The 72,089-nt window shown below is 38.3% G+C and overlaps 1 long non-coding RNA gene across 1 annotated transcript; it reads right to left on the bottom strand.

Moving 5' to 3' along the window:
* Positions 1-26,166: 26,166 nt before the first annotated feature.
* LOC128564036 (uncharacterized) lies at positions 26,167-35,747 on the bottom strand. The gene is made up of 3 exons (XR_008373950.1): positions 35,697-35,747; positions 34,651-34,779; positions 26,167-26,258 (listed from the first exon to the last, which is right to left on the bottom strand). It is a non-coding gene; the product is annotated as an uncharacterized LOC128564036 (long non-coding RNA).
* Positions 35,748-72,089: the final 36,342 nt, after the last annotated feature.

The following is a 72,089-nucleotide window of genomic DNA, read 5'->3' on the forward strand; positions in this document are numbered from 1 at the left end:
CTGAAAAGCATTAAAAATCTAAAACCAATTCTTCCTTGAAAAGTCCTCCTTGTAAACAGGTGTACGTATCTCTTGATAAATGAGTATAAATGGATTTATTTATGCAGCAAACATTTATTAGGTATCTCTTACACGTCAGGCATGGCTCTGGGTACTAGGGCCATACAAGCTAACCATAGATGCCCAGCTGTGTGGTCCAAAGCCTTCTGTAAAATGTTTTCCAATATGCAATTTTGCTAATTTTATTAAGCTGTGGGCTAACTGGAATAATAGTGTTCATCTCTAATAGAGCATGGACACACCAAATAGAATGGGACTTGCCTGTGTGTCTGGGTCAGGCTTGGTGCTAAGCAATTTGTTTTATGCCATTTGATCTTAACAGTGACCTTCTAGCATAGATATTATTATTCCTGTAGCACAGAAACTGAGGTGAAAGAGTTTAGCCCTCTTTGGGGGCCTCAAGTTTATATGTTCCCATTGTGGCTCACGTCTGCTTATTCTTCAGGTCTAATTTTCACTCTTCATTTCCTTGCAATCTCTGAACCCTCTAAAAACTCACTATGAATAATGATACAATTTCACATTATCATCATTTGGATCCAATAGAATTATGGGTATGAAATTTCTTTTTAAAATTCAAAGCTCTAAGTCAGCCGTTCTGTATTAAAGGGCCGTGGCCTTAGGAAGGTTGAAAACCACTGCTCTAAGTGAATATAAGGACGTATCAGTTCCCTTATTATCTTAATTGTGCATCAAATTGATTAAAGTATCTCAATACCTGTTGTTTTCATTATTTCTAACTTCTGTAAAATAAATGGATTGACCCATGTCATACTCCCATTTCAGTTCTGACATTCCCTCACATTCCAGTAGTCAGACTGCTGCTGACCTACAACACATTTTACACATCTTCTGATGTATAAAATTTCCTATTTGGCCTTTTTTTTTTTCAAGTCAACTCAAGTAAATTGCTGCCTCTATTTTGGCCAGGAGAAAAACATCAAGGTGAATTGGCTAGCACCCTCAGAACAAGTAGCATATTATAGCCTGAGAAAACAAACAGAACAATCAACCATTAATTTCATTGGCTAGTAATTCTGTTTCATTTCATTAGTAAATATTTATTGAGCCAAATTTATATGTGTATGTCTTCATCAAACAGTATTACCAGAAAAAGAGGTCAATCGAACATCACGAGATGGAAAAAAGTACCCCACCCTAACACTGTGCATTTAAATATTTATAGTCCATTCTCTTATATCCTTTGAATTTCCTTGATTTGACTTTTCTCCTTTTTAATTCTTTTCAAAAGAATTCCAGTGTAAAATCTGTGAGAAGTATCAAAAGAATAGTTACTAAAAAATGATGTTACTCTGCCCTACTTCTGAAAAAGTGGAGGTTTAAAATATTTATAACATATTAGTGTTACACGCCAGTTGCTTTTTAAAACTCCAGTCAGTAATGTGGCACTGGGATCAGGATAGACACACAAATGCACATAATAGATTCCGGATACACAAACAGAGTCAACTGGCTGTTGACAGAATTTCCAACGTAATTCTTGGAGATAATATAAACTATTTAATAAATAGTGTTAGAATGATGGGCAATTTGCAAATGGACAAATGAACAAACAAAAATCTCTGCACCTATATCTATATGCAAAAATTAACTGGCCCTGGAGGATAACCAGCTGTTGTGGTACAAGCCTATCATCCCAGGTACTGGGAGGCTGAGTCCACTAACTCAAGGCCAGCCTGGGCAATTGGCTGAAGAATAAGTGGAAGTGAGCCAAAATGGGAACACATATTTGCACAAGAAAAATTAAAGAAATTCCTTAAGCTCTGTTTTATGCTTTCTATATTCTTCATATCGCTCATCTCTTATTTGGTTCTGTTTTTTGGATTTCCTTTTGGTTATTTTCCACTTTCTCAGCAATTTCCTTCATTGTTTTTACCATCCCTATTTTAAATTCCCCTTCTACCATTTCCAACATTTCTTTATAGGTAGCATCCTCTGCAGTAACTACGTCATGATCCCTCGTGGGGATTGCTCTGGATTGTTTTTTCATGTTCCCAGGATTTTTCTGCTGTTTCTTAAGTATTTTCTCTTTGTCTGTTTCCTTTCCCTACTTTTCCTTTCACTTCCTCTTGCTGTTTAAGTTACTGTGCCTCTGACCAAAGGTGTTGAAATGTCCTTTAGGTAAAGGAATAAATGTAAGCGAAGAGTTAAAAACAAGAATGGATAAAAGATTTAAAAAGACTAGTTTCATAGTAGGGATGAGTACATTGGATACTTTTTTTTTCCATTCTTGAGATACTTTACTAAGAAGAATATGTTCCAGCTCCATCCATGTAAACATGAAAGAGGTAATAACCCAGTTACAATCTAAGAATATGGGGAAGGGGGATAGAGAGGGCAGGGAGAGGGGAGGATGGGTGGAGGGAGGGTGATTGGTGGGATTACACCTACGGTGCATTTCACAAGGGTACATGTGAAACTTACTAAATGTAGAATATAAATGTCTTAACACAATAACTTAGAAAATTCCAGGGAGGCTATGTTAATCAGTGTGATGAAAATGTGTCAAACGGTCTATAAAACCAGTGTATGGTGCCCCATGATCGCATTAATGTACACAGCTATGATTTAATAATAAAATAAAATAAAAAAAAAGATTTAAAAAGAGAGAGAAAAGAGAAAGAAAAAGGGGTGAATAAAAGGGAAGACTGACAAAAAGAAGAGGAACAGAAAGAGTGAAACCAGTATTAGTGGTGTACAGTAGGGTACTTTGACTCATACCCATAAATCCCAGTCTCTGGGGGGCTGGGTTGGGTGGGTCCCTTGACATCCATAGCTCTTTGCCAGCCTGAGAAGACACAAGACCCCACCTCCACCAAATAGAGAAGAAAAACAAAAATACTATAAATCAAACAAACAAACAAAAAACCTTAGGGGATAATATTGGGGATAAAACAAATAACAGGGTCAGAAAAACTAGCAAAACCGAAGCCCTTATTATTAAACAAGGCAACAATGAAAAATTATATTTGCAAAGAAAAAGAAAAATCTAGGGGGAAAAAATTCAAGACAAATTTTTAAAAAGAGAAAAGAAATACATACACACACAAACTTGCTGAATATTGCCTGGGCAATAGGTGATCTTTGGGGGCACGGGATGCTAATCAAAATGCTGATACAGCTGTATAAGATGGAGACTGGAAACTTTGCTGACTTCTTTGCCCTCAAACCCCATAGGGTTGGAAGGCTGAATGTCTTCTCAGCCTGCTTAAAAGACATTCCTCGACCTTTCCAAACCATGTACTTGACTGAGCAGTGTCTTTCCCAGAAAAGTGTGTATTGTTTGGATCTTTCCAAAAGTGGCTGCCTGCTTATCAAGTCTGCCAGAACTGGCCTTGTTCTAGAACGCTGAGGGCCGAGCCTGCAAGGCACTTTCCCACAATGGCTGTGCCCGGCCTTCAGCTGAACAATGAAAGCTCTGCTCTGCCCGGGTAGCTCAGTCCCCGCCTCTGGGTGCTGTGCAAAGTCACTTGCTCACTCGTCCAAGGTCTCCACAGGTAACTCAACCAGGTGTCCAAGTCCAAAAAAAAAAAAAAAACCCACAGGGAAGACCATCCTTGTCTGCAAACTCTCACTGCTGCTGTAGCTGCTGCCACAGCAGCCACCATGACTGACTGGCCTCAGACTGATTGCGAACACTTGCCACTTTTCCACTGCTTTGTCCTCCTCTTGGGGTCCTTAAGTCTCCTGCTGCTTCCCTATGCCCCCAAAGGGACGTTTCTGGGTAGAGCTCAGAAGCTGGAGGTGCCTGGAGTCTTCTCTCCCCGAACTCACCACACCCAACTGCAGAGAAATTGTCTCTAGTCTGCCATTTTGCTCTGCCTCCCCGTACACGAATCTATACAAATAAATTAAAAATGATAATAGAATTAAAGAAATTTATTGGATTAAGATCAAGATATGATATGGATGTCAGTTTCACATATAACAGAAACAAAAGAATAATTAAAAGTTGAATTTTGAATTAAAGAAATACTTTCTACAGCTGGCCTGGAGTGCAGCTGGGAATCCAGCTCAGATAGCCGGATTCCAAAGCTGACATTCAACCCCTATAGAAGTACATTCCTCTCATCTACAACTGATTACCCTAAAATAACATTTGAAAGTGATGAAAAAACTGAAATTATTTTCAGAGAAACCAAAATTAAGAGAGTGGGCCACTCAAAGATTCTTACAGAGCAACAGCAATTAGGGGATGTTCATTAAAGAGAAGGAAGCAATTAACTTAGGGAGAAGACACAAGATGCAAGAATCGGTTCCAACCAAAAAACAAAAACATCACCTTCACAATCTTGGTATACTATGTAAAAATGCAATAATAATACAAATGGAAACTTTCCTACAGGGTAAAACTAAAATAATACATGATAGAAATGGTGAATATTACATAATTCTCAGGGACGATGAGGGGAGATTAAAGTTACTATATTTTACTAATGTTATGAGAATCCAAAAGGAAAAGTGAAAGAAAGCCTAGATTTAGTCTAAGAAATAATTGCCGAAACATTCCCTAATTTGGTAAAAGTCATTAATCAATAGATCCAAGGAAGCCAATGAATCCCAAGTTTAATACTATAAACACTGAGAGAATCTTACCTAACCATATTATAGTCAAAGTGAAAGAAAAAAAATAAAGGGAAAATATTGTAGAGCAAGAGAAAAACAACTTATCATGTGTTTGAGAACAGCAGAGTTGAATGAATTCTCACCAGAAACAATTAGAATGACATAGTCAAATTAAAGAAAGATTGAAATAGTTAACAGAATTAAGGTATTGGTCTAGTTCTTCTAAGGTGATGAATTCATGAATGTAGACTTGTTCATAGAATGTTCTTATTACTTGTTCAATGGTTATGGTAGCGTAGTCACATTCCCTAGTCCACTCATGATGTTGGTGACTTGTATCTTCTCTTTCATTTTTCTCAGTTTTGATATAAGTCTATCAACTGTATTGATTTGTTTTGAAGAACTGACTTTTTGTTTGATTAAATTTCTCTGTTTTCTTCTATTGCACTAATTTCTGTTTTTAGCTTTATTATCTCCTTCCTTCTTTCTTTGAATTTATTTTGATTTTCTTTTTTCAGTTTCCAGAGGTAGAAGTTTAGATTATTGACTTGAGATTGTTCCTTGTTTCTAATGTAAGCAGTTAGTTCTATAAATCTCCCTTTCAACACTGCAATGCTGTTCTGATACTCCACATTTTTGTTTAAATTCAGCACTGTATATTGTTGTTCACTTTTTTAATTTTCAAGCTTCCTCTTTTCACATGACTTATGCCTAACAATTGCAATCAATGTAACTTGGCTTATTGTACCCTCAGTGAATCCCCAACAATAATAAAATAAAATAAAATAAAAAAGTTTGTTGTTACCAGGTACAGTGACACATGCCTATAATCCTAGCCCTCTGGGAGGCCAAGGCAGGTGGATTGCTTGAGCTCACAAGTTCAAGATTAGCATGAACAAGCAGGAGAACCCTGCCCCCTGTCTCGACTAAAAATAGAAAAACTAAGGCAAGAGGATTGCTTTAGCCCAAGAGTTGGAGGTTGCTGTGAGCTATGATGACACCATGGCACTCTACCTAGGGCAACAGCTTGAGACTCTGTATAAATAAATAAATAAATAAATAAATAAATAAATAAATAAATAAATGTTTGTTATTTAATTTTCACATGTTTAAAGATTAACCTGTTGGCTTTCTGTCATTGATTGCTGGACCGATTCCATCACGGTTAATGAAAACTCTGTAGTGACTTTAATTCTTTTAAATTTGAGAGATTTATTTCACTTTATCTCACATTCTTCAGGCTGCAGCTGCCAACGCTCTTCTCTGAGGACTCAGTCTACCTCAGGAATCCTCCCACTCTCTATTAGAAGAGTTCTTGACTGGGCACCATGCTTCCATCCCTCCATCTTTTTCTCACTCAGGTCAACACAGTCTTTTAAAATTTACCAATCTTATTACTTTTTCTAAAAATCATTCAGTAACTCCTTATTGCCAATAAATCCAAGCACCAACATGGTCCTCAAATATCCATAAAGGAAGAATACAGTCATGTGAATGAGAAATGGTTTTAAACTTGCTTAACCAATGACGACAGTCCTCAATCTGATTGTTAATGACAACTTAATTCAGGGAGCATGCTTCTGAAATCCAACCAAAAAGGGACATCTTCAGCTCTGCTGGTCAGCCAGTCACCCAATCACAGCCTCTGAAACCTGCCAGGTAAGCAACAGAGGCTTCAAAGACCATTGACAACTCATTCCACCTGCATAACAATTAACAACATATCCCGAGAGAACAATTCTTGGCCCAAATACTCTGTATTAGATCAGCTGTCTGGCCAGGTGCAGTGGCTCATGTCTATAATCCCAGAACTGAGGAGGCCAAGACAGGAGGATCTCCTGAGGCCAGGAGTTTCAAATCAACTTGTGCAAGAAAGACCCTGTCTCTACAAAAAAGAAAACAAAACAAAAATTGGCCAGACATGAAGGTGTATATTTATAGTTCTAGCAACTTGGGAGTCTGAGGTGGACCGTGTGAGCACCATGCAGTGAGCCATGATTGCACAACTGCATTCCATCCTGAGTGGCAGAATGAGACCTTGTCTCTTCAAAACCAACCAAACAAAAAGGATCAATGGTCAGCTTCACTTGGAGAGTTGTGTCTGGCCACCCTTGCCATTTCCTACTTAAGGTATGTGTATAGACAGAGATAGAGGTTTTCTGGTTCAGACAGTGCATGGGGATCTGGCCCCTCCAAGGCCCTCTGTGACCTGCCTCTACCTTTCCTGCCAGCCTCTTCTCCATCACTCCCTAATCTCCACTGTGTCATCCAGCCATAAGGAAGTGTTGGCAGTTTTTCACATGTTTTATGTTCTTTCATATTTGTACATCCTTGCTCCGACTGCCTTTTCTATTGAGCATGTAGTTTTGCAAGTTTCTGCCTGGACAATTTTTATTCATATTGTGGAGGTCAACCCAAGCATATCATTACTTCCAGGTTGTCTTCTTCAATTGCCCAATTCATGGACTTGAACTGTCCCTTTTGTGATGCTCTCCCAGAACTGGAACATATGTCTAAACTGCACCATCTGTCACATGGTTTTTGCAATTATTTGCATTTTCCTGTATTCCTAACTAGACTCTAAAACTCTTCAAGTAAAGACTCATGTCACTTTTTGTCTTTGAACTATTAGCACCTATCAAAATACCAAATAAATATTTTAAAGAATTCTACAGTAACCTATTTATTCTTTCAACAAAAAAAATTATAGTCTACCACAATATTCTAGAAAATGTACTATGAATACAAATTCAACAGCACTGTCTAGTAGATATTTTCTACAAAGAACAAATAGTTTTGAGAGATGAGACAATCTGTTTGCAAGGGGAATTAGAGAACTGGCCCCAAAGTACAGAAAGATCATGGCTTATATTTTGATTGCATTATTCTAAGAATATTGAGACTGATTGGGGAGGGCAAGGGGTTTTGTCAGGACTATGCAAAGGGACTTATTGCCCCTCTTCACATTTCCAGGACAACTCCTGGCACTGGCACTAGCAGACAAGATGGCACCAAATGGAAGATTGGAACCAACAAGATCAGAAATTGAGAACTCAGACATTCTGCTCCACTGAGTTGAGTTTGGAATCAAGACTCAATTTGGAACCGAGAAAGAGGAGCTCTTCTGCTGTGCTCTTGGGATGACAGATGGCTGAATTGTTAATAACAACTGGCCTGGATGCTCCTGTCAGCCTGGCATTGCTTGAATAACTGTCAGTGCAGTGGAGGAAGATGTTGTTCTCTGCTTAAACATCACGGAATGCTGCCTGTTCATCCTCCAGCTTCCCAGACACAGTGTCAGTGGAAGGACACAGGCAGAGAAAAATGCTATCTTTTAACTCAAAAGAGTTGTAATCATCAAGAATGCAGCTGATGTTTTTGATACTATACAATGGAACAAGCTCTGTTTATTTTTCTTCTTGCTTTTGGCTTTAAAAAAATATTTTTCCATTTTGAATCAATTTTTGTGAGTGGGGAAAGGTGTGGGTCCAGTTTCAGTCTTTTACATGTAGACATCCAGTTCTCCCAACACCATTTATTCAATAGGGAGTCTTTCCCTTAAGGTATGTTCTTGTTTGGTTTATCGAAGATTAGGTGGTTGTAAGATGTTAGTTTCATTTCTTGGTTTTCAATTCGATTCCAAGTGTCTATGTCTCTGTTTTTGTGCCAGTACCATGCTGTCTTGACCACGATGGCTTTGTAGTACAGACTAAAATCTGGTATGCTGATGCCTCCAGCTTTATGGCATGAAACAATAAAAATCCTCAAAGAAAGCGTAGGAAAAACACTGGAAGACATTGGCCTGGGGAAAGACTTCGTGAAGAAGACTGCCATGGCAATTTCAACAACAGCAAAAATAAACAAATGGGACTTCATTAAACTGAAAAGCTTCTGTACAGCTAAGGAGACAATAACCAAAGCAAAGAGATAACCTACACAATGGGAAAGGATATTTGCATATTTTCAATCAGATAAAAGCTTGATAACCAGGATCTATAGAGAACTCAAATTAATCCACATGAAAAAAGCCAACAATCCCATATATCAATGGGCAAGAGACATGAATAGAACCTTCTCTAAAGACGACAGACGAATGGCTAACAAACACATGAAAAAATGTTCATCATCTCTATATATTAGAGAAATGCAAATCAAAACAACCCTGAGATATCATCTAACCCCAGTGAGAATGGCCCACATCACAAAATCTCAAAACTGCAGATGCTGGCGTGGGTGTGGAGAGAAGGGAACACTTTTACACTGCTGGTGGGACTGCAAACTAGTACAACCTTTCTGGAAGGAAGTATGGAGAAACCTCAAAGCACTCAAGCTAGACCTCCCATTTGATCCTGCAATCCCATTACTGGGCATCTACCCAGAAGGAAAAAAATCCTTTTATCATAAGGACACTTGTACTAGACTGTTTATTGCAGCTCAATTTACAATCGCCAAAATGTGGAAACAGCCTAAATGCCCACCAACCCAGGAATGGATTAACAAGCTGTGGTATATGTACACCATGGAATACTATTCAGCTATTAAAAAAATGGAGACTTTACATCCTTTGTATTAACCTGGATGGACATGGAAGACATTATTCTTAGTAAAGCTTCACAAGAATGGAGAAGCATGAATCTTATGTACTCAATTTTGATATGAGGACAATTAATGACAATTAAGGTTATGCGGGGGGGAGGAAAAGCAGAAAGAGGGACGAAGGGAGGGGGGTGGGGCTTTGATGTGTGTCACACTTTATGGGGGCAAGACATGATTGCAAGAGGGACTTTGCCTAACAATTGCAATCAATGTAACCTGGCTTATTGTACCCTCAATGAATCCCCAACAATAAATAAAAATATATATATATATATTTTTCAAGTGACACGGCTACAGTTTATTTAAATAAACCTATATGCTCGTCCGACAAACTCTATTCTGAGAAACAATAAGTCTACATTTCACCTTGAATAGGGTAAAAGGATTTTGGTAGATCCTTCTGCTTGTTGGAGGTAAATGTATTTAAAAAAAAACATATGCATATATAATACATAACATACGCACACATATCTCTATCTATCTATTTATTTAACTAACTAACTATAGTTACAGACCTGCACGCATATAGTGTGATAATTGCTCTAAAACAAGTAGCATCTGATCCATTGCTGGTAAAAAGATTAGCAAGCATTGGCCCTCCATTCCTGAGATAATTTGCTAAGAAGAATATGTTCCAACTCCATCCATGTAAACATGAAAGAGGTAAAGTCTCCATCTTTCTTTAAGGCTGCATAATATTCCATGGTAGTATATAGTAAATATTATGCAGCCTTAAAGAAAGATGGAGACTTTACCTCTTTCATGTTTACATGGATGGAGTTGGGGAAGGTTAGGGTGGAGGGAGGGTAATGGGTGGGGCCACACGTACGGTGCATCTTAGAATGGGTACAGGCGAAATTTACTAAAGGCAGAATACAAATTTCTACATACAATAACTAAGAAAATTCCATGAAGGCTACGTTGAATAGTTTGATGAGTATATTTCAAATTGTATATGAAGCCAGCACATTGTACCTCTTGATTGCACTAATGTACACAGCTATGATTTAACAATAAAAAAAAAATTTTTCTTTAAAAAAAAAAAAAAAAAAGATTAGCAAGCAATTCATTTTTCCAGAAAGAAGCCAATCTTTCAACAAACAAGTTATTACTTGAATTTAGCATTGAGGAATTGTCAGTATACTTGGAAAGAATTTCTCAGTGGAAGGAGAACCGTGAAAAAGGGTAGGATTAGTTGGGTAATCTGTAATTCTTTTGTGTCTAGAGACCTGGGTACATAGTGAGCAGTGGAAGACATAGATTAGAGAGGTATGCAAACCTCCGATCAAGGTTAACCTTGTGTCTCATTATAAGCAATACTATGGGGACATCTGAAGGTTCTAAGAATAAGAGAAGCCTTGAAGAGTTAACTTTTAGAAGACAATTTTGGCTCTCTAAATCAATGAACACCTTTAACAGATTCTCCCATTATAGCCTAGAAAAGTGGGACCCCCTCCCTTTATAAAAATAATTGCTACTTTCCAGCACCTAATGAAACTTGTCTAGCCTCCTCATCTCCTTACCTCCTGCCTGAGATTGTCTATCCTATCCTGGAGTCTCAGGGTCTGTCCTTTTACCTTACTTAGGCTCTCAATATTATGCTAGGTTTCCTTCAGTTCCAACGATCTGCAACCCATGGCCCTGTTGTACTTCATGTCAGGGCTGCTAGAAACCAACCTGTATACAGGCAATGAGCTTGTCCAAATAATACAAATATATATCAGTAGTAAGACTGACTGAAGAGGAGTAAGACTAAACACAAGTAAATTAATTGCTGTGTTTCAGTAACTGTATGGAGCTATTATTGCTCAGGAAAACATTCAAAGTCAATATTATTATCATCATTACCATCTTACAGATGAGGAAATTGAAATCAGAGAGGTTCAGTAACTTGCCCAAGTTTAACAATAACCTATGATTTAAGCAATGTTGTAATCAGTAGATTCTCAGCTACAATGCTTCATTTGGAGGAGATTATAGCAAAGATGTAGAAAAGAGATTTAAGACATCTTAACTGAGATGATGGGAGAGTGATTGGAGAGAAGGCGTTTTGCCTGAGAAGTCATTTTTAGTAGACTACACAGAATCTAGTGCCCCATCTCTTGGTGGTGGGGCCATTTTAAGGAATGATCATAGAGGAAAGATGACCCTGGGTCTGATCAGGGTCCTGCAGATGTAACAGCAGCTGCAAGCTCAGCTATGATTCCAAGAGCAGCTGGCAGCAAGCTTTCCAGGGAAAATAAGGGGAGCAATGTGGAAGACTCAGACAACTGTTAGATCTCACTCCTGTCTTATCCATTTCCCTTTCTAAAGCATAAAAATGATCATGCCACTCCTCTGCTTAGAATTCTTAAGTGTCACCCTCCAGGTCCTTAGGACATGCTACAAACTTATGAGTGTGATTTAGACTCAGTTTATCCCATTTTAATATGCATATGAATCACTAGGTGATCTTGTTGCAATACAGATTGTGGTTCAGGAAGTCTAAAGTGGCATCTGAAATTCCGTAGCTCTAAGTAGTTCCATGCTGCTAGTCCATAGATCACAGCTCAGTAGAGCTTCGAGGCCTAATTGCCATCTGCCTTTGCAGCTTCGTCTGTGGACCCTGTCCTTTTCAGTCTAAACGTGCTGAACTTCTCCGAGTCCCATGGCCCAGCTGCTTCCCACCTCCTTGTCTTGCTTTGTGCATGCTGCTTCCTCAACCTGGAACTTTCTCCACTTAGTTAACTCCTTACACCTCCAGGTCTCAATTTAAATATTACTACTTCCAGGAAGTCTTCCCTATTTTTCCAAGACTAAATTAATGCTGATTCTTTAGCTCCAAAGTGCCCTGTACTGCACCACTCAGGGCACTGAATCACCATTGCCTGTTTAGCAACGGGTCCTCATTCTCTGTGTCAATCTTTACACTATTCTTCTCTCATCCTCAGTGCCTAGAAGAGTACCTGACCCAGGGACACTACTCAACAAATATGTGCTGAATGAATGAAATCAGAGAAGAATGTGTCCTTGTCATTGTTTGCCTTCACCACAGGGATGATCTTAGGGCAGGCAGAATCTAGTTACTGGTCACTTCTCAGGATCAGACTCTAAGAGGTATGAAAAATGAGGCCATTCAGTATAGGGCTCTAGTCTAATGGTAGAAGTTTCTCTGCAGAGCCACTCTTAGTAACCCAGCAATATGAGCTGAGTGGGAGTCCAGTGCATATCCTGGGCTAGTGGCATGAATGGGAGGTTTGAAGAGAAGCACATCTTGGGAAAAGTCCCAGGGAATCCATATACTGTCTTGCCAAAAGAATAATGCCTTAATAATCCCCAGATCAGGAAGCTGAAGGCTTGGGTTTTGTCCCATCTCTGTTTGGATTGATACTAGATATTTTATGGTTCTGTCTTTATAGGAAAGAGCATCAGAGGATCTGTTGTAAGATCTGGATGGGTTTGGACTGAGGAAGTTGGATTAGGCAGAAGTAAGAATTGAAATTAATGAAAAGCCCTCCTGGGAAAATTTTCTATCTAATGAAAATCCCTAAGAAAGGAATGATCTGCCTAGTGAGAGAAGGCACTTGCTTAGAAGTATAAATAAATTCTATTGTGAGCGAGAAATGTTTAATTAGTGGATTTCAGCCTTCAGAATTTAAATGAAGATAAAGACAAAGAAAGATGGGGAGGTTGATACCACATAAGTAGTCACTGGTGACAATATCTGGCACCAAAGATGTGCCCAGTAAATATGTATTTCTTTAATTAAATATAATTGGCAGAATCCTGTGGAGAGTCGATTCTTTATTTCTGTTTAAGTAATCGTGGGATAACATCCTGGAATTCTCTGAGGAAATAAAAAAAAGAATTTGTTCGATTCAGAATTAAGTAATTCTTATTTTTGCAGTGTGTATTAGCTTCTTGATTTTCATTAAGAAAAAAAAAACCTCAAAGTAGATTGATCTGGCTTAGGCCTAATTTTAGGTTCTAACATATTTACCTTTACATTTATTTTCTAAAGCTACATATCTGATTAAAGGCCTAAATTGGCCAGAGCACAAGCAGCTCAGGCATAAGTCCGAGCTGTTCCCACGTACCATGTCACTCTGGGTTGCCTTTGTCTAGGAACAAGTATAGCTAGAATAAGCTATTTCGGTACACTGGACTAAACGCCATGGCCTATATTGAAAGATGTTCTGTGATATAGCTTTATGAAATTTATTATTGTATCTACTACAGAGATACAATCGAAGATATTTTCCATTAGATTTCACTGCACATTTCTGTCTGAGTCAGTCACATTTTTCTGAGCATTTTTGTTGTTTTCACCACAAGGATTTATCAAAATTATACTGCTAAAAAATCTCTGAGCTTTGTATATACCTCTTCTCCACTCCTGCAGTCACAAATATTGGACATCGATGGAGGCCAAGTCTCCATGAAGTTCACTCCTGATTTAATATCATATTTGTACTCTTGTTTAGTCTTTTTTCTCCTCTACATTTCAGTTAATCTTCCCTATTTTCATTTTCTGATATTTTATATAATCATATAACCTATCCCAATATTTTAGTAATAAGATAAAGAAATGCATCATTTTAAAAATATGTGTTATAAATATCTAAATGTTCATCAAGAATTTATTACCTGGTAATAATTATTCTTAATTATTCTTCAAAGTGTTTTATTTTTAATTCATTTAATTTTAAATTAATTTAAATTTTATGGGTATATATACATATTTCCAGGGCATATGTGATAATTTGATGTAGCCATATAATCAAATCAGGGTTATTGGAATATCTATCATACAAAATGTTTTGCCTAAAAATACTGTGAATTCATAGGATTGAAGAATTCTGTCTGCTAAAAGAATTTTCTATTTTATGTATGCAAAAACTACACAGAGTATTTCAATGGATTTTGCTAAGACATGGAACCTCTTTTTAGAAGATTAATTTCTAGAAAGCTTGTGAATAATTATTTATAAAAAGAAATTGTTACTATTAAAAGAACATTCCTAAGGTCTTACTTTTGGCAAGTGTTAACCACCCTCTTTATAGTGGAGTAACTAATTCTTGAGAATCAATGCTGAGAATGTGTTCATTGACTCAGTTATGACCCACATACTCAGAAACTAGAATTATAATGATATCAATTTAGTGGTGACTCTTGCAAATTTGTGCTTGTCCTCAGCAAGATTGACCCTCCTGAGTCAGATCTCCTTGTCACTCAGGCTGACTAATTGAGTCATCACTGGAGATAATTCGATTCCATCATGATGTATTTGGATGAATATGTAACATTAATTAGCAGAGTCTACCTGTTACATGGAGCCTTGCTATGCATTGAAATAGCATACCTGATACCTGAAATCTCACTATTGACAATATCTTTTATTCTATAGTTTAATCTATACAGGATTCGGTTTGCATTTTTCTATTCATTACTTTGACAAACTTCATTGCATATGATATTGTGCTAACCACTTTTATTTTAATCTAGAAAAGTAAGAAGGTAATCCCTTCCTTTACACCATAAAGGAAAAGGTAGCTCAATCAACAGATTATTTCAGTATATTTATAAAATGGTAAGTTTATGAAAGGCATGAGCATATTATTCTGGGAAAAAGATGAGAAATTATTGATTCCAAGCTATATAATCAAGGAAGGATTCCTGGAAGAGGTGAAATTTATAGTGAATTCTGAAAAGGTGTCTAGAGCTTAAGAAGAAAGAATGGGTGATGAACATTATGAGTAAAGATAGGATGTTGGGAGCTGTGTTTGTGGAAAGGCAAGGGAAATAAACACAATTGTTACTATCACGTTACTACTATTTCTATTACAACTGCATAACACTATGGATCTACATGTGACTTTCTACTGCTAATTTGAGAATACTGCCTCAAAATCTCATGCGTACGTCTCTGTCAAACTCTATCAAGGGGCCTCTTTATATCTTGTGTGGATTCATATGAATTTCCTTATCAGTTAGCATTAAATTTTCTGGTCTCTTCTATATAGAATATTCAGCCCTTTACGTTTAGGCTTAGTGAATTCAATTAATCTTAATCTAGACAGGGATACTGTTAAGTGTTGGGATCAAACAGTGAATAAACTATCTAGCATAGGTATGAACAAATAAACAAAAGACAGAGGAGGAACAAGCATTCTCTAGCCATATCTTTAAAATAAAGCATAAAGTGGTGGTGATGTATTCAGTTCTAGAACAGAAGGCACTAATCAACACCCATCCAAGCCCCACAGGCCACCTTTGTTCTTCTCCCTTAAAAATATAGTTCTTACCGATGACTTTGCACTTGATCTTAGTCAAAAGGCCAAGAGGTGATCTCACTGATGGCTTTTGACAGATAAAGACAAAACCACCTCAGTTCTACAGGAGAAGAAGAGAAAGAGTGGGATCTCAGTAGGCCACATGTGAGATTCATCCACCTGGCATTCTTTATTGAAGAGAATGAGGAAGGGAGTTAGAAAGGGCTTGGCGTTATTCTAGAACATGGTGGTCTGTAGTGGAAGACCAAATTTCTTTACCAAAGAAATTGACCAAAATTCTTTGGTCCAAAGACCAAATTTCTTTACCCTCCTTAACCCCTTACTCCTCCCACAGTTGGATGGGTAAAACATAAGGGAACGGTAGGGTGTTGGTAATAAAAGAGTTGTGATATTATCTCTTGAAATATTTTCACCTTCATGCAACAGGTGAGGTGAGTTGAGTGTGGGACTGTGCTGACTGGATTCTACTCCTTTTGGAGAAGGCTTGGAAATACGCAGAATATCCTAAGGCTAGAACTCTGAGAGAAAGTCTTGTTTTCTAAGATTCTCTTTTCCTTATCATTGAAAAAGGTGTTAAACGTGGGCCTGGGAGAGAGAAGTAAAGAAGCTACTTGAATCCTATCAATCTCTAGACTGAATAAAAGAAGCCCTCTTGGATTCTAGTCTAGCTTACTAGGTGAGATAAGGGTTTTGTTTGGGGGGATGGTGGTGGGCAAGAGCCTTATGTTTGGAAAAGATAGATTTTATCTTGCTTTATCTTCAAAGCACACATCTTCTTCAGAAGTCTCATGGAAGGACAGGACATGAAGATTTTGGAGATCTAGGGTTTTGGCCAAAGCCCAATTCATTATCAAGCAACCCTCTGTATGTGGCTGAGAAAGACATAACTCATACACCATCAGATGCATTGTGAGGCAGAGAGGACCGCAAGTCCTTGACACCAATCACATTTTCTCCTTGAGGGGAAAATAAGGTAGATTCATGGCTTGATGCATTCATCATAAGAATCTGATAATTATTTATAATAAAGCAGTAATAATTATTAATTATGAATACAATTGTAAATAATACTATTATGAATATTATAAATCTTCACTATGAATTACAGAATAGTAAGCACAGATATAGTCTTTATACAATTGTATCAATAGCCACTTAATTAGTTGCAACATCAAGGCCACACAAAATTGTGGAATGGTAGCAAATCATCTCCTCAGAAAGGTGTCCAGTGCCCAGTGCCCCTTGCAGCTTTTCAGCAGTAATTCTGTAAACTTTCATTTGGCACCAATTGTTTAGCAGCTAATAAAAAATGCTGATGACTAACCCATTTGAGAAGCTTAGTAACAAGCCCGGCTGCTCAAGCAGGGAGTTAATACCTCCCCAGGCTGCTCTCACTTAAAGGTTAATGCATTCAGCATCCAACTTTGAAGTCCCAGACATGTAACCAGAAATTTCTCATTTTTAAATTATGGATAGTCACCAAAAGACAAGGAAAACACTTGAAGATTTACTTGGGAAAGACTACTAGAGCTAAAATAAACACACACACACAAATGACTAAAGCATAGAAATGGCCTGAAAGAAGAGAGAGAATGTGAACTCTGGAGAAAACACACCTATTTAAGAATCCCAACTCTATGACACACCAGCTGCATGGCCTTGGGCAAGTCACTTAACCTCCTCTGAGCTTTAGTTACGTCAACTATGAAGACGGTTATAATTATTATTGCTTTGTTTGGTAGATTGCAAAAATGACCACAATTTCCATCCGTCCCTGTCTTCATGCTTATTTTGCAATATGTGGAGAGCCTTTTATTAATATGTGGAGTTTGTCTCTCTGCCTTTGGATCCAGATAGGCCTATGTCTTGCCCTCCAGACAATAAAATGCAGAGAAAGACACTTTGTGCCAATTCTGAACCCCGAATTCATGCATATTCTGCTTACCCTATGGGATCCCTGCTGCCACCAGGGGACCCAATCTGGGCTACTGTGCTGCATGATGAGAGTCACATACCCCAGGCACCCCACCATTTGGCAGGTAGTTATCCAGCAGATACACGAGAGAGGATATCTGTTTTGGTTATTTATTACTGCAAACAAACAATCCCAAAACTTAGCGGCATTAAATAAAATGAAATACCGCTTACAATCATGTGGGTTGACTGGGCTCTTCTGGGTTCCTCTTCTGTATCACACGATGTTGGATGGACTGTAGTTATCTGGGAGGTCTGTGGGATTGGAACACCCTAGATGGCTCTCACCTCTGGACGTCTGGTGCCGCGGTAGGAAGGCTGGGATCCTGGGACATCTGCGTCTCCCTACTTTCTCTCTCTTTCTTTCTCTCTCTCTTGCTCCCTCCCTTCCCTTGAGAACGTTTCTATAGCTCCAGGACAGACTGTCGGAGACACTTTCTCAATAGCTCTCTTCCACCTGGACCGGACTCTATAATAATAAACACTTTATATCTGCCCTCCTCGAAGTGCTGTCTTTGTCTCTGTCATCCCAAAGCTTCCCTGGGAGAACTTGCTGCTGTATCTCTATATGATTTTTCCAGCATAATAGCTGAACTTCTCACATGGCCACTCAGGGTTTTTAAAACAGTAAGAAATGGAATCTGTCAGCCTTCCTTAAAGGTTAGACTCAGATTAGCACAGTGTCACTTTGTCTGCATTTTATTGATTTAAAGAAAGTCACACAATCTGTCCAGATTGAGCGTGAGAAGGGATAGCAGAAGAGCAGAGGGACCAAGAGGCAGAGTTCGTTGGTGGCCCTTTTGAAGCCTAGCTGCCACGTCACTTTAAGCTAGCCAGCTCTAGCCTCCTCACCCACAAGCCTGAATAAATAAACCAGTGTTGCCCAAGACTGTCACAGATGGGAGCTGTTGAGTTTAGACAAATGTGGGGCTCACAGAAGTGTGAGCTCAATATATTGGTGGTTGTGCAGCAGTTGATAACTTACACACATTTTTTGGTGTATCAATATATAAGGAAACATGCCAGACACAGTGGCTTATGCCTGTAATCCTAGCACTCTGGAAGGCTGAGGCGGGTGGATTGCCTGAGCTACAGGTTTGAGACCAACGTGAGCCTGTGAAAGACCTTGTCTCTAAAAATAGCCAGGCATTGTGGTGGGTGCCTGTTGTTCCAGCTACTTGGGAGGCTGAGGCAAGAGAATCGCTTGAGTCCAAGAGTTTAAGTTTGCTGTGAGCTATGATGCCATGGCACTCTACCAAGGGTGACAAAGTGAGACTCCTTCTCAAAAAAAAAAAAAAAAAGTAAGGAAATAAATAGAAGGAATAGAAAGCACTTAGAACCTTTTCTATACTTATTAGACCTTTATGTTTAAGTCTGAATTATATATTAAATTATATATTAAAGTATTTTTCTGAGCCAGGTGCAGTGGCTCACACCTGTAATCCTAGAACTCTGGGCAGCTGAGGCTGGTGAATTGATTGCTTGAGCTCAGGAGTTCGAGAACTGCCAGAGCAAGAGCAAGACCCTGTCTCTACTAAAAATAAGAAAAAGTACCTGGGTGTTGTTACAAGTGCCTGTAATCCTAGCTACTTCAGAGTCTGAGGCAAAAGAATCACTCAAACCCAGGAGTTTGAGGTTGATGTAAGCTATGGTGCCATGGCACTTTATCCATGGTGACAGAGAGACTCTGTCTCAAAAAGCTGAAAATAAAAAAATAAATTGTTTATATGAGCAGTCATTGAAGACAGTAATTTCTTCAGCACGACAAGATCTAATTTAGAGAAAAATTTCTCTCTAAGGCAATGTGGCAAGATTTTATTTACCTGGCAGTGAAAATATCAATGATCATAAAATCCCTTAATGAATCACTATCTGCAGAGGTGACCACTCACCACAGGTGCTTCTAGGACGCTGCTGCTATAGGTGCATATGTCTTCCTGACGACCTGGTTGAGCTCTTTGTGGCCAAGCTGAACAGTGCTCTGGGGCAGAGTGTGGGAGGAGAAACTTGCTCCTCTTCCCTGCATGGGGCTTCACATGAATTCTGCAGAATGTAATTGTCTGTGTCCTGAATTTCACCAGATTTGACAGGTATCCAGTCCTTCCTGCTGCAGAGGAGGATGTTAGCCTGTCATTTCTTCCCTTTCTCTGTGTTCTCTTTACTGCCTGTTTGTGAAGCTCGTTGGGGGAAAATGCTCTTCCAATAGGAACAAAAACATCCTACTGAGTATATATTAATAGAACCACTGACTCTGCACAGTCAAGTTCAAAAACCCCTTTTGCACGTATGAAGAACACCCAGAATCTATAGGTGTAATTCCCAGTGATTAGAAACTGTGATTCCAACAAATACTGAATAATCAAATAAATGAATAAATAGCTAACTGAAAACCCTATATACACACAATAGAAGCTCAGTAAATGTTTGTTAAAATGGTAGTAGTATCACTCAACAATCTTTGAGGTCATTTCTGGTACCAACATTTTGTAAAATATAACCTTTGCTCTTAGGAAACCTTCAGGGTAGTTCAGGGACTACCTCGGCACTACTGATATTTTGTGTTGTGAAGCACTAAGCACTGTAAGGTTTTAGCAGCATGTCTGGCCTCCACTTACTAGATGCCAAGGGCAAACATCCTCTCAAGTTGTGACAATCAAAAATTTCTACAGTCATTGACAAATGTATGTAATATATATTTCTATTTAAATCTTTAAAAAATATTGTTGAATATTCATTAATTCTTGAATTACGCTTTTAAGTGCACTTGAAAATTAGAACTCACTCAAGAAGTTCACCCATGAGTCTCATTTATGAGAGCTCTTGGCCTCAGATAATCAATTAGAATCCATTCAACATTTATAGCACTGGGAGTCAGGCACATCCTTCAAGTGAAAGGGCAGGGGAGTGACAAGCTTTCAAGGAATCTTGTTCAAAGATTCGTGATTCTCAGTGGCAACATGCACCATCTCAACAACAGGTGCCCTGTATTAGGATGTTGCCCTGCCTTCCAACAGGAGATGGATTTGTTTTCAGAGGTCTATCCTATTACATTCTCAACCTTGCTTGAAAATAACGAGGCAGTTGTTCCTACAATTTCTTTAAGACCAGGCTTCATCCATCAGATTATGTTAGAGGGCCTGTGGGTGGAAAGTTGTAGTTAGAAATCTGAAGCCTTTTGGAAAATTAATCACAAAAGGTTCTTTGAGGATGGATGAACATAGAAAATAATGCTTTCTCTATGAAAGGAAGGGACTAGTATAAGTGTGGGGAAGGCATGTGAGCCCTAGGTGGAGTTTTTGTAAGTCTCAGAAGAGGGCAGAATTTTATTTATGAGGAACATGGAGAAATAGCAGGTCTTAAACCTATAGAGGTGCCCAATTCTGGGCAAAGTCAGTAGCTGACGTGTGTGTGAGAAAGGGAGAAAGAGAGGGAGACAGAGAAGTCAGAGAGTGGGAGGAAAGGACTGTCCTCTGAGCTCTAGCATTTCACTTGAGGAAAGACACAAACGTGGCTACCTTCTGGTTCCAAGGCAAGCACTGCACAGAGCCATTACCTTGGAGTCAGGTAGTTCTGAATCAGAATCCCATTTCTATTAGAATCCTATTTTTATTGCTCACTGGCAGTGTGACCCAGAGGTAGGTAACCTCTATGACTTATTTTATCATACAAAAAAGATGAGGATAATAATAACTACCCGCAAGGGTTGCTTATTCTTAACTCTGGTGCTCATAAGGAGGCTGATGAGAGAATATCCAAAAGGTGTTATGGATGGAAGCTTCAAGCTGCTTTCTGGCCTACTAGGTAAATGAACTTGGAGTTTTGGGTATTGCATCTTGTTATTAAATAAATATGTGGTGATACTATCTCCATTGCCCCACAGAGAGGATATAAATGATTCACTTGTGCTTGACAAACCCTATGTCTTTCCAGTACTATTTTCCTATTCTCAGACATTTCCTAGAGCAAAATAGGACCTAGAGATTAAAAAATAATTTGAGAGGAAAGAGATTGAGAGTCTTCTACCATTACTTTTTAAGTGTCAACATGGTGAAAACGTATCTGTTGAATTAGGATGGTCTGAAGGTGGTCAATCAGCAAAACAAGAACCCCGTGATACATGCCCAAGAGCTGGGGACCAGCAGGTATGAGTTGCTCACACATGTTCAACACCAGGGCATACAGTTTTACTCATACCAGGTTTATTGGTTAGAAATAATGATTTTTATTTCCTGTGATATATCCACTATGCCCTTACCTATAGGATGTGAGTAAGGCAAGGTCTAGAGTTGACCAGTCAGAATTGAAATTCTATCCATTTTTTCTCAAGAAACAGAACTCATCTTCCCATGTGTCTTTCCCAATAATTCTTTGGGAATTATTCAACACAAGGAAAGTTAATTTTATCTGGAAGCTGAGAGCTTGGAGGTAGAGTAATGTGACTGGAAATCGTGCTGTTAGATTGACTTATCTTTTATCCAAGAGCAGGAACGAATAATTCAATAAAGTGGTTTTAAAAGGGTTGAAGGAAGAAGGTATGCAGTTCCTTTCTGCTTGAAACCTACCAAGTCTAATCAAATAATGGAAATAATGTTTTATATGATTTTCATTATTAATCTAGTCACTGAGTGAATTAGAGTGAATTAGACTGAGTGCCTATGATCACCACGATAGCATATAACTAGAATATGTATAAAAATTAGAAAGGAGTGTGATATTCAATGTCAAATAGCCTGGGGTCAAATGTCAATGGATCGGAATGTTCCTTTTTTCTTTATTTTCAAAATCAAAAAATTTATAAAGATGATAATTTATTATTCTATATGCTTTTGAGGCACAAAATTATTCTATGATTTATGAATATAATCCAGAATATTTAAATAAAACTTGCTAACAGATCTAACTTAATGTTTTTTGTGGTGAGAACTTTATAAATTTACTCATTTGCTGCTTTTAAAATGTATAATACTGTATGTATTATTAACCTGTTTACTATGCTAGACAATAGATCGCAAACAAAACAAAACAAAACCATATTCCTATTCTCTGAGAGTTTGTATTCTTTGACTTACCTTTCCATTCTCACCACCCCACCCACAGTCTCTGTAACCACCATTCTAATCTCCACTTCTGTGAGTTTGATTCTTTTAGATTCCATGCACAAGTGATATACAGTATTTGTCTTTTTTTGCTTGGCTTATTTCCCTTATAATGTTCTCCAGTTCCATCTGAAGTGGAGAACAGTTTATTCAGCTGAATGCACCACATTTTCTCTATCTGTTCATCTGCTGATGAATACTTAGATCGATTGTAAATATCACTACAATATCATGAGCATTCAGACATCTCTTCAACAAACTGACTTCAATTTCTTTTAATGCACAGAAGTAGGATAACTGGCAATTCTGTTTTTAGTTTTTTGAGGAACCTTCATATCATTGTCCATAATGGCCATGCTAATTGACATTACCATTAACAGTCAATGCTTTTCTCCATATCCTCTCCAACACTTGTTCTTTCTTTTTCTTAAAAATAGTTGTTCTGACATGTGTGAGATGTGATAAAATTAGCAATATTGAGTTTTTTTTCATATATCTGTTGGCTGTTTGTATGTTGTCTATTTGGGTTCCTTGACCATTTTTTAGTTGGCATTTTTGTTTTTTTGCTATTAAGTTGTTTGAATTCCTTTCACACAAAGGAATATTGAATATTTACTTCTTATAAGGTATCTGTCTTGCAAATATTTTCTCCCAATCTGTAGGTTGTCTTGATACACTGCTAATTGTTTCCTTTGCTGAGTAGAAGATTTTTAGCTTCCCATTTATCTATTTTTGTTTTTGTTACCTGTGCTTTTGTGGTCAAATCCAAAAATATTATTGCCTAGTCCAGTGTGCTGCATAGTTTTGTTTCTTATGTTTTTCTCAAGCACTTTTGTACTTTCTTATAAAAGTCTATTTTTAAGTCTAATCCATTTTTAGTTGATTTTTGTATGATATGGTGTAAAACAAGGGTCCAATTTCATTCTGCTATATGAAAGGGTCCAATTTCATTCTGCTATTTTCCCCAGCATCATTTATTGAAGAGACTGACTACCCTTTTCCCATTGTGTATTCTTGGCACCTTTGTTGAAAACCAATTGACTGCCATGCATAAACCCTCATTTATTTCTGAGCTCTCTATTCTGTTCCACTGATTGATGTGTCTGATTTTTTGCCAGTACCATGGTGTTTTACTTGTAATTGCCATAGCTTTGTATTATAGTTTGAAATCTGGTAGTGTGATACCTTTGACTTTGTTCTTTTTATTCATAATTGTTATGGTTATTTGAGGGTTTGGGGGGGTTCCATGTGAATTTTAAAATTGCCTTTTCTATTGCTATAAAAATACATTGGAATTCATTTGCATTGAGTCTGTAGACTGCTTTGGTATTGTGGACATTTTTGCAATATCAATTCTTCTAAATCATAAACCTGAGATAGCTTTCCTTTTGTGTCTTATTCAATTTCTTGGAACAAGATTTTATAGTTTTGAATGTAGAGCTCTTTCACCTCCTTGGTTAAGTTTATTCCTAAGTATTTGTTGTAGTTATTATAAATAGGATTGTTCTCATGATTTTGTTTTCAAATAGTTGTTAGTATATGGTAATGCTACTGATTTTTGTGTTTCAATTTTATATCCTGAAACTTTATCGACTAATTCTCCATTCCTAAGCCAGGAACAATTGATCACTTATTTTTGGTCAATACTATGTTATCATGTGTGTTTATGATTCTATTTCTCTCATAAACTGCGAGCTACTTGAGGCCAGGGACTCAACTTTGGCAATAACAAATGTTTCAAGAAAGAAAGAAGGAAGAGAGGGAGGAGGGGAGGAGGTGTTGTTATCCTCCTTTATAATAGAGAAAGCTGAGACTTGAAGAGGTTAAAGCCGTGTTTCTATGCTCTCTCTTATTCTCAGATATAAATGATGAAACTAAGGCTTAGGGAGTTTTAAGTTGTTTATGCCAAGGTTAGAATATAAACTCAAAGCTTTTAATCAAATCCACTGTAGTTTAGTGTGGAGGAATTTACGTCACATTGGTTCACAGTTTGGGCAATGAAGTCAGGTAACCTGGACCCGACTTCTTGGTTTGATCACTCACTATTGTATAACACAGGACATGTCTATGAAGTTCTTTAGTCTGCATTTCTATCACCTGAAACAGAGAAAATGATAGTGACTATCTCTTGAGATTATTGTGATGATTTAAGTGAAATAACCCTTGGTATTGTGCCTAAAACCTGGTTGTCAGTCAAATATTAACTACTTTCATTCTCATTTCCTGCTGTACCATAGTCAAATAGTTCTGCCTTAAGCAAATGGTTGTGACTGATTTCACATGAGAGAAAGCACTGGCAATTCTCGTCACCTTTGCAGTCCTGTAATCAACATTCAGGACTTGGTTTTATCTAGATTTAATTCAAAGTCAACATTTCCACAAGTCCACCCTTATTCATTGCTTCCTCTAATGTCCACCACGTAGTAATTATAAAGAGAAGATATTTTAACATCCCTGGGGTACTAATGTAATAAATAATGGCTTCTCCATCTTTTGAGTCTCTCTTTCATTTCTGCCTTGTTCTAAGACTGAGAAAAAGAATTAAATCATTTTCAAGAATATTCACAATCATAAGAATAGTAGTAGTGATAATGTCTACAGTTTAGTCTAACACACATACAAGTGTCAGGTTTTTTTTTCCCCAAAATCTGTGCAGCTAGTTGATCCATTTTATTATTAGGAGTGTAAATATTAAAGCATCTATTTTGTTTTTCCTATCAGAAACTTGAGCCTCCACTTCCCATTGTTAGCAGAAAATCCATTATCTGCTATTTGAGTGTTCTTCATACCCTGCATTTTCCAAATACCCTGGGATCTTGCTCAGCCCCCATGTGCCAGACCTATTGCTAGAAGCAAAGACAATACCACTTTCCTTCCTGGATGTCATAATAATGGGAGCTAGCCGTTGTGTAGATTTCATCTCATGTGCCACAGAGGGACAGAGTCAGAATTTGAATGCAAGCAGATTGCCTCCAAAAAGCATCCCCTTAATCCCTGTCCTCAGCATAGGTAGCATGTTGAAACCTGGAAAATCCAGGCTAATGGCAGGATCCTGTGAGGTGGCTCTTTCAGAGCCTTTGTTTCAATAGTTAATCTGTTTGCCCAGATGTCAGTGTTTTCTCCAGTATCTGCTGGGGAAAAACACTGCAGTCAAAACTTGCCACCTGTTAATTACTACACAAAAGCAGCAGGGTCCAAAGTTGTCATTGTGTTCCTCAGATAATGACAGCCACAAAATTGTGAGGCATGTTATTGGCTCCTTTCTGGGCAAATGTGCAGGCGTAGCTGCCAAGCAGGTGACGGTGATTTTCAATAATAATAATAAATGCCAGTGTGGGTGTAAGTAATTAAGAGATACAGCCTGTAGACCATGTACTCTGAGTGAGTCTAGAAACAGACCAGGAGAAATGGGGAAGCTTCCATCCAGTCTAGATTTTATCTGAAAAGGCTGACCCCCACATCCATGAAGTACAGCTTTCTTAATGCATAAAGAGGGAGACAGACATTGAGATTGGGTTGGATAAATTAGTAAATTCCAATGCCACTCTGGTTACTGTCCATCCTTGGATGAGCAGGCAGGCATGAAATGAGCAGGACTTGGAACAAGAAATTGAGGTGAATGCAACGTTATAAACCACCAGCTGATAGACATAATGAGTATGGCTTGAGACATCTGCAAACGAAAAATCAAAATTAAAAATGATTTCCAAGTTTCATTTAGAACTTGGCATGTTAATGAACCAGTAAAACAATGAACCATTCAGGATTTCATGTTCAAATCCAGGCCTGATTGCAGACAACATAAGAGCTTATGCATTTTGAAGTCAAACGTATTGAATGACACCAGATTTCATTTTACCTTCTGACAGATGGGCCCATATCTGCAACTTTAAATGCACCATAAGTCGTCTGTGGGATAAATCTTAAAGTTCTTTGTAAATTCATAATTTTGAATGAACTTTTTAGCAAATGAAAAATAAAACATTATTAGCACTTAATATGATTCAGATAGTAAGGCCAAAACTTTGCACATAGCATTCCATGTAATCTGCTGCACAATATTTTGAACCATGTATCATTATTTTCACTGTGTAAGTCAAAAAACAGAGTCTCACATAGGTTAAAAATATTTTCCTCAATTTAGTAACAGTGTTGAGATTTAAATGCACATCTTCACAGACTTAAAACATACCTTCTCTCTACCACATTATACTCCCTTCATAACTTCTTTTCTCAGAAAGGGAAGTAAAAGATTTGGAAAATACCAATATCTGATATTCAAACCTTTCTGGATCATTCTTCACTTTACTATAGCTCTCTCTTTAAGCATGTGCATAGTCTTATACATGCCCGCAGCCCTATAAATACATATGGCCTTCTATATTTTCAGAAATGTGGTGGAGCTTTTCAAAGCTCTTTGTGGTCATTTCATTCTCTAGCTGCTTCTTTTAAGTGTTTTTGGTCAGCCTATTTCCTCATTTATTATCTACTTACTCAGGAAGCTGTGATATTAACCAATTACCCCTATTGTTTTAGATAAAGGTCCCTATAGGAAAGACTATTCACATTAATCAAGTTCTGTCGGTTCAAATAAACATAGCGTTGTCGTGTGAGTCTTCCAGTGAAACACCAAACATGTCAGATAATGTCTCTTCTCTGGAAATGGGGTTTAGAAAGAACCTCAACAATGTTCTGCTCTTTCTTGTGGCTGTCAGGCTGCTTGTTTCTGCTGTTATTGTAGGCTTTTTGACAAGAAGTCCTCTATTTTCCCATTCTTTTTCTTTACAGTGGTCTTGTGACTGACTTTAGCCAATCTCAGCAATGCTGTTGAATCATGTCTGAGTCTAGCCTCAAAAGGCCTTATATGTTTCCAGGCAAAGTAACTTGGAAATCTACTCAATCTCTATGTAAAGAAGCCCAGGCTCCCTGTTAGAGGATGAGAGAGCATGTGGAACAAGCCATTCCAGGTAAAGTCATCAGTCTGTACCCAGACAATCATCCCTTGATTGTACACCTGAGAGTGAGCTCAGCCCAATGCAGAACTGTCTAGCCAAGACCAACCCAAATTGCTGACCTACAGGATCATACGCCAATTTAATAGTCATTTTAAGTCACTAAGTTTGGGAATGAATTGCTATGAAGTAACGGCTGTTGTTATTTATTGTCTACCCTCACTGAATCCAAGTGTCAAATTCTGTTTATCAGTATGCTTATATTATTTGCATAGAGTACAGAAGTATTGCTTAGTATTCTAAATCTACGAGGGAAAATGTGACTAAAAGGACAGCAGAAACGTTGATATTTCCAGGCTTCTTCAGGCTATCATTTTCCCTGTTTAGCCCTTATTAGTGTGTCAATTTGTAGCTCTGTTAACGCACATATTAATATACTGTAGATCTGTTTTGCTTCAAGTTTTTAAGACGTGTAACTCTGACCAAGAGCTTCCATATGGTTAGGGTGTCCACGCTTACCTTTCACATGTTTGAGAAATTATTGCTTCACAGTAAGAAGAAAAATAAAAATCCATACTATGTTGTTCCATTATTTTGCATAATTTTTTGCATTCTGTTTTTTCTTTCCTTCTTTCTTTCTTTCCAAGGGGATAAGCAACTCTAAGGCCACCAAGAATACTTTAGTTTAAGATATTCTGCAAAAACTGAAGTTGTTTTCTTATCTCTACACTGCAGGCACTAAGCACATCTTTCTTCTTCCAAGAGCTTCATGAAAGTAGCCTTCTCTGGTCAGCCAAGAACTTCAAAAATCATCATTTAAAACAAGTTCAAATTCAATTTCATCCTTTGTAATGTGGGTAACTGGGGAGAAATGGAAAGTGGTCTCTGTTGTATTTGTTGATTTTTTTTTTTTTTCTGTGTTTGGAGTTCTTATTACTAATAAGGCCAGCCCACTTTCTGGGAAGTCTGTTAAATGATCCACTTCTCCCCAGATTTCCATTAAACCTCAGTCAATGGACTAGCCTATGATTAGAAACAACAAAAAAATATAAAAAGGAAAAGGAAAACAGTGTGCTCATTTGGGAGCAATCACCACCAGCTGCTGCCAAATTAAAACACTAAAGTAATACAATTTAATCTAATTTAAAAGTAGTTCACAAAAGACTTTACCTTCATTGTTAAATATTACTTTAGTCCACATTTTCTACAGCTTAAGTATAGGCATGTTTTAATTTGGGAAAGTACCCATAATATTCTTTTTACCTAGGATACATCTATTACCGTGATTACGCACACAATATACAAATATACACACATACAACATACATATATACCCACATAAATATAGAAAGAGAGAAATATGTATGTGTATGTATATATGTTGTGTATACGCATACATACACATACATAGAGAGAGAAATTTATGATAACTAGTAACCTAAGTTTTGTTATACTCAGCTTACTGTATTGTTTGTTTCTAAGGCTATATTGTTTTCCAAGGTAAGCTGAAACTTCTACAAAGAACAGAAGCAGGAGAGCATGCAAAAGGCTTGAGTCAGCATAAAAGGAATGCTAAAGGAAGAAGTGGGTGCTGGTGTCATGGTCAAGCCTACACTCCGTCTCAGAGCAGCCAAGTTCCCTTGTTAGGCTGACCCCAGGAAGGCAGAGGTAGATGGATGTGAAAATTAATTCAATTGCTATTCCTCCTTTGGCCAGAAAAGCAATGAAGTGTCATGAATAAGGTCATGGTTTATGGGGTCGGGATGACCCCTGTTACCTGTATGTGATCTTTATACTCCCAGACTCAGTTACCTTATCTGTAAAATGAAAATAATAATTCCTGACATTTGCAATAGTGAAATTAAGTTTTAAAAATGCATGTATGAATTTCTATCACTTAGTATAGCAGTTCTCCACCTGTGGGTTGCGACCCCTTTGGGGATCAAATGACCCTTTCACAGGGTCACCTAAGACCATCCTGCATATCAGATATTTACATTACAATTCGTAACAGTAGCAAAAGTACAGTTATGAAGTAGCTACGAAAATAATTTTATGGTTAGGGATCACCACAACATGAGGAATTGTATTAAAGGGTCTCAGCATTAGGGACCTTGAGAACCACTGACCTCGTATGTAGTAAGAACTTAGAAAATGTGAGCACTCTTTTGTCATTATCATTATAATAACATTATATCATAATCAAATAAATATTCTTTTTTTTTTCTTTTTGAGACAGAGTCTCACTATGTCACCCTCAGTAGAGTGCTATGGCATCACAGCTTACAGCAACCTCAAATTCTCTTGCCTCAGCCTCCCAGGTAGCTGGCACTATAGGCACCCGCCACAACGCCTAGCTATTTTTCGGTTGCAGTTGTTTAGGTGGCCCAGACTGAGTTCGAACTGGCCACCCTCGGTGTATGTGGCTGGCACCGTAACCACTGTGCTACGGGTGCCAAGCCAATCAAAGAAATATTCTATCCTGAACAACTCAGGATCCTTGTGGCATTTTTGGAGACGATGTGTTGCTTTAAACATCTCACCAAAATGTCATTAACATGTTCCAAGCCTTGCTATTTCCAGCTCTTATAAACAGAATCCTGGCTACATTCATTCTACCTATAAACAGCATATGTGAGTGTTTCCGCCTCCCAGCCTGGAGCTTCACACGTGAAATCACTTTAGTCTTGTTATGTAGTGAATTAGTGCCCACTTCCTTCCCCCTTCGATTCATACGCTGAAGCCCTAACCCCCATGTGATTGTATTTGGAGATAGGACCTTTAAAGAGGCCATTAACATTAAATGAGGTCATTAGGTGGGCCCTAACCCAACAGGACTAGTCTTCCAGTAGGAAGATGGTCTGGGTACGCACAAACACAGAGAAAGGCCCTGCGAGGACACAGCAAGAAGGGAGCTGTCTTCAAGTCAAGGGGTGAGGCCTCAGGTGAAACAACCTTGCTGGCACAGCACCTCCATCTCAGACTTCCAGGCTCCAGAAACGTGGAGAGAATAAGTTTCCATTATTTAAGCCACCCATGCAGTGGTGTTTTGTTATAGCAGCCCTAGCAGACACCTGTCCCATCTCAGTGGAGTTATAAAAGTGAAATCCTTTACTGTCTTCCCTCTCCCGTTCTTCTCCGCCTTATCAAATCTCTCTTTTCCATTTCTTTATTATAACTAGGTTAGAGTTCATATAAGTTTCTATTGCTTTCAGTTAGTAAACATCCATTACATTCTGAAGCTCACCGTTCCCTTCATTCATGGATTCAGGGACCTGAACTGGGCTGGAGAAAGTTACCTTCTGAACTGACTTCTTCACTTTTCCATCCCTAGGACCTTGGAGAGGAGGATTTGTCAGATTCTGGGACATGCCTCTTCCTCCACATTTAATATGTACTTCTCTAGACACAGACGAGGCTGAGGAGGAGCAGGAGGAAGAAGAAATCGGGCGGCGGAGGTCAGAGACCTGCCCGCCTCTCTGTTCTGGTCAGCATCTCTGATGGCGCTTCTTACCTGGTTATTCTCTATAATGACCTCTAGGTTGGCGACACATGTGGTTCTCTTGGGACAGTCCTAACCTTATCCCAGCTTTCTTCATCACAGGAGACATCCTCACTGCTGCTGTATCTGTCCTTACTCGTGAGCTAATGTGCTTCACACCTCCAGTCTCCACCTGGGAAAACCTCCCCTCTGCTTTGAGAAGAGAGAGCCTGTCACTCCCTCGAAGCCCCTGTTTCTTTAAATGGAGCAATAAGAACATCGGATGCACTCTTCTGCACTTGTAAAATGAGCCAAAGAGAGCCACGGACCTTGTCTTCTTCCCAAGCACATTGTAAACTGTCTCTTCTTACCATAGTTTTGACAATACTTCAGCAAGGATTACCTTCAAAAATCTCCAGCAGAGAAAAACATACCAGCTGTGATGTTTGTGTAGATCTTTCCGTTCCAGGAGGCATGTGTCAAACACTAGCAAGGGCTTTTGGTGGTTGTTGATTTTTACCTTTTGCATATTCTTCACTCTACAAATGGAACATTAACATGAGCCCATGGTTTCTGCAATTTAGAAAGCATCGATCCAGGACACGTGATGCCCGCATTCTCCTTTCTTGGCAGGTATCCTTAATCACTACAGGCTTTGAGGGAGATGTAGATGCACCTCTGGGAAGGAAAAGACTTCTATCCTCAAAAATTGCATTTTTCCAAAGACAAAACTCTTGACTTTGGCTCTACTTGCCCCCTCCCCGGTATGATAAATAATTATTATTTTCTCCATCGTATAAGCTCGCCTTTTGGCAGCATTATTTATGATGTAGCATAATTAGCAGCCCTTTTCCTCAAGTAGAGACTTTAGCTCACAATTCCCAGGGCATTAGAAAAAGCCCAAATCAACATCTAATTACATACATATTTATGTCATTTAATTCTCTGAATAAGCACATGCAATACAGAAACACAGACAGGTAAATGGAGGGCTGTGGCGATTAAGTTGACCCAGGTTATAAAACTCATCTGAACATGAGACTGGATCTGACTAAGATCTGTACAGATCCCCTAAGTCATGTTTTCATTATTTAACAGTAGCATCCCCACAACAGAGGCCTCTATTCCTTATTGCCTTCTCCCCTGGTTCCTATCTCTTCCCTTTCTATTTCAACTTCCATTTCATCTCCTGACTCTCATCTGTCTGATGTCATCTTACAACTCCATACCAAATATCAAATAAGTTTAAAAAATTGATTTTCTTAAAATTCTATCATATAACATGTTTTCCTCTTTTTGTATCTAAACAGACTTATATTACTCTTCAAACTATTCAGAGCCCCTCCCTTGAAGAGAATTATATATTTCACCATGTTGGATTGAGGAGTGAAATAAAGTCACTTGGCCAATGAATATTAGCAGAACTGAAGTGTGTCTAAGTGGTCTGAGCCTTTAAGAGCCAACTCATGTTTTCAAATATTTCTCCTTTATCCCCACAGACTGTTGATGCTCCAGAAGGGGATGCTTTATCAACCTGATTTTAGAAGAGAAAAGATGAGGGTCAGAAAATAGGGTCTATGATCAATGACCCACAGTAGACATTCTTGCTATAAGCCACTGACGCTTTTGGAGTGGTTTATCAACATAAAATAACCTCATCATCTTACTAATGTTCTGTACCTCTGTCTTTCCTCCTACTTATTATTTCCTTTGTCTTACCACCTCTTCTTTTCATATTCAACTTCTCCAAGTAAGCCTTTCAGATCTTGCCAAGGTTTTTTTTTTTTTTTACTAAATCCTATAAGCTTTCTGACTTTTTCTCTCTCTTAGTTTTGCTTTATTATTTTTCTTAATAATCTTCTCTTATCTATCTGCTATCTAATTAGACTCAAAGGAAAATAGAACAAGGGTATAGCCAAGGGACTTTTCAAAAAATCATGGTGGATAGGAACAAGGAAAGTATATACTCCAAAAGAGACAAAAGGGGGAAATTGGATGTTATCCCAGTGATCACCAAAGATCTATAGTTAAGGACAGGGTAGTTGATACTTTAGTTTTACGTAGGCTGAGTACCTTGCTGAGAACTGCGGTTACAGAAATGAATGAAATATACTTTTGACTATACAAGAGTAGATACTGAGAGGGAAAAGAGATTAGTTAGTATATAACGTAAGTACTACAATATATTACACATCTTAATTATTAGCGTATTTGCCACACTAAATCTCCTAATTAATACCTTGAGCTGCCTCCTGGACCAGGCATTGTTGAAGAATAAAAGAAGCCAAAGCAGCATCTATTGTTTTTAGACTTTTTAATAAAAGCCATTCTAACAGAAATAAGGTGATATCTCATTGCAGTTTTAATTTGCATTTCCCTGATGATTAGTGATGTTGAGCATTTTTTCATATGTTTATTGGCCATTTATCTGTCTTCTTTTGAGAAGCATCTATTGATGTTTTTGCCCACCTTTTGATGGGGTTGTTTGGCTTTTTCTTATTGATTAGTTTGAATTCTTTGTAGATTCTGGTCCTCTAAAAGAACTCATACACTGTTGATGGACTGCAAGTTGCAAAACCTCTACAGAAAGCACTGTGGCAATAACTCAAAGAACTAAAGCTAGAAGCACCATTTAATAAAGCAATCCCACTACTGGGGGTTAGCCAAAGGAAAAGAAGTCATTTTATCAAAAAGCTACCTGCACTTGAATGTTTGTTTGGTGTTTTTGTTTTGTTTTATTTTGTTTTCTAGAGACAGAGTCTCACTTTGTCTCCCTTTGTAGAGTGCTGGGGCATCACAGCTCACAGCAACCTCCAGCTCTTGGGCTTAGGCGATTCTCTTGCCTCAGCCTCCCCGTAGCTGGGAATATAGGCGCCTGCTACAACACCCAGCTATCTTTTTTGTTGCAGTTTGACCGGGGCCAGGTTTGAACCCACCACTCTCCATATATGGGGCTAGCACCCTACTCACTGAGTCACAGGTGCTGCTCCACTTGAATGTTTATTGCAGCCCAATTCACAATTGTAAAGATGTAGAATCAACTCTATTTCCCACCAACTCATGAGTATATTTTTAAAAATGTGATATATATACACCATGGAGTACTATTCAGCCATGGCAAAGGATGACTTAATGTCTTTTACGATAACTTGGATGGAACTTGGAGTATTCAAAATATCTAAAGAATGGCAAAACATGAACTATCTAAAGAATGGTAAAACAAACACCATAGTACTGTTAAATTGGAACTAATCAAAGAGCACACATGTACATAAAGGGAAGTAAAAATCAACAGAAATCAAGCAGGGGGAGTGGGAAGAAGGGATAGGTATAGACCTACCTAACAGGTACAGTGAACACTAACTGGGTGACAGGCACATTTATAACCATGATGCAAGCATTATAAAAGCATTTTCACATGTTTATTGGCCATTTATCTTTGATAAATTTTTTGATAAATTGATAAAAGCAATCCATGTTATCAAAGTATGTTTACCGCTGTAATATTTTGACATAAAAATTAAAAAATAAAGGAAGCCAGAGAAGGCTTGCAGAAGTAATGACTGCCTGATTTAGGAACTGAGGAGCAAATGGAGGTTACGTGAAATAAGACTCCAAGCTAAGACACTCACCTCCATAAGTTGTCCAGTGGCAAGGGAAAGAACATGATAGTTTTTGGTTTTCTTTGCAAATCTTCAAAAGAAGGATGGGGGGAAAGTCTTTGTTCTAGGAAGTTACTTGAACAGTCATGATGCAAACATCTGGAAACAAAGAAATACCCACCGAGAATGAGAACTAAATGCTTTGCGATCTTTTCTTCACTGTCAATGGAGAAACAATAACAAATCTACCAACTAGGTGTTTTATGAATTTAAGATCAGATTAAAGTGGTAGCCAGACTGCAAGAATAGTTTGTCTTACAAAGCATTACAATAAACACATTGAATTAGTTGCCAGCATTTTAAAAAGTGAGAGATGTTGTATAACATCTAGTTTCTCTTTTAAAAGTCTAAGTTCTCCCTTGTGCTGTCAGTTGCCCCCTGAAACGGGTCATCACTATCCAGTTAACCACTGTCCCACCACATATCGGGGGATTCTATTCTTTTCTTACCTGATCTGTATCACTCATTCATTCTAATTTTCTGGTCCTAAATGCCTGGATTATTAAAGTCCCCAATAAATATTATCAACTCATTGAATCTTCAATTATAAAAAAAACAAAACAAAATTTAAGCAGGCATGTCCCAGGAGTAACACTGCATAAAGTAACAATTTCAACTCCATACATGCATGAGATTAGTAAATATTTGCTGGCTTGCCACAGCAATATTGTACAGTATCGAGCTTTCTGTTGTGCAGTGTTACTGACACCGCCTGGAATATGAGTAAGTGCAAGCCAATAAAATACCAGCTGAGAGCTCTTGGATTTCAAAATAACTTGTTAAGTCTCACTGAGCGTAAAGATAGATTATCATGATATGCCGCTGGGAGAATAATGTTCTCCACTTGTGGATGGTCAGATGAAATTTAGAAATTGCTGCTCTGATCACCGAATAAAAATATTACCATCATCCACTTTCCAGCAAATGTACCTTGACTTGTTAATTGCTCTGCTGCTCATTATTAATAATTGAAGACTTGAATGCTTGCTTACTGTGTAATCCAATTCTGCACTTACCATTCATGGTAATGTTAACAAGGGCACTTCTCAGGAGGAAATGCATCCGTGCACCACTCTGTGGTAAAAAATGAAAACAACGTTTCCAGTAAGTAGATTGAAGAAAACAGCACTGGAGCCAGAGAATATACCAAAATAATTGTAACAGAGAGTCTGAAAGGAATGGATATAGGGAAGAAAAATATTGTGAACCTGCTACATGCTGCATTTTGTTGTGTTTCACATTAATTTATCTTTTATGAACCTGTCCATTAAGTATTATTCCAAGTTTAGAAAAAAAAAAAAGGACTCTGACATAAAAATGGGGGTAATTGATCAAAGTTATAGAACCAAATTTTTAGGCCATGTTTTTCTTAGAAAAAGGTAGAGGTGGGAATAGCATGAATTTTGTGAGGATTGAGTAGTGGCAGAAAGAGGTATTCACATATTACGTGCAGGACTTTGCCTTCTTCAAACCACTTACAAGTGAATATTATATTTTAATTTGGGTGGTCACAGTAACTCTGACTGGAAGAGACATTATACACATGATTATAGCCATAATAACATAATAATAATAAATGCTATATGCAAGGTAGTTCTTAATTTTGTCATATAATAGTTGCATAGGAAATACAAGCTATTGGTAGTATTGCCTCAGAATTTTGTAATAATACTGTGAGTGTCCAAGAAGAAGAGGTATGATTTGGACTATTGGATACATAAATCTAAGCAGCAAAAAATTTTAACATATTAAGATTTAACTGTATCATTAGAAAGACTGAAATGTGATATAATCACTCATTAATAAAATTACTGGGCATCCTCCCTGCGCCAGAATGAGAAAACAAACGATCATGATTAATAGAAAATGTGCATAAGAAATGTAAGACCACAGTACAGGGACCATTTACAAAAACCTATGAGGAGTAAATACTCTTGTCTGAGCATTTGGGGCTTGAGCCGAGTGAATTTTATCAGTTTCAAAAAATGAGATACTATTCCATTGTATGTATATGAGACATGTTCTTTATTCATTTATCTGGCTATGGACATCGGATTTTTTCTCTGTCTTGCCTATTCTGAATGATTGTGAATAATGCTACTAAACCCGGGATGCCAATGGTTCCTTGAGATATTGATTTTAATTCTTTTCCACATATATTCATAAGTAAAATTATTGGATCTTACGGTAATTCTATTTTCAGTTTTTAAGGAACCTCATACTCTTTTTGATAGCAACTGAACCATTATACATTGCCACCAAGAGTATACAATGGTTCCAGTTGCTTTACAACTTCACCAACACTTATCTTTTTTCTTCCAAGAGTAGCCATCCTAACAGGTGTGGGGTGATTACTCACTGTGGTTTTGATTTGCAGCTCCCTGGTAATGAGTGACACGGAGCATCTTTTCATAGTCCTTCAGGCCATGTGTAGGTATTCTTTTGAGAAATGTCTATTCAAGCCCTTTGCCCATTTTTAATTTGTGATTTGTAGTTTGGGGAGTTGTTTTGTGTGTTTTATTTTATTTTATTTGGCTGTTGAGGCTTAAGAGTTCCTAATATATTCATGAAATTAACCCCTAACCAAATATATCATTTACAAATATTTTCTCCTATTCCATAGATTGCCTTTTACACTATTTTACACTATTCAGCCTTGAAAGAGAAGAAAATCCTACTATTTGCAACAAATGGGTGGACCCAGAAGACATTACGTTAAGTTAAACAAGCTGTCACATCACAGAAGGACAAATACTGCATGAAATGAGCCAGTCATAAAGGGGCAAGTACCGCGCGGTTCCTCTTCTATCAGACATTCGAAATCTTCAAAGGCATCAAAATTCCAGGGAACAGCGAGAAGTTGTGAATTTGAAATCCAGTGCATAATGGAAAGTGCATAGCCTCAGGAGACAGGTAGGTTGGGATTTGCATTCAAGATTTACCATTCCCCCCCTCCCCCGAGCATCTTGAGCAAATATTACATTCAGTAGCTCACCCTACAAATCAGGATGTCAGCCCCCGTTGCATAGGTTCCTTGATGCAATTAAATAAGACAAATCGTGTAAATGTGCCAAGCACAGTAGAGAGATCTAACAGGTCCATAAATGCTACTGAATTCACCCAAAAATTATTTAGCAGAGTACTAATCAGGATGTATCACATACACACCATCTGTAAAATGACTGGGATATTTGAGAAGCTCCTGTTTTGTTAAAAATCGGTGGGTATAAGAGACTCTCTTACTGTTTACAGAAATAGACAATCACTAACAAATGACCAAAGTTGTAATTTTCAATGGAAACTTCATCATCTGAATGTGGTAAGTCTTTCTGTTCACCGTGCACTCTTTTACCCTCTCCCATTTGAATCTTTCCCTCTCATACTTTCCCCAACTACGCCCACTTTCCCATAGGGGTGGGCGCCCAGCTACCTGCCAAAGCTCCGTTCTGTTTCACCTGTTCTGTCTATTCTGATTCTAGAATCCAGCAATGGGTAAGTCCAGCTGAACTCGTTCACTTATTTCTCATGTCTCATAGACCTGAAGAGTTTCTACTCTTTTATTTCCAAGGTCAGAGGTGTCAGGCAAACCAAAATGCTTGCAGCCAGGGATCTTTTCTGGGACCCTCATGAATCAGGAAATTCTGCCCAAGTCTCATGGAAACTCTGCCTCCAGGACAATCCAAAATTCCAGGAAAGAATCTGACTGATTCTACAACCAGCAAGCTACATCCCGAGCCCAACACTTCTCTGGGCCCAATCCTAATACATGTCTTTGCTTTCTTTTTATGTTAGGATTTCTGGAACAAACCAGCACAAAGCCAGCCACACTCATACTCTTCCCTTCTTAGTTAATTTTGTAGATGTGAATTTCTTCTTTTCTACTTTCAAGCAGCACAAATTTGTCTTGACCTTACTCCTGCACAACTTCCCACTATCCCTGTGGTAGGATTCCTGTGACAAGTATAATTGTCTCCCTTTTATAACTGAGAAAATAGATCCAAAGAAACTAAGTTATTGAACACAATCAATCATGTGTTAGAAATAGGAGAATTGAAGTTGAAACCAAAATCTTTGAATTTCAGGGCCCCAAAACGTCCCGGTATTTCAAATTATCCCTGGTACAAATCTGTTTATTGTGTAAATTTAAAAAATGAAATAATTAAAATAAAAGGTGTAGAGAAATCCCTTTCCATACTAAAGCAGTTGAAAGATGACTTAGTAAGATATAGTATATTAACTTCTGGAGCATTTATTTTGAGCATTGAAAAAAAAAGAATAGAACTCGACCGAAATGGATGCTAAGACATAGCTGGGGGGAATGTAGAATAATAACTAAGCTGGGAAAAGATGCCACCTTATATTTATCTATCTGCACAGGTGAAGATGAAAACAGAAACCGATAAATGGAAACAGGGACATGTGGGAAACAGGAAAAAGTGTGGAAAATATGTAACTGAAAATAGGTAGAACAGACCTGATAACACCCAGGGGAAATGTGGAGCCAGGGAAGGAGGAGCTGGGATCCATTAATGGAGAATTTGAAAAGAAACCTAAGATACTGGCATCTCTGGAGGACAGTCACCCTTCTTTCAAAGAGGATTAACATTTCCCAGTGGAACTGTTAGCTGAATGCAAACATTTCCTGAATAATAAAATAATAATAATAAAATAATAGTGTCTTCACTTGCATTACGGGGAGAAATACATTACCTGTAATTCTAATTCTCCTCTTTCTTTCAGAGAATGTTCATTTTCCATCTTGATCTGTTACTATGATTATCAAATCTAGAATCCGTTTCTGAGGCTTCCTGAATTAAAGGAATTAAATATCTATAAACAATGGTTATTCAACAAACCAAACCAGCAAAAGGTTGTATGTAACAAATGATGGTGCCTCAAAAATAAAGAGTCCCTGAGGGGGTGATTTACTGCCAAAACTGACCTCAAAATACATACATAAAAATTTCTATAGCACAATTTTTCTCTTAATCTAAAGTATTATAATACTTTGCACAAAAAATTGCCATGACTATTAAATGTATTATTAAACATTGATAAATACATCTGTCCTGAGCACATTGAATGCTAGTTCCTTTTCTGCTACCTTCTTTCTCTCTTTTCTCAATTTCATTAAATTGGCTCATCCATCAGTGTCCGACACTTCCCCTTTATTTGCCTCTTCTACTTTTTTTTCCCTTTTTTTTCTTCTTTCTTGCTAGCAACATTTTTACCTTCAGTGGAGAGCATGTGAAATATTTTCAGATTGTATTCCCTGGCATTCTGTTTCCATTATGAAAATGCTTCTTTTCATTATTAATGTAGACTAGTCTGAAATATTTTGGTTGTTCTTAGGAGATGTTTATAATCATTTACTCACCAGCACTATCAGATCTTTTCCAGAAGAATGAAGGTGCATAGTCTTACCTCGTACAAGCTAAGAAGTCTCCCAGGACATTCTTTAACCTAAAGCATAAAGCCCACCCTGGACTCCTTTGCTGAACTTGAATCACCAAATTACATTTGCTTTTATACTCCTGAACTTCTCCTGCTGGGAAGCTAGCCTCTAGGGGAAATGTGCAGCCAGATTACTGTGCCCTACAAATCGTTTTATGTCTAAAAGAGACAGTGCAGAGAGTAAGCTCAGTCCCTTGTGTGTGTGTTTAATGTGCATGTTCATAGAGTCAGACTTCAGGAGTAAAGACAAGCTCTTTCTCTAGCAGGAGAAGCAGAGAGAGACCCTAAAAACTGAGGTTAGGGACTGAGATAATCCAAAACAAGATTATTAATAATAAGGTTTTTTTTCTCCTTTTTCCCATGGATTCCAAGAATATTTTGCATAATTTTTCAAGATTTTGTTTAAGTTCCTTTTTATTCCCAATATTGGGGTCCAAAAGATTTGGTATTGGTGGTTGAACTATAAAGGGATCTTTAGACTTCCTTGTATTTCCCGCCAATGAGGTCGAAGATATAAAGTAGCTGCATTTACATGAGGGACTCAGGGGCTCTTACAGCATCAAAGAGAAGAGGCCCCAGGCAGGACTGAATGTGGGGTGGAGGAGTAATCTCAGCTTGTCTGGTCCCAGGAGTGGGCATGAAGTGTCATCAGTATAATTGAGAAATGTGATTCTTCAGATAAAAGTAGACTTCACATTCAGGTTATAATACATTACTATTAAAAATTATCACTCTGAGTTCACCAAACTTGAAACTGAATCATTCTCTAATGAAAGCCAACCTTTTCTTTACTTGATGTGAAAAAATTCGGCTTCAGAACCATCTTTCAGGGTTTTTTTTTTGTTGTTGGGGGTGGGGTGGCATATTGTATATATTTTCAATCTTTCTTGGCTACAAGTAACCTATTTTCAGAGTTTCTAATATTGGATGTAAACCTTGTAATTTCAAAACATTAAAGTAATTGAGTGATAGCTCCCTTAAAAATAATTCTTCATTTAATGAAAATGACCACTGATACACAATTAAAATGACGACTTTGGTGGCCCTTAAGACATGCTTAAAAGCATACACAGAAAGGATTCCAAGAATAAAAGTTTTTCTCTTCTAAGAAACACTTCATTCCCTCCACCCCCAAAGAGCCCGTATTTTATAAAAAGCCAAGAACTGTTGAAATCAACTACATGAGAAATGCAGTTACAGTACACAGGGCAGGAAATCAGAAAGTTCTAGGACTGAGCTCTGTAATAGCTCTTTAGTTCAGGGTACTTGTTTGTGTCTGAGGACAGCACCACACACATAGACAAGCACACTGTATTACATGGGTAGCAGTTAACTGGTAAATATAATTTGCTTCTTCTCTGTCCTTACTTTCATATCATTATGTGCTGATTCCTACCTCGTCTTCTGTGAGTCGTATGAGATGTGTTTTTCTCCCAGATTTAGAGAGTCAATGAAAATGGTAATTAAATAATCAAAACATAAACAAAAATCAACTATGTAAAACCATAAAAATATCATGTGGCGTTTTAAACATTTGTAGAATTAAAATAGGTGAAACAATAATGCAAAAATGGGAAGAAAGTAAACTAATTGAACGGTCCTACGGCCCTCGCATTGTCAGGTGAGCAGTAAAATTATTAATTTATATTCTACTCTAACAAGGCACTTATGTTAATCTATAGCTAGTTCATGAAGGTGGGTAAACTAAAAATACATGACTAATCCTAATTCATATCATCCACTAAATAGGTAACTAAATAAATATGCAACAGCCGTGATAAACATTGAAGAAAACAAAGAAAGTCAGCTCAGATGGTACCAGCTCAGATGTGGGAATATTCTTTGCATTATCAAGAAAGGTCTTACATGGAGATGACAATTTTCCTGAGATACAGGGGTGAATGGAAGCCAGGCCCGAAAGATCTATGGTAGATCATCTCACAGAAATACAGAGTGAAAGGTAAGAATTAAGCTCAGTAGCTTGGGAAAGTGATAAGAGAGCTGAAGTGGAGTTGAGTTGTCCCTGGCTAGGCACAGCTTTCCTATATTGTACAGGATGTTGTACACACTACACGCTGAACCACACAGTATATTTACAGCCTACAGTACGGTATCAGAGCTCCTCAGCCCTGATTTATGGAGGAGGAGACGGACTTGCCAAACAAGTGAACTGAGTAACATTAAAGGTCATATTTGCTTCAAAAGTGTTTTGTAGACAATCATTTGAAACTGGTCTCTGCCTCTTATTGTGAAAGCAATTTGGGAATGGACTTAACCCTCCCCTTACGTATTTGTAATATGAGGCAGCAACAGTATAAAATGCAAGGATAAGACATGCTGAAAACAAAATCAGATGACACAGACTGCTTAGCAAAATGGCAAAACACTAGTAAGGGCTAACTCATAAAATTGTCTCACATATCCCATTTGATAAAAAATATCAAATGTACTTTCACCTAAATTACATTTTACTAAAGTCTCGAGTCCCTGCATTTCACCCCACTCTCTCCTAAAATACCAGACAGATGAATGTGAAAGATTGTAAATGCTCCAGGGGAGCTGCAGCAAAACGCTCTGGGACACAGCAGAGGGGAGTGACAGGTTCAGGCTTGGGTGTCAGGCTTCACCACAGGCCTGTCACAGGGAGCCTGGCCTGGACTCCTGCCTGGAGGATGAGGAACCTCGATTTCTCCCATTTTCCCTCACATATTTCCTCTCAAAGACGTTTATTTAGAACTCAATTATGTTCTTTCCTGCATAATAGCTAATATGATTTCATCTTTGAATGCCCAGTTAATTTTTTATGGTATCAGCCTAAATAACAAGCAAAGAGAGGCTCTCTGAAAGAAAAGATATTTGAGAATAATGCCTTATGATGGATATACGCATGCCATGGTAAACTATGCACCCATTCAAAGAGGAAAAAAGGCAAAGGTTTTTTTCAAGAAAAAAAAAAATGAAGAGGATGACATAATTGTTCTGAAATCTTGGTCACAAAGATCAATGACAAGGCTGATACCCATCTGAAGTTGGACAAGCACTACAAGATATCCTTGTAGAAATATTTTTTGGAGGTAAGGTTGCAATGACCTTTGTGCAAGGTTATGGATGAGAACCCTCTTAATATTAGTGACATTGTTTTGATTCTGATAACTTCTTACCCACTTGAGAGCAGATGGCTTTCCTAGACACAGTTTATATTTCTTTTCATCACTACAAAGCACTAGGCTGAAAAGAGATATGTAAAAGTCCTTCCTATAATACTGGTGCACAGTAGGCTTTCAATAAAAATAATTAAGATAATTTGCGTAATAAATACTCTCTATATTTATTAAATTGATGTTAGATAATGGAATGAATGCAAAGCTAGAAGAAAAATAAATAAATGGGTGGCACAGGGGTGGTGGATAGGTAGACGGGTAAACAGATAGAAGAATAGATGCAAGATGGGAAAATACAAGTGAATTATTGAATTTTCCAATAATTTCCATTGATCCACACTGACACTTTTGAACTACACTTGATATTTTCGAAGTTCTAAAGCTTGTGCTTTACAAGGCTTACAAAATTCACTTTCTCTAACTTTTCTCCTAACTTCTGTTGAAATGATGAATACTTATTCTGCTCTCTAAGACTTTTGCTGCAGCACAACATCAGTTAACTAGGCTATCCCATCATATTTTGTAATTTTGTTTTATTTTCAATATTTTCATATTGAAAACTATCTTTCTTTTTTGCCTGTTGTAACCAATAATTCACCATCCCATTATGAAAGCAGACAATCTCCAAGAAGTAAACATAATAATAACACAAATAACTCTTTTATGAATAGCAGGTAAAGTCAGTTGAAAAAGCACTTGTCTTGAAGGCAAACTTCAAATACAGAAGGACATTTCTTTTTACTTAATTATTATTTATTTATTTATTTATTCATTCATTCTTATGACTAAATTGTATTCCATCAATGTTTATTCATTCTTCAATTGATGGACATTTGAGTTGTTTCCATCTTTTGCCTATTAATGGATGAAAGCTATGCTGATTAGTATGATGTAAGCACTCATATTTGTACAAATAACACACTGAAATGAGCATAAATGTGTTTATGATCTATGTACAAAAGACTTAATAAAAAAAAGCCATACAAAAATGCATGCACAAATGTTCACTAGAAAGTAGACATTTTAAAGCTTGGTATCTGTGTTAGGAATATAGCCTGACGGAAAGGATCCATGATTAGAGCAAGATTGGGGTTTAAATTTGGAGCTTCCAGTTACTAGTTAAGAATTTTAGGACAAACTACTCAATACATTTAATTGTATTTTGGAAGTATTGTTTCTATATTCCATGGTTGAAGAATAAATTAAATAATTCATGTAAAGTGTTCAATTTAGTGCCAGTTATAAATTAAGTTCTAAATAGAAAGCATCAGTTAATATCTTGATTCCTTTGGAAAAATTATTTTTTAGATGGGGTCAACTGAAGCCAATGTAAATATCTTATAACACATTTTAAGTTATAAGCAATTTATAATATATTATTTGATTTTAATTTATTATCTTCATGTTATAGTCAAGGAAATTGACCCAGTTCCCACATCTGGAAATAAAATATGGAGCCAGGACTCTGGACACAGCATGTCATGATCTTTACTCAGCAACAGTATTTCTTGTCATCATCTCTCACATTTCTGAATGCATTATCAATAGAAGACACACATAATGAACCACAGCACAGCCCACGAGACAGCTTGAACATCTAGATTTCTCTCTTACCTAGTTTTAAATCCTCCAATTCCTCCAAAACAAAAGATTTATTCCCTAGTTCAGAATAGTGGAAGTGTAAGCAGGTAAGGCCCCAGTCATTGCTCATGAAGCACGACAATGTATGATGGTTGGTATGGCTACTATCTCTGTTATGTCTTTCTTTCTGTAAAGCTTTTCTTATAAGATATGGGGGGTCTATATCTTATAGCAACAGTTCTCAATGTTTCTGAGTATCTCCCTTTCCAGCATCACCCTGAGATAGTTTAGTCCTCTAGGTCTTGAAAGGAGCCCAGGGCTGTATTAGATGATTCTGATACAGCTAATCCCAGATGTGTAGTATGAAAACATTGATTTGCACAATAAAGCTCATATTTTTAGCATTGTATAGAAATCCTTATATTACTTTCTTAGTCCTTCCCTATCTTTTCAGTCTCACATTCCATCTCTTCTCACTTTGGCAATGATATTCCACCAATGTATAACTCTTTGGGGAGCCTAACAATGTATCATGCCATGCTATTTGCCACCCATTTCTTATCTCAGGCTAATTTCTCACCACCTTCTTCTAGCCTTGCCTGAAATTCCCATTCTCTTATTCTACATATATCTAGAATTTACCCTTCAAGATTCAGCTCAGCCATTCCATCCAGATGTAAACCTTTGTCCCTAAACATCCACGTTGTTTTAGAATAGTCTACGAAGGTGTTCCTTGCCTCCACTGTATGACAAGCTCCCTTCAGACAAAGGCGGTGTTTCCTTCATTTCTGCTTTGTTTCCACTAACCTGTATTCACATAAAAGGTGCACAGTGAACACTTACTGAATTAAATTAATGGTTCTCAGCCTTGGTAAGAGTCCTGAGGAATTACACAGGACATTTAAAAATAAAATAAAAAAAAAAAATAGGGTGGCGCCTGTGGCTCAGTGAGTAGGGCGCCAGCCCCATATACCGAGGGTGATGGGTTCAAGCCCAGCCCCGGCCAAACTGCAAAATAAAATAGCCGGGCATTGTGGCGGGTGCCTGTAGTCCCAGCTGCTCAGGAGGCTGAGGCAAGAGAATCGCTTAAGCCCAGGAGTTGGAGGTTGCTGTGAGCCGTGTGATGCCACGGCACTCTACCCGAGGGCCAAACAGTGAGACTCTGTCTCTACAAAAAATAAATAAATAAATAAAATAAAAAATGAAAATGCCTGGGCTCCACATGTAAGGGTCATAATTTAATTGGTTTCTGACAGTACCTTGAAGTTAATTTTAAAGCTATCCTGGTGGATTCCATTTGCTGTCAGGGTTATTAAACATGCAATTAAACAAATTTTGTGCTTGATTTTGGCTCCTGTGATCTATGGTCATGTTTCTATTCAGATGTCAGACCTCTGTGCTCCCACAGATTTATAAGCTCCCGTTTTAGCCCTTAACCACTGTGTTGCCATTTGTATAATATTGCCATATGTTTACCTTTTCCAGTAGAATTCAGTTCTCAAAGATAAAAGACTATGTTCCTCCCACTAATAATTGTATGGTTAGTGCACAACACAGAGATTGTCACATAACAGAGGCCAACAAAAACTATAGAAATAAATGTAAATCCAACCTCTCAAAAAAAGATATAAATTAAATTCTTTGTTGGCAGTGCATTAAGCAAAATTTCATGGAGTGTGTGTGTGTGTGTGTGTGTGTGTGTGTAAGGAGGAAGGTGGGATAATTTCTTTTATATCCAACACGAGAATTTCTCATGCTGAATCCCAGCTTAAGCGGACTAAGATTTTGTTTGATGGTTGGCTTTCCCATTAGGCAAATGCAGATAAGATTGAGTATCTCTGGGAACTACCTCTCAGCTAGGATCATATTCCATGGTACTTCTTGAGTCAACAACAAAACCTATCTCAAATTCCACAAGAAGGAGTAAGGTATCACAGAAATCTCCAAGAGGCCAGGAGCTTAGGAAAAAGGCAGGTGTGTCTGGGGGTATTCCTCCCTCCTTCATATCCCTGTGGCAGTCAACAGGCTCCTCAGCTGCCAGAGAGCCTTTCTACCCCCATAAACTCAAAAGCTGTTGTCACCAATGAACTTGGAACTATTTGAAAACAGAGCACCAGGTTGCCAGTCCCCATAGACTCGAGTTGAGATGACAAGTGCCATAGTGCATTTCTACCTATGATGCACTTTGGTCTTTCTCAGTGAGTTTTAGTTTCACTCCTTGACTCACAAACATTTCCCAACTCTGCCCCAGACTGCAAGAGCCACAGGGACTGGTGGGTCCCAGGGCAGCTGCATGACCATGGAGCTCATGCTTTTTGATCAGTAAAATCAATGCTGTCAAAATGTTCATCCTATTCAAAGTCATTTACAGGTTCAATGCAATCTCTATGAAAATACCAATCCCATATTTCACAGATCTAAAAAAACATAATTCTACGCTTCATTTGGAGCCAGAAAAGAACCAGAATAGGCAAAGCAATCTTCAGTAAAAAGAACATATCTGGATGGATCACATTTAAACTTTTGTACAAGACTGTAGAAACTAAAGCGGCATGGTATTGGCACAAACATAGAGAAAAACCAATGGAAAAGAACATAGAACCCAGATAAAAAACCATCCAAATACAGCAAAATGATCTTTGACAAGGCTGACAACAATATTCACTGGGAAAAGAAGCCCTATGCAATAAATGGTGCTGGGAAAATTGAATAGCAGAAGACTGAACAGGATTTGTAGCTTTTACCACACACAAAAAAGTAATTCAACATGGATAAAAGACTTAAATGTAAGCAACAAAACCATAGAATTCTACAGTAAAATGTAGGAAAAATTCTTCTAGATATCAACTGAGTCAAATAATTTATGGCCACGATCTCAATAGCAATTATAGCAAGAATGAATGGAATTTTATTAAATTAAAAAGATTCTTCACATGGAAACAACTTAAATGCCCACCAATCCAGAAATACATTAACAAGCTGTGGTATATGTAAACCATGGAATATTATTCAGCCACTAAAAATATGGAAACTATACATCTTTTGTACTAACTTAGATGGAAGTGGAACACACTCTTCTTAGTAAAACATCACAAGAATGAAGAAGCTAGAATCCAATATATTCAATTTTGATATGAGGACAATTGATCACCTAGTACGTGGGGTGAGGGAAGCGGACAGAAGGAGTGAGGGAGCGGGTGGGGAGTCACAGTGTTTGGCACACCTCTTATGGGAGGAACACATTTAGAAGAGGGACTTTGCCTGACAAATGCAATTAGTGTAACCTGGATCTTTGTACACACCTCAATGAATCACCAACAATAAAAAAAAAGCTTCTGCACAGCTAAGAAAATAATCAACAGAGCAAATAAACAATCTACAGAATTGGGGAAAATATTCACAAACTATACCTTTGTTAAGAGGCTAATATCCAGAATATACCAAGAACTTAAACAAATTAGAAAAATAAAAAGAAAACAATATAAGATATAAAAATATAAATATAAATAATAAAAATAAAATAATGAAAAATAAAATATTAAAAATAAAAATATAAAAAACTCAATTAAAAGTGGGTATAGACATAAACTGAAGCTTCTCTAAATGAGATAGGAAAATTGCCAAAAAATACATTCAAAATGTTCAATATCACTAATCATCAAAAAATGCAAATTAAAACCACAATGAGCTATCACCTTACTCCTTTTAGAATTACTTTTATTAAAAAGTCCAAAAACAGTAGATGTTGGCATTAATGCAGAGAGAAAAGAACACTTAGACGTTGTTGGCGGGACTGCAAATTAGTAAAACGTCTGTGGAACAGGGTCTGGAAAGTTCTCAAAGAACTGAGAGTAGACCTGCCAGTCAATTGGGCAATCTCACTACTGGGTATCTACCCGAAGGAAAATAAGCCATTTTATCAAAAAGATACCTTCATTCCAGCGTTTATTGCAGCATAATTCACAATCGTGAAGATGTGGAATCAACCCAACTGCCCATCATGATGTTCATGAGTGGGTTAGCTAAATGTTGCCTCTGTATACCATAGAGTACTATCCAGCCATAAAATGAATGAATTAATGCTTTTTGCAACAATTTGGATGGAACTAGAGACCAATATCCTGAGTGAAGTATCTAAAGAATATAAAAATAAGCACCACATGTATTCACTATTAAACTGGAACTAACTAATGAACACAGGAATGAGGGGAGAAGCAGATAAGTGAAAACCTACCTAACAGGTACAATGGACACTATTTGGATAGTGGGGACACTTAGAGCCGTGACGCAGGCGTTACAAAACTGATGCACATAATCAAAAAACATTTGTCCCTCTTTAATATTTTGAAATAAAAATGTAAGAAAATAAAAATCCCAACTGCATCCAAGAAAAGATGCATAAACTATGCTTAATGTGAAAATAAATACTTCCCTCAATTTATATAACTGCACATAAAATTTGTTCAATTGACTGAAAGAATATGTATTACAGAGGAATTCACATATACTTAATAGGGCTTTTATATATTAATTAAGATGTCTGTGTGTTCCATGAAACTGGAGACTTGGTCTCACTAATCTATGTGAATTCTCAAGCAAAGTGCTTGGATCAAAGGAGATGCCCAAAAGACATTTATCAAATCAGTGATGAAATATTAAGCCTTGGGAGATCTCAGGCTAATTGTAAACAACCAGCCCATTGATTCACTTGGTATGTTATTCACATATGCATTCACTTATTTTTTATTAATTTCTTTTAATCCATACCAACTGCTCGGTTTCCTTACTTATAAAATGACAATGATGATGTCTCCTCTATCTCACTGGAAATTTGTGAGGATCAAAAGACATCACATTGAAAAGATACCTTTCAATGAGTGAAATTAAGAAAAAGTACCATGGTGAGTGAGATATTCAGACACAGAGATGTATTTTCCTATTTTTTTCCATTAAGTGGATTTTTTTTCTTGAGGCAGAGTCTAGCTATGTCACCCAGACTAAATAGTTCACTGCAACCTCAAATTCCTGTGCTCAAGCAATCCTCTTGCTTCAGACTCTGAATCACTGGGACTATAAGTGCCCATCACCATACCCAGCTAATTTTTTTCTATTTTATTTTTGTAAACATGGGTCCTCGCTGTAGCTCAGGCTGGTCTCGAACTCCTGGCCTCAAGGGATCCTCCCACCTCAGCTTTCTGTAGTGCTAGGATTACAGATGTGAGCCACCACACCCTGACTATGAATTGAATATTTTGAAAGTGATAATATTGTAAAGTAAGGTATTTCCAAAAACAGAATCTGTGGTAGCTCGCTTTGGGGAACAATGCATTTTTTAAAAAGTTAATGAAGCTTTTTAACTACAAGCATTTCAGAGGCATCATAACACATCTGAGAATAGATTATTCAAACTTAATTGACCAGAGAACCTTGTTGGTCTGGAATTGACTAATTAAATAGTCCCCTCTGCCCAAGAACATATTTTGGAAAAAGACTTATAAAATTATTCCAGATGGACACATAGTCAATTTAGCACCAAACTCCACCTGGCAAAAGGATCATCCTTCCAGGTTTATAAAATGAAAGATTCTGACAAAACTAATGAAACCCCCAAGAGAGGCAATACAGTATATTAGATCATTTCCCTGAAGCTCCATAGAGCCAAAATATATTTCACATATGTTTACTTTTATAACTACAACTGTATTTTCAACTAATTGAGATTAGTGGCAGATGTCATTTTCTGTACCACTTCTGCCCCTTGCCGTATTTCTCCAACTTTCTCAACTGCCAGCTACTTAAAGACTGACTCTTCTCTGCTGAGTGAGGTGCGCCTAAAAAGTTATTATAAATCAGCACAGGTCAAAACTATTCACTTACAGAAATCATTGCCTCCCATCTAGCCAACTTACTCAGTGCTTCCCCAAAATATCCCCTCAATCTCACTTCCCCTCTCTTTATTCATGCCATCCCCCGAACATGTGCTGCCTTTTTTAAAAAACCATAATATTTATCTTTTATTTAAAGGCTTCCAAAATAACAAAAACAAAACAAACACTCTCCCACAAGTCCTCACCAGCTAGAAGTCCAAACTCCTAAGCCTAAAACTTAAGATCTTCTGTGACCTGGCCCGATCATCAATCTAGACATACATCTTACCATATGCTCCCCCTTGAGAAAGAGAAAGAAAAAGGACAAGCTAATGATTGCATCAGGCTTTGTGTTAAAACAAGTCTGAACTCCACACTAAGTAGCAGTTTAACCAGACAAATCACTGAACCCCATTTTCTCATTGTAAAACAGGGATAACACCTGTCCTGCTCATCACACAGAGTCAAGGAAGATAGTTGATGGTAGGGCTCCAACAAGATGGTGTGCTGGTATATTTTGCAACAATAAAGTTCTGTAAAGACATACGATCTCAGCATACTGTGTGTTCCTGCCTCTGCCCTTTGCTTAATAGATTTCTCTATCCAGAAGACCTTTTGTCTTCTTCAGCATTCATTCACTCACACATTAGTTTAGTTAATTAATCCAACACAACCTATTGTGGAATGGCACAAAGGAAACAGAGGTGAGGATAATTCAGTTTATTCTCACCCCACATGGAATAAGATCTTGTGAGGAAAAATCATCACAAACTGAATAGTCGCACAAACAAAAGTAAAATTGCAGCTGTGACTTCAGCTCTGTAGGGGGTCTGTGAGGCCCCAGAAACTATAATGGGGGATCCAGGGCTTAAGCAGCCAGCAAGATTAAGTTCAAAGAAAGTGTGGGGAACTTGAAGATATTGGCCAGGTGAAAGATTTTATGAAGAAGACTTTCATGTACACCATGGAATATTATGCAGCCTTAAGATGGAGACTTTACCTCTTTCATGTTTACATGGATGGAGCTGGAACATATTCTTCTTAGTAAAGTATCTCAAGAATGGAAGAAAAGTATCCAATGTACTCAGCCCTACTATGAAACTAATTTATGGCTTTCACATGAAAGCTATAACCCAGTTATAATCTAAGAATAGGGGGAAAGAGGAGAGGGAGGGGAAGGAGGGGGGAGAATGGGTGGAGGGAGGGCAATTGGGGAGATTACACCTGCAGTGCATCTTACAAGGGTATATGTGAAACTTAGTAAATGTAGAATGTAAATGTCATAACACAATAACTAAGAAAATGCCAGGAAGGCTATGTTAACCAGTGTGATGAAACTGTGTCAAACGGTCTGTAAAACCAGTGTATGGTGGCCCATGATCACATTAATGTACACAGCTATGATTTAATAAAAAAAAAAAAGAAGACTTTCATGGCAAATGCAACAACAAAAATAAACAAATGGGACTTAATTAAACTGAAAAGCTTCTGTACAGTTAAGGAAACAATAATCAAAGCAAACAAGATAACCTTCAGAATGGGAAAATATATTTGCATATTAAGAATCAGACAAAAGCTTGATATCTAGAATCTACAGAGAACTCAAATTAATCAACAACAACAAAAAAGAGCCAACAATCCCATATATCACTCGGTAAGAGACATGAATAGAACCTTCTCTAAAGAAGACAGATGAGTAGCTAACAAACATATGAAAAAATGCTCATCATCCCTAATCGTGGAGAAATGCAAATCAAAACTACCCTGAGATATGCCTAGCCCCAGTGAGAATGGCCCACATGACAAAATCTCAAAGCTGCAGATGCTGGCATGGATGCAGAGAGAAGGGAACACTTTTACACTGCTGGTGGGACTGCAAACTAATATAACCTTTTGGGAAGGATATATGGAGAATCCTTAAAGAACTCAAATTAGCACTCCCATTTGATCCTGCAATCCCATTACTAGGCATCTACCCAGAAGAAAAATCCTATTTCATAAGGACACTTGCACTAGACTGTTTATTGCAGCTCAATTTACAATCACCAAAATGTGGAAACAGCCTAAATGCCCACCAACCCAGGAATGGATTAACAAGCTGTGGCATATGTACACCATGGAATACTATAAAGCCATTAAAAGATGGAGAATTTACATCTTCTGTATTAACCTGGATGGAGGTGGAACACAGTCTTCTTAGTAAAGCATCACAAAAATGGACAAGCAAGAATCCAGTATCCTGAATTCTAATATGAAGGCAGTAGATGAGCTAATACGGGGGTGGGATAGGGGAATGAGGGAGCAGGGAAAGGGGAGAGGGATGGGCGTTACAGTGTATGGGGCAGGACATAATTCTAAGAGGGAATTCTTTACTTAACAAATGTAATCAGTATAACCTAATTCTTTGTACCCTCAATGAATCCCAAACAATAAAATATAAAAAGCCTGATTACAAAAGCTAATATTTGGGGGGTACATACACTGTTCCTCAGTAACACCTTGAATTTTCTTTTATTATTATGCCCATCACATAGACAAAAGTAAAGTGAAACCATGGGTCACAGAGCAAGGACTGAACCTTAGACATTTGTGTTTGAAAGTACAGGTGCCCAGTCACTCCTGTTTGGCTGGAACACAGTTGAGTCGCCAGCAGCAGTGTGAGATCAACCCCGTAAGGGAGGAGAAGCCGGCTCACAGATGGCCTTTGATGCCCCTGTAAGGTGTTTGGACATTTCTGGCTACCCCGATTCTGTTGCATGTTCCTCTTCTGAAGCCCCCGTAGTGGTCACTGTTTGCAAGTTGGGCATTTACTTGCACATTATCTGCTGGCATCCCTGGAGCTGAACAGCTACACTGATGATAGCTCTCGTCTCCTAATCACATGGGGAGACATCTGGGGGGCAGGCATGGCATCCTCTCCTTCTTCTTGGTGTCTAACAAGGCTCTGCATGATACAGGCATTTAATTGAAAAAAATAATGGGGCCTTGAATCAGTATTAAAAGTGGTAACCCAAAGGCTTTCTCATGTACAGAGCATTTTCACATACATAATTAACTCTGATAAAATTAAACTTGTGAGGTAGGTGCAGTCTTAATCCCTATTTTATTATGGATGGGAAGAAACTGAGACTGGAGTGGGGGTGCTTCGTGCTGCTCAGCGTTGGAACAGCAAAGGAATGGGTGAGCACTGAAGTTTTGGAGCTTCTAAATCCTCTAGTTTTCCACTCTACTTTGCTAATCATTTTAGAAAATGCTTTAACAGAAAGAGGACAGACATCCGCTGGCATGGAGTCTGTATTTGCTATACTTAATCCTCACTTTCTTTCTAAAACTCCATTACTATCCTGGAAGCTAGCCCATAATCCAGGTTTCATTTGCTGAAGCGAAAGAATAGACCATGGAGGCAGAGGCAGGAGTTGCTAAGATACCCGCAGCATTTTTAAATATGCCAGGTCACTGTCTTACGGAGAAACCAATAATATGTCATGTCCCCATAGTAACTCACTATGAATAGGACGTGTGTTGGAAATGAAAGAAACTATGAGAATGGTAATCAGTAATAAACCTGAAGAAAAGTGCTGAGTAATAAGTTACTTGGTAAAGTTAAATTACACAGAGTGAATTAGTAGGCAGAGCATGAGCTTTAGAGCCAGAGACTGAGTTAGAATCCCAACCCGCCTCTGAGAGTTGTAACATCCAGGCAAAACAGCAAAGCTCTCCGAACTGCATGTCTCTCAGCTGAGAAGTACAAACGTTAAGTTGTCCTACTCAACTCCCAGGGATGTGAGATGAATGGCTGCACAGACAAAAAATATTTTTGAAGAATCATTAGCATACTTGCCTTTAAAGGGGCGCATTGTCCCACATAGTCTGAGTAAGTAACTGAAAGTTAATGTTAACATGGCTTCGGCTTATTTTATGCAGTAGAATCTTCTACTAGCTATAGATTATCCTTCAGACTTGACAGGACTAGGCTGGTGTTAATTGTGCTTTTGTTAAAAAGAGTTTTGAAACCCAGATTTTAGCCCATTATTCCCCTATTTGTAGGACTCTAAGCCAGTTGTTCGGACTCTTAGTTCTCAGTTATTTAAATTTTAGGAAAAATGAAAGAACCAACATGATCAGCAGACAACATATCTGCGTGTGCCCCTATGTTATCCACTAATGAGAATTTGAACTTCAGTGTATCTTAAAGAACAGCAAGAATGAGGTCGATAAAAGCCAAATGTGAACCATGCATCTACCTTACAAGAAGACGGATAGATACCTTCACCAGTTACTAAGGTGAAAGAAGTCTGAGGGACACCTTGTGATCTAAACCATCAGGCTCTGACCTCAGTCAAGCCTAGAGAAAACCCAGTCTGACAACCCCTCCCTGTGTCTTACCATCAGAATTTCAGAGAATGCGTCTTCGGTATGCTTGAGAGGAGAGGAGAAGGCTAGCTGGTCTTAGTCCTTAAAGCTATTGGCCAGAAAACCAGACTTTAACTTAGAGAGGGGAGAGCAGAATTGACCATTTAGTGTATATGCATTTTACCTTCACCCATCCCCACAGACTCGATATGCTGGACTTTGAGGAGTATAAGGGGGTACGAAAAATAAGAAATCATGCACGTTCATTCATTTAATAGATTTTGAGCACCTAGAACCGATCAGAAACTTCCATACACACTGAGGATACAGAAGCAACGAGACACTCTCTTGACGAAACTTTGAGTTTTAGATGGAAATTCACATTATTCAAATGTTCACGCACATGCCTTTATGATTACTGACAGTCATAAGCGTCCTGAGAGAAGACTAGGGAGTGCATAAGGGAATATGGATTGAAATTGCAAGTTAGTGGCGTGAGGGAGTGGCATGGTGACGTTTAAGTAGACATAAAGTGGGAGCTGGGGTAACTGGGACAAGAGTATAGTAGAAACATATATTCCATGCAGAGGAGATAACACATGGAAAACTCCAAGGTGGGGCAAATATAGTAAAATGAGAACATAATGAAATATATTATCTTAAGTGAGGACCCCAGAAGGCAGAGCCTGAGGCAAAAACTTACGTGCTATGTTACATTATTAAGGAGTAGATGCCAAAGAACAGGAATGAGGGAAAATTGGAGTTAGGGAGGAAGGACAAGGAGTTTTTCGGAAGAACAAAAATCAAACTGACCACCACAGGACCATCCTCAGCAAAGCTGCCTCTTGGAATAGTCCTTGGGGAAGAAGGGGTAAGGACAGTGACTTACTCATAGTTCTCTGCAATAGGCCATTTGTTCCATGGAGCATCACCTACTTTGCAATTCTTAGATGCACAAGAGAGGGTTGCCAAGCTGTATCCAGAGCTGTAGAGTACCTGAAATGTGTATGCTCCACTCAAAGCACGGTTGGGCTGGGTCTGTGTGATGTCTCCAGGAGCCCACACAGAGCCAAATGCAGCTATGGGACAGGAATGGGAGGCAGTGAGGGCTCAGAGTCTTAAGTACCACAGAGGAAGAAGGTTTGAATGCTTCCTGTCAAGATTCAACTGCTAGACGAATGGAGAGAGCTCGATCAAGTTGGGTAAGTGTTCCTAACCTCAGTTTCCTCATCTACATAAAAGGGCAGTGGTCATGCTCATTGCCTGCATTGCCTCGTTTGTCATTTGCTACAATAAGTCATTACCATCTGCCTTCTAGCTGAACTGTCTACTGATCCTATCCTTGGCTTGGCTCCCAGTGACCTATAAGTTTATGTGTGTGTGTACTTTTTATATACGTATATTTATAGATTCAGATACATGCATATACGTGTGTATATACATATATATACACACACATACCACACACACAAACACACAGTAGAGCCTCTTTAAGTTGACCACCCAAGAGACTGGAACAAATTAGTCAGCATACAGAGGTGGTCAACATAAGGAACTAGGCTTACTGTGCTTATGTGTACATGTGGTGCATGAGGAGGTGATCAATGTAGGGAGGTGGTCAACTGTGGAGGTTCTACTCTGTTGTGTGGATTTTGAATAGTCATTTCCCTGTTCTCATCCTGCTTGAAATTTTGGGCATCATCTAACACTTTTCAAGAATGCACTCTTCTGCCTTCTATAGGACAATATTCAACTCATTTTTTTCTTTTTTCATGGGCCATTTAATTTTTCCTAACCCGCCAAATATTTTCTATATTTTTCTCCTAAAGAATATCATAAAATTTCATGTTAGTGATCACAAGCAGGCTTTTCATAGATAGCCTTCACCTATCTCTAAGTTTCAGGATTTCCAACTGCCATATTCATATTGCCACATTTACCTAAAAGGCAAAATGAAAAAGTACAACCTGAAATTCCTCATTTCTAGCTCTCTCTAACCCAGTCTTTCTTAACTGAGTTTCCCCTAAGACAGGCAAACCATAATATATCTATCTAGAAAGGTACTAGCTATTTACTGTCATTCGGAGAATGGAGAAAATAGTCCTTTAAATCATTTTCTGGATTCAGATTCTATCCTTCAGATGAAGAACCCCAGTTGTCAAACCTATTTCTATCACAGTTTTCACTATTTAAGAAAATTGATCCTTCATATATAAAATAATAATGATTAATAGATTAATAAAACTAAGTTTAGTCAGGTCAAAGACCTGCTTATAAAAAACAAAGCTCTAAAATAGTTATAAGACATATTACAGATATTTCTGTACTTTGAAAGCTATCTCTATAGAGATAGATTGAAAAAAAAAACAGTGCAAATCATATTTAAAAATTTGTAAATATTAGTGTCTTAGTCCATCTATCATTTGCCATAAAAAATACCTGAATCTGGGCAGTGCTTGTGGCTCAAAGAGGTAGGGCACCAGCCCCATATGCCAGAGGTGGTGGGTTCAAACCCAGCCCCAGCCAAAAACTGCAAAAAGGAACAAACCTGAGTCTGGGTAGTTTGTGAAGAAGAAACATTTATTTAGCTCATAAATCTGCAGGCTGGGTAGTTCAAGAGCAAACATGACTTCTGACTGGCTTGTGATGAAGGCCAGTGATGGGTCAAAACATGGCAGACAAGCAGAAAAGTAAACCGGCACGTGCAAAATGATCAGATGGCAAGAGAGGAAGCAGAAGAGAGAAACCGAGGAAGCCAGAATCTTTTTAACAACCCACTCTCAAGGAAATCAATCCACTCCCTGAGATGGAGAACTTGCTCAACCCTGCAGGCGGACATTAAGTTCTTCATGAGGAATCCACACACACGCACACACACACACACTACCCAAACGTCTTTCTCAAGATTCCACATCCCAACCCTACCACATGGAGATCAAATTTCTACATGCTTTTGGCAGGGACAAACCACATCCAATTCACAGCAATTAGGCAGAAATTTTTTTTTCACAAAAGACCATGCACAGACAGAAAAATGATAAGACACTGTCTAGGGAACAACATTTGTTATGCTTTGATTGTTGGTTTTCTTTTTTAGGCTGGCTTTGTTTTCAGAATGTGTACTAGTTTTCTAGGGTTGCGTAACAAAGTGCTACAGAATGGGGGGTTAACAACAAAACTTTATTGCTGACACCTCCACGTCAGACTTTCAGCCCCTGGAACTGTAAGATGATAAATCTGTAGGGGTCGTGAGGGATAAATGTGTTCCATTCCTCTCTCCTGACTTCCTATAGTGTGAAGACAGTCTCTGGTGTTGCTTGGTGGGTTGACACGTCATCCTGATCTCTGTCTTTCTGTTAGCATGGCATTCTGTATGCAAGTCTCTGTCCACATGTACTGCTTTCACAAGAATACCAGTCCTGAGAGATTAGGAGCTGATCTCATCTTAACTAATTGCAATTTTAATGGCCCTGTTTTCAAATAAAGTCACATCTTGAAGTATTGGGGTTAGTGTTTCAACATATGAATTTTTTTTTTTTCTTTTCAACATATGAATTTTTGGAGGCCAAAACTAAACCCATATCAGTATGTAATCTTGGTGAGGATACTAACCCTTTTTTTTTTTTTTGGTTTGTTTGTTCTTTTGACCATGGCTATAACTCTAAAATGTATAGATTGATTGACACGTCGTAGGTGACCAGTATATACTTTTTAAATAAATGCTCGTGTCAGTCAACCAAGCATATCCACATCTCTAGTTCCGAAGCTAATGCTGTTTACATTATATAACTATGCCTCATCTTTTTTGTCTTATACATTCCAAATTCTCTAAAGTTTATTCCTAATTAATCTCTCTAAAACTATTCTGTCATTACTATAATATGATAATAATTATCCCAGCTAATCATTAACTCATAGCTGGCATGATAATCATTAACATAGCAATTAGCTAAATATTAAAAACTGTGTGCTTTTCTCACGAGCATAATTATTGTTAATTGTATGTCATCCCAAATGAATATGTTTCTTATGGAATGGGAAAGAGCCACTAGCAAGCTTATCAATCTATATACCAGCTGCCTTTGCAACAAATTGCCTGGCTTGCCTCCTCTCAACCCATTCCTTACTTGCAGGAGCATCTCTGTTTGGGTCTCTGTATTAATACTAGACTAAATGAGTGGAAATTTAAGAAACTTCAGTTATATTAACACAAAAATTATAGTTTAATAAGCACATGATTAAATTTATGTATTGTCTACAAGAAGAGGGTCTTAAGCGCGGGACCTAAAAATTTTGTTTTTGCTCAAACCATAGCGGGGGAGACCAAATTCAGAATGAAAGCTGATGCAAATAGCTCCTCCAATTTGGAGGTGCAAAGAAGTACAATTTGATTTAATCATTCAAAAAAAATGATTTGGGGCATATACTGTATACCGGGCACCATGTCAAGCAATGGAAATACAGCAGAAAAGAGACAACCATGACTCCTATCCTTATGGAACTTGTAGTCTCGTAAGGAGGCAAACACCTTCCTAAAACAAATGATTATTCAGAAAAAGTAATTGATTTCAGTTGTCAAAGAGAAAGGAAGTATTTTTTAAGAGTGCATAATAGGAAAACTAATATTTATGGAGAACCAAGGAGGGCTTTTCACCCCCAAAAATGTTTATGATTTTTGAAACAAATAAAATATACCTGGAATCTTCTGCTATACAAAGGGCCCAAGAAGACCACAACTAATGGAATTCACCACTGCTGTATTCTAATTATCAAACACTGCAAAACTGCTGTGCAGATGTGCACACTTGCGCCAAAGAAGACACAGTTTGTTTTTCTCACTTCGTACATCTTGCTCAGGCTGGCAGAGATTCGATAGCCACTGCTATTGGCTCAGAGCCTGCAAGGTCCAATATCTCACTAATAAAGTCCCTTCTTTCTCTCGACAGTGTACCTGATCTCTACAAGGTGAGCTTCTACCTATATCCAGGTCTCTCCTGTATGTATTCCCCTGTAAGAGGTTAGAGGTGCTACAGACCAGGCAAGTAGTACCTGAGGCCCTGTTGACCCATGTTGAACTTTTCTTTTTAATCTGAGGGTGGCTTTGGAGTTAAGTGTCCATAAGTTTAAAGTTGAATTTTCAAATCTTTTATGGGCAATAAAAGTTCTTGGCATGTAAGTATATTTACCTGTAAGAAAGAAAACACCTGGAAAATTTTCTTGAACTAGGATCAGATATTCGAAACAGTTTATATTTAGTGTAAGAGATGGCCTTACACTCAGATGGTTGTGGGTTTAACCCATGGTTTTATCACTTAGTGGCAATATGATATTCAGAAAGATTTTTCAAATGTTTGAGATTCAGTTCCCTAATCTGAATATAGGATTAATAACAACACTTATCACATAGGCTGTTGTAAGGACAAAAGAAAGTATGACATATAAAGTGTTTAGGACAATGGTTTACACACTGCATTCACTCAAGAAATATATACTCTGATTATAAGGTATGGTAGGGTTTTTTATATTGTGTACAACTTTTTGATAAAGGCGAATCAGGGAAAAACTTTTTAGCTAGGGTACCTATGTTACATCCCTGTTCCTCCTCAGTGGACCCAGTGTTGTGCTTACGAAAACTTATATATTAGCCATATCTGAAAGACTTCTCAGATCCTCTGAGCCTCAGCTGTCCTACAGACTACACCCATAAACTCCCCCTCAGCTGTCACCACAGCCCACAGACCCTCAGCAGATGTATGACCTAACGTTTCCATTTTGGAGTCTCTGGCTCTTTCTGACTCTTCCCATATTTTGTGTTTCAGGTGAAAAATCAAACTGTGAGTCATGATACCTCATTTCCCCAGCAGGTGCCAAAGGAGACAATTCAGTGTTATGAATTTTTACCAGTAGTGCAGAAAAAAGGAGAAAGCCAGTTGCTAAGTTTCTTTGTTTCTCTCTTCAACTGACTGTTCTGATGAGCTCTTCTGTGTAGCAGTGATGCCAAAAGATGGCACCCCCTCTGGGAGACCAACCAGAGGTCATCAAGGCTCTTCATGGTCTGCTGGCCTATATGATTGCTCCTATGATTGCCAGTTTCCTACCATTCCTGACTTTTCTTCACTTTCCCCTTGCTCTTGCCATCTGGGATTGTACTTCCAAAATAAACCATCAACTCTTAATTTCTACCTCAGGTTCTATTTCATAAAACAAGAGATTATACATAAAAAAGTAAGTGGTTTAAGTTGCAAAGGAGAAAGGACATATTGTTTAAGAGTGTATAAAAGGAAAACTAATATTCATGGAGAGTCAAGGAGGGATTTCCTAAGATTGTTGGTAACAGGAGTGGTCTTACAAAGCAGACTTTCAGGCAGGCTGTGGGAACTGGGTTTCCCACTAGCTGAAGGCAGAAAGCTCTGTTGCTTGCACCAAGTGAGATGCAGTGACATCATGAGTACTTAAGCTTCCACCTCTAGATAGCAGGGTTAGGAAATGGTTTTGGGAGACTTAATATCTGTGATGTTTAATCAAGCTGATACCAATGAAAATTGTAAGAATTGTGGAACAGAGTAGTTTTGAGGGGAGTGAGTGGGATAGCATATGGCATGACAGAACATGTATACACACACAAATAGTCCTGTGCTACTCATTGCCAATTTTAAGTGTAATATAAAAGCCAGAAATTTCTATGGTATATTAAAAGACTTTCATCCCTTGTAACCAGAGGATGGACTATGCAATAAGACATATCATCGGGGGCAGAAGAACCGCAAAGAGTAAATGAATTGTCACAACTCATCCCATGTGTCAAGAGCAGAGCAGTGATATGAAGAGAGTGGAATCCTGGAGCTGGATTATGTAGAATAGTACAGGGTACAGCACAGGATAGGGAGATCTTGATTAATGAACCTGAGAATCTTGAACTTCCTAATCATTTCATAGCAGAAGAAGCTTTTCACTCTTTTCCAAGCATGCATTTCTCCTTTTGCCTGAAGATCACACGAAGGTTTTCCAGAAACTGGTACCTTGCACTATATGATGGTTGGCTGCTACTACCTTCAGTGCGCCCACCTTAGTAATGAGAACCCAGTCTAGCGAGCCCCAGCCAGGAAGGTCTGTACATTAACGGACTTCTCCCGGAAACTGGGGAGACACATATGAACCTGGATATGGTGGATGGACATCAAACCTGGTGAGTGAAATAGAACTGTGAATAGGACAAAAGGGCAGTTACCTGATACTTAGAAACACAGGCTAGTTGTAGTTTGCTGAAATGGATGGCTTCTTAAAGCCTAGACTGGGAAGTGGCTCACACTAAAACCAAGTAGAAGTGCTGAGATTTCTTTAGCATAATAGCAAATAAGGTGTCTCTATTGCATTTGATTTTTATATCACACTTGGCATTTTTCTGGCCTAGAAAGATCCTACTGCTGGCTTCAATTCACCCACGGCTTCAATCCATATTTACATTGCTGCCACATTCAATAGTATAAGGGAACACATATATAACATCACCTGGAAAATGTGACTGCCACATCTGCATAATGACTAGACTGTGGCCGTCTCCCCTTCGCCTGAAACTGAGGCTCTTTAAGGTAGCTTTTCTTCAAGATTTTTTTTTTTGTTACTCCTCAGTGCGTCCAGGTCCAATAACAAAGGTCGGAACTGAGACCCATCTAAGTGAAGACATGCATTCTCTGCTCCATGAGAAAATAGCCTACATACTAGAACAACTGCAGTTCTTGACTAACATGTACCACAGCGACTGGTTACAGGAAACAAGACTCAGAATTCACAGAGTTCACTCATCAAGGGAACCTACAGCCTTAAGAAAACACATGGCCTTCCTGATCCTTACCTGTGACCTTTTCAGTGAATCCAAATTTTACAGAACAAATCCTTTCATTAAAAGTGGTGGTGCCTGTGGCTCAAAGGAGTAGGGCGCCGGCCCCATAGGCCAGAGGTGGCAGGTTCAGCCCCAGTACCAGCCCGAAACTGCAAAAAAAAAAAAAGTGTTACAGCAGAGAAAAATGAAACTTTTTCTTGCATCTTTTGGTGCTTAAAAAAGAAGGATCTTGAAATCAGAAGGTGACAGGTCTCCGACCCCTGGTTGGCTCCTTGAACACCATGATGACCTATAGTAAATGTGATAAAGATGTAAACACTGCCTTGTTTATATGGTCAATAAAAAAAGAAAACAGAATGATATGGTCAATAAAAAAAGAAAACAGAATGATCAGGAAGTGGGGGATGACTGCATAACAACATTGCCCAGTAAGCACAGGTGTGCTTGAGGAACATAATGGTGAGGCATTAACTGACGTTTCTGGAAGTTCAACGTTTTTAGAGTTCTGTAGACTGGTATTTGGGGCCCAGTTCAAGTTTAGGGTTGTCTCTAAGAGAACAGCACCAGTGTCCTCTTCCTTAGCTCCCCTCACACGGGAACCAGTGAGTGTGTGGGAAGGCAACAAATCCTTTCATGTTTCACATATGTCAGCCAGATACTAGAAATTGTCTCAGAAGCTATGGAGCTGGCTGAACTTGTATGAATTTCAGGCTCTGTATTTTCTGTTTTTAGGTTTATAAACACACACTCACTCACACACATGCACACCTATTTTTAGTACCGTACTCTCCTAGGCATTTTTATTTCCAAAATAATTTTGTTAAAACAATGCCTCCCAAAATGAACTGGTACCTGCCTACCTGTTTTTGAAATAGTCTGTTTTCTCCCCTTTTAACTCTGTTTGGGACAGATCATGAAAACGTTGAGTTCTTTGCTCCACTGAAGGCAAAGGATGAGGCTGCTGGAGTCCTTTAGGCTCTCTTCAGTGCACAGGATAAAACTTGCCAAATTGGGGCCAAGTCATTTTAAGTGAGCCACTGCAAAGTGGGACATGTCTATGAAATTGCACTATTTTGAAGATATCCAGGTGCTTTTTTTATTCACTCAATAAAACCTCTTCCCACTTGTTTTCTATTTATAAAGACCCCCTCCATCCCCTCACCAAATGGCTGTGCTTCAACTCATCTTGACAGCCAAAAGCCCAGCTGTCTTTTGAAACAGAGCAAAACAGCCCCCTGTAGGATCTGAAACGGCTGCACACAGAAAACCACAGAATTCAGGGCTTCTTGTTTCCCAGTGTCCAAACACTTAGCAGCTTCTCAGGGTACAGTGTGAGTCTCTTACCTGTGTCCATCCCATGGTCAGCACTGGTCCAGGTATGAAGAAGCCTTTTGGGATCTTGAGTCGATTTTCCTTTGTAATTGAGATTTGCTCTGAGCAAGAGAAGTCAGCAGCATGTCATAAATAAGAACGACCCACTTGATTGATGCTTCCTGCCCATAAAACCCTGTCCTAGGGGCTTTACACTTCTTGTGCCCTCAGAATAACTTACTATTATCTCTGGTTTCTAGATGAGAAAAGATAAACATCCTGGGGCTGAATGTCCAGTGTTATGCGGCTTATCAGGGCTGGAGCCGAGATTTGAATCCTAGCACCCGACTCTAGGGTAGCATGAGACAAAGGGAATCATAGCATTGATCCCTGAAGACCCCTTCAAATCCATGGGAGTAGGACTATCAGTTTTCAAACTGGGTCCCTGGGCTGCAGGAATATTTTCTTACAATTCCTGCAATTGGGGCAGGCTCTGTGGCTCATTCCTATAATCCTAGCATTCTGGGAGGCTAAGGTGGGTGGATCACCTGAGCTCAGGAGTTCAAGATCAGCCTGAGCAAGAATGAGACTGTCTCTACTAAAAATTGAAAAACTAGCTGGGCATTGTGGTGAGCACCTATGGTCCCAGCTACTCAGGAGACTGAGATGATAGGTTTGCTTGAGCCTAAGAGTTTGAGGTTGTTGTGAGCTATGACTCCACTGCATTCTACCCAAGGCAACTGAGTGAAACTCCATCTCAAGAAAACAAAAACAAACAAACAAAAGCCAATTCCTGCAACTGCATTCTCACCCAAGTTGCTCACATCCGTGTCCCATCCCCCCTCAATTATTTATTTATTTATTTATTTATTTTGCAGTTTTTGGCCGGGGCTGGGTTTGAACCCGCCACCTCCAGTAATGGGGCCAGCGCCCTACATCTTGAGCCACAGGCACCGCCCCCCCACCTCAATTTTTTCTTTACCTCCCCTGCCTCCCTTCTCAATTTCCACGTGCATTCCCACCAAGGGTTGGCAAGTATCTTGTTGAAGAGATTCTAAAATTCAGCTGTCACTAGCTCTACTCTGACCTTATTAATAAGAAGTTTCGATGACCTGTCTCAGCACAACAGACACCATTTACTGGTTGTGCAAGTATATACCTGGCTCTGCACTATTCAGTTGGTAACATCTTTCCATATTGTGGGAAACCCATCCATCTCAAACTGCCTTCAAAATCCATTTAATAACATACAAATAAGAAATTAAGATGAAACAAATGTAATTTCTCATGAGTTTTCCCCAAGATGTCATAGGATTGCTTGTTTGCTTTGCTATTGCTCAGAATCTTCACATACCACCATCTTACCATCTCACCACTGATCTTTCTTGAACCTTAGATGCAAACAGCTGAAATCTGTTTGGGTTATTACTTTTTAAGCAACTTTACTTTTACTTTGATATCTTCTATGGATTTGGTGTCTTGAGTCATTTATGAACTACATATCACAGCACTTATGTTCATAGAGGGACCTTAAGGAGTTTGCTGTAAAATGTTATCACCTTCTGCAGCTCCTCCATTTCTGAGAGTTCTTCATTGTATGAGTGCCTTCTTGGAAATTTCCTAACCATGTTGAAGGCTCCGGTCTTCTAAATTTCAGGAGTGTCCATAACTGTGCTCTGTGGTCTGGAACAACTTCCCAAGGCAGACTTAATGCTTATCTTCAGAGAGCTTTCAGCCCAGTGAAGAAGCAGTGATTGCCAGGTCCTACCACAGTCAGAGGAGATGTCACACTGCCGGCCAGCAAAAATCAACTCTACCATTAAGAGCAACAACATCAGATATTTGTGTAGCCCTCTGAAATTTACCAGTGCTTCTGTGGGCATTGATGCAGGTGTCCTGATACAGGCCAGACATAATCTTTCCTACTTTAGAGATCAGGAAATGGAGGCTGGCAGAGGTTAAAGGACTTGCTTCAGGATAGCAGAATCGATCAATGGAAGAATCATGACAAGAATCAAAGAGCAAGGAAGGACTGCATGACCAGATGACACTGAATTCACAGGTAACTATAAGCAGGTGGGGTTTAGGAAAGAACAGAATTTCTGGTTCCACTAGCTTGCTATGTTTGTGACCTTGACAAAGTCAGATGCACCTTTGACTCTATTTCTAGGATTGTATTATGTGACTAGGCCAAGCCTGCTGTGCATTTCTTCTCTCCAACCACCTTGATTGACTGCAGAAAAACGGTGACCCAGGCAGCGCAGCCATGGCAAACTATAGATTATATGTAGTACTACACATGGGAACACAGATGCTATCTTGCCAGCTGAACATGAAAATGAAGTAGTTATCTCTAAGAAACTATGCGCATAGTGTGTGTCACACTTTATAGGGGCAAGACATGATTGCAAGAGGGACTTTACCTAACAATTGCAATCAGTGTAGCTGGCTTATTGTACCCTCAATGAATCCCCAACAATGAAAAAAAAAAGAAAGAAAGAGACTATGCGCAGCAATGTTTGGACTACAAGGAAAATCAAACTCCTGCTGAAATCAGCACAGAAGAAGAGGCAGGCCAAGGAGGCATGGAGGATGTAGGCCTTGTTGACATAAACTTGTGCCTCTGCACCACACTGTGCTTGAAGCTGGCGTTGCCAAGGGACTTTTCAGTTACTCACACAGTAAGTTTACTTTAGTTTTTATATCGATTTGAGTCAAGTTTTATATTATTGCAATCAAAGCTGCCATACAACTAACAAAACAAATATGTAATGATGAACCACTGATACTCTAAGAAGGTAGAAAGGGAAATGTTAAGGAAAAGGCAGAGTATGAGCTCAATCTCCTAATAAGGTTTCTTCCTTCTCACTCCTGCCTTCAACCCCTGCCCCAGTATGGATGTGCAGGTATCAGTGAGTGGAGGCGAGTGGCAGCGGGTGAAGTACTGAGAGAGGCTTGGGGTGTACTGAGAGAGGCTTGGGGTGTCATCATATTAAGGGATAAAAGGCCTTTGTAAAAGCTTTTCTCTCTGAGTCAGCCTTGGCCTGGATATTACCTGCATTTAATATCATGGGAGATGCCATGTGGACTATAAAATCACCCAAGATTTGGCTAGCAAAACCAGCTCTGCCTCTTGTATCTTGTACACTGGATACAAGGGACAGTTTAATAAAAGCTAAATAAATCCCCCTGGAGTGCCACTTGGAGTAGTTCATTAAAGAAAAAGGTACAATTAAATAATTAAACATTATTAAAATCTGTCTTTCTTGTGTCGGCAAGGTTAAAAGCAAAGCTAATTATGTGCTCCAAGGATTTTTAAAGTACTCCTCCCTGGCCTTGATTGGGTTTTTCTTGCTAATTAAGTAAGCAATCCACAAAAAGAGACAGATGTGCTCTGAGTTGCACATTATTTTCTCTGTACTTGTCTTCTCAATATTAGTTCCTCTTCATATCTCCAGGGAAGATGCCTTTAAAGACACAGACACGTGACTATTTACTATGCACTCAGTTATTACAGTACAAAGTCTCTATTCTCTTTGTCTACAGAAGCCATGCCTAGAAAAGAGTGTGGTCCATAGTAGTTGTTCAATAAATGTTTGATGAAAAATCAATAAAATATAGTTCTGCTAGACTTAAAGTTCATTCTTCATATCAAAAGTGATAAACAGGACCTGTACTATTAAGGTCCCAAATTGTTAAAGTAAACCTCTGTGTAATTTATTATCCTAGGGCTCATCTCTTTTTCTGTTAATTCATTTATTCAACAAATGTTTATATTCATAGCCCCTCTTATGTCTCAGAGAATGTAATAGGATCTAAAATTTAAAACCCTGCCCAGAATGAGCCACTTAGGCTACAGGAGAGATAGAAATATAAATGAACATTTAGAGCATTTTGTAAAACTCCCAGGAGGTAACATTGATCCCTGTGCTGATTGGTCAGCACTTCTATTTCTCCTATGTTGTAAAACCATGATGTCTGAAACCATTTCTGTTTTTTCTCACTCTTGACATCCGTAGCACATTCCTCATGTTTGGCGGAGGGCAAATGCATGCATGACAAAGAGTAACCAGTGTCAGTATTGGTGGTTATGTTTCTTAAGATCTAGAAAATATAAACTCAAACCCCATTTACAAGCCATGGAGAAAAAGCGGAATACACACACACATGTTCACACACATACTCATTTATTATAAGGAATTGGCTCATGTGGTTATTAAGGTTGAAGGTCTGAAGATCTGCTGTCAACAAGGGAAGACAGGACAGCCAGTAGTATAATTTCAGGTCACATCTAACTTGAAACCAGGATTGCTGATGGTGTAAATTACAGGCCACACCCAAAGCCTGAAGAAGATTCATGTCCCAGTTCAAAGACAATCAAGCTGAAAGAGGAAATTCTCCCTTCCTCAGCCTTTTTGTTCTACATGGTCCTCCAATAGAGTGGATGAGGCCCAGCCATACCAGAGAGGACAGTCTGCTTTCCTCAGTCTGCTAAGTCAAATGTCACTATCATCATCACCCAGAGACACCCTCACAGAATAATGTCTAATCAAATATCTGGGCAATCTGTGGTCACCTCAAGTTGATACGTAAAATAAACCACTGTATTTACCTTCCTAAGTACTTTTTCCAACACAACATATGGGCTTTCAAGGAAAAAAATGGGCTGACATTTCATATTTCATAGTTTAGAAAACTGAAAATTCTTTCTCTGTAGAATACGCTAATGATGTCTGGCATAATTTAGTGGCTTTCAATGCTCAGTGGGGTCAACCTTGTCTTCCAGAAGCTGAAGAAGATGTAGAGCAGTAATTGATTTAAGGAACATCGTTTATTTTATTCTCACATAAATAATTAAGCCCCCTTCTCACCACTGCGATCTATTAGCAAGAGCAAGCCATCTCAAGAATTAAATTTTAAATATAGCAAGAGCTTCTGCGGTATAAGATAAATTAAAGTGAACTGCTTAATCAGCAGTCGTATTTCACAGAAACCAAAGAAGCACATAGAATATTTGCAGAAATACTGAATCAAGGAAAATAGAATTACTAATCCTGATTTTTGCCTATAATTATTTGCTAAAGTCGGAAGTATTAAGTTCAATTCTGGGTTCCAGGTTTGAGAATATTGACAAACTTAAGCCACACACACAAAAAAAGATAGCAAGACATGCAAATTTTCCTAACTTAATAACTACTGAAGAATTAAGGATGTTTAACCCAGACAGGAGGGAACTTCGAAAGGGAATATACATATTCAGATAGCTGAAGGGCCTTCAGTAAGAAGTAACGGAATTCAGTACATAGGATTCTTGTTTCTCCATTCTTGTGATACTTTACTAAGAAGAATGTGTTCCACTTTCATACAGGTTAATACAAAAGATATGAAGTCTCTACCTTTTTTAATGGCTGAATAATATTCCATCATATACATATACCACAGTGTGTTAATCCATTCCTGGGTTGGTGGGCATTTAGGCTGTTTTCACATTTTGGTGATTGTAAATTGAGCCGAAATAAACAGTCTAGTGCAAGTGTCCTTATGGTAAAAGGATTTTTTTTTTCTTCTGGGTAGAAGCCCAGTAATGGGACCACAGAATCAAATGGGAGGTCTAGTTTGAGTTCTTTGAGGATTTTCCATACTTCCTTCCAAAAGGGTTGTATTAATTTGCAGTCCCACCAACAGTGTAAAAGTGTTCCCTTCTCTCCACAACCACACCAGCATTTGCAGCTTTGAGCCTTTGTGATTTGGGCCATTCTCACTGAGGTTAGTGATATCTTAGGATGGTTTTGATTTGCATTTCTCTGATAATTACGGGTGATGAACATTTTTCATATGCTTGTTAGCCATTTGTCTCTCTCCTTCAGAGAAGGTTCTATTCATCTCACTTGCCCATTGATATAGGGGATTGTTGGCTTTCTGTTGTTGTTGTTGTTGCTGCTTAATTTGAGTTCTTTAAAGATTCTCATTATCAAGCCTTTGTCCAATTCATAATGTGCAAGTATCTTTTCCCACTCTGATGGTTGTCTATTTGCTTTGGTTGTTGTCTCCTTAGCTATACAGAAGCTCTCAACAGCAGGACACTATTAATAGAGGGACTTCACCCAGCAAATGCAAGCAATATAACCTGGCTCATTGTACTCCCAATGATTCTCCAACTATAATAAATAAATAAATAAATAAAATAAAATAAATATCAGCAAAGGAGTAACCAATTACCATGCACCTGCGGAGTGCCAGGCCCTGAACGACATCATCTAATCTTTACTTAGACACTGTCTGATGAATATTACCACTCTCATTCTTACATGAGGAAACTGAGGGAAAGAGCTAGCATAAGGTCATCCCCATTCTTCAGACTCCACTATTCATATTTTTACCATTATATGAAGACAATGAATTAGAAATAAGGCTGGATGAGAACCAATGGAATCATGTTTTAAGGATATAAAGTTGGCTCAATGAAGGGCAAACAGAGAAGGAATGAGAACTGTACAACACTAGATGTGGCTGCCTCTTGACATAGACAAATCCATCAGAGCTGTTCCAGCAGGAATAAGTGACTGTGGGGAGTACTGATTATATAATATATCCTCACTAAGGTCAGCTCCAAGTCTAGGTTGGGTGATTCCAAATCCCATTTCATTTCCTTGATCCTAAGGCAGGAAGAGAAGTATCAAACTTGTAGGGCCTTAGAAGGCAAGTAAATGACAACAGCTTATGTTTATGTTGCAGGACAATGCCTAGCATACAAATGATGCTACATAATTATTTTTTAATTAACGAGTAAATGGAAATACTGACTCAAGCAATTTAAAAAGGTTGACTAAGAGAAGTTTCATTTTATGTCTTTCAGAAAATGAGTGATCCTTCCTAATCTATGTATCTAGCTCTCAGGAGAAAGATGGAGTAAGTAATTTAATGGAATGTCAAAATTCCCACAAGGCTTTGTCACCTAACTTATCTTCAGTTTGACTCATTTATTAGGAATTTCTCACAAGGCAACTCTCCCCCCCCCCTTTTACCTTTAAATACACATATTACCATAGCATTTTTCTTAGGTGTCGCATTTTCGGACAACAGTTTGTCAAGCTCTTTCTGTGTGCCAGGCCCAGAGCTAAGTGCTATTCATGTATCAACCTATTTGATCTCCTCAACAGTCCTACAAGTATCGCTTATTTTTAATCCTAATTTTACAAATTAGAAAACTGAGGTTATCAAGGTAATTTCCACAAACATCACATAGCTAATAACTAGAATGGTTGAATTTTAAACTAAGATCTGTGCAGTTGCAAAGCCACCACACCCTAATATGAAGAGGTTAGTGAGCATTGAGTGTTCACAGATCACACCTCACAGATGATAAGATCAATTTTATCATGCAATAATCTTTCTACTAATCCACATGAAGAACTATCTATTCTTTTAATTGTGCAAAACAAGACAATCAGGGAGGGAGTTCCTGATTCTGCTCTTCCATGAAGTAGTTGCTTTGGTTAGTCTAATAAATCCTTTCATTATAGGTTTGGGGTTTAGAATATCAAGGATATCCCAGAGGAGGTTAATTAGTACATAAAGAGTTGGAGTAGAACTATTATATTTTACGATTACTTTAGAAATACATTATTATTTTCTCCTACATTTGAGACTATATCAATACTGGAGTGTTGGAAAAGCTGATCTGGAATCCATTGTCATCCAGTTCTTCTGTGACTTTGACCAAATCAATTCACATTTCTGGGCTCAGTTTCCTCATTATCTGCAAGATGACACTGAAAGAATAAATAATCCCAAACCCATCCAGCTCTCATCAACTAAAGCTCAGATTTTCTGGCATAGTCC

This window comes from Nycticebus coucang, chromosome 13, assembly GCF_027406575.1.
Source record: "Nycticebus coucang isolate mNycCou1 chromosome 13, mNycCou1.pri, whole genome shotgun sequence".
NCBI lineage: Eukaryota > Metazoa > Chordata > Mammalia > Primates > Lorisidae > Nycticebus > Nycticebus coucang.